Here is a 72,089-nt window from a genome sequence, read left to right as displayed (position 1 = left end):
TTTGATCACTTCTGCGTGCTGCCACGAATAGCTTCAACTTATACCACATTCTATGCAGGAGATGCCATTCCAAGCACACTATTTAGCTAATTTCATCTATTTTTCACATAGTGCAGAGAAATAAAAATATTTTAACATCGAGTAGCAACATGCTCTTAGAAAATTACTGCTCTAAACACCTTGATAGTTTTTTTAAAAATTCAAGCTTTTGAGTAGTTAATGCATTCACATGGTTTGAAAAGACAACAATATAAAAAGGGATAGCACGGGAAGTTACATTCCTGTTTCCATCTGACCCATTACTACCTTCATTGGCCCCTTTTTATTACTTTCCTGGGTGTCCTTTCAGAGTCTTCTTTTATACACAAAGTACAAACATTTTCTTGTTCAATCTTTTACTTTCTCAAGGTAAACTCTGGTGTAACATCCATCTTCTTAGACATCTTGCTTTTTTCACTTAACTTATCCTGATATCTTTCCACATTAGTGCAAAGAGAGCTTCTTCCCTCTTTTTACAAAATATCCCACTTTATATTTTTATTTTGTATTTTTTTTTTTTTTTTTTCCGGTACGCGGGCCTCTCACTGTTGTGGCCTCTCCCGTTGCGGAGCACAGGCTCTGGACGCGCAGGCTCAGCGGCCATGGCTCACGGGCCCAGCCGCTCCGCGGCATGTGGGATCTTCCCGGACCGGGGCACGAACCTGTGTCCCCTGCATCGGCAGGCAGACTCTCAACCACTGCGCCAGCAGGGAAGCCCAAAATATCCCACTTTATAATCACATGCAAGTTTATTTAACCAGTTCTCTGGTGCTGGATATTTGGGTGGTTGTTGTTGTTTTTTTAAAATAAATTTATTTGGCTGTGTTGGGTCTTCATTTCTGTGCGAGGGCTTTCCCTAGTTGCGGCGAGCAGGGGCCACTCTTCATCGCGGTGCGCGGGCCTCTCACCGTCGCGGCCTCTCTTATTGCGGAGCGCAGGCTCAGTAGCTATGGCTCACGGGCCCAGTTGCTCTGCAGCATGTGGGATCTTCCCAGACCAGGGCTCGAACCCGTGTCCTCTGCATTGGCAGGCAGATTCTCAACCACTGCGCCACCAGGGAAGCCCTGGGTGGTCTCTTTCTTGTCTGTTATAAACAGTGGTGACATGAATAGCCTCAATATACAGTATTTTCCTGAACCTATCAGAGAGATAATTCTTCATATCATATAGAATTGCTGGGTCAAAGGACAGTGCTTTTGGTAGATGCTGCAATGGTTTCTTTGAGTAGAAGAGTCCAGCTTTCTAGGTATGGTATCAGTGGGGTCAAGGGAGATGAAAAATTGATGAGGATCAGTTGTAACAATGGAATGGAAAGAAGGTGGCATTTCAAGGCGGGCAGAAGTCTCAGGAACCAGGGAGAGATGCAGACAGGAGAAGAGGTCAGAGACAGGAGGGAGAGGTGGGCGGGGGGGAAGCAGGGTAAAGAAGACCACAGATCTCTAATGAAAAATCTCCAGTGGCAGAGGCGCATGAGGGGCTTCAGGAAACACCTCCATTTCCTCCAGGTGTTTGGTCAATTTCTGCTACAACGGGGAAAAATCTAGAGTGTCTGCAAGATTGGAGAACTTGAAGACACCTGGTGCTATGTGAGGCTGGTTCTATTCATACTCCCATTTTACAGATGAGGGAGGTGAGGCTCAAAGAAGCTGGCCTGACCCCACAGTTGCACATTTACCAAATGGTAGAGTTGAGATTTGCACTATGTGTCTGATGTTAACTCCTGTTTTCTTAAGCACTCTGTTAAAGGCTATCAGGCAACGAGTAAACCAGTCTTATTTTCACATTAAAAAATACAAATAAACCTGATAAAAGATGTCCAGGGCTTTTGTTATTGTTACCTATGTCTTTTTGTGTCATTAAAACCAGCCAATTATTACTGTTTCTATTTTCTGTGTTTCTAAAGGTTAAAGCAACCCAACGAACAATTTACCTGAAAACTGTTAACACTGAGAAACATAAGGTTAAGCTGGCCAGAGGCTAACAGGATAGGCTTGCCTGCAAAATGCCCAGTGAATATTGCTAGTGCTTGCATTTCCTGTAAACCGGAGAATGCATCTCTGGAAACTGTAGCCTTCTCTGGATCAGCATTAAATGCCTGTTTTGTTCTCTTCAACTTGCTCAAGTTCATATTAGGGCTCTGGTCCTGATTTCTTTCACCTGTTCTTTAAAGTTGGTGACTTCTTCCCTGGTTGCCACGGTAGTTACAACCCCTTCATCCTGCCACGTTATACCCGAATCAATCTTCACTCTTCTGCTTCCCGGGCCATTTATCCTTGCTTGAATTCTAACTTCCAGTAGAACATTTCCTTTTTTCTTTTTTTAAACGCATGTAGGAGAACAAATAGAACTCAGAATCAGTACTGCACTCAAGTCTGCATTCCTGGCCAGAGGGACAGCATGGCCACCAGGAAACTGAGGTCATAGCCAGTAACTCAAAGTTCTTCAGTGAGATAAATTAACCCACAGAATTAGAAGGCATGATGATTGAGGATGGGTTAGCAGGCTATGATCCATGGACCAAATTCAGCTTATCTAGTTTTGTAACTTAAAGGTCCTATTTGACCTATTTGAGTAGGATTTTGCCATGCAGATTTGGAAGGAAGAATATTCTAGGACGGGTTGGCCAACTACAGTCTGTGAGCCAAATGGGGCATACCTGCTTGCTTTTGTAAATAAAGTTTTATTTGAACACAGCCACCTCCATTTATTTATGTATGGTCTACTGCTGCTTTCACACTACAAAGGCAGAAACTGGATGGTCCCCAAAACCTAAAATATTTACTGTCTGATCTTTTACAGAAAAAATTTGCCCACCCCTGGTGTTGGGATTAGGCACTTTGGTTGTCAACAGCCTTAATTCAAATCTCACTTCTACAACTTACTTCTGTGTAAGCTTGGTTACAAACCTATTAAAATGGGAATATGAACACCTCAGGGTTGATGTGAGAAGTAAATTCAATAATCCTGGTAGTGCCGACTCGGTGATAGTTATTATGATTCATCTAAATTAAAGACTTCCAGAGGTTTTCCCATATTCTTGGATCTTTTCTGTCCTTATAGCAATTAAACATCAAAAATATTTGAGGAATTTGTACAGACACTCTTCCTGTTCCAGGAATATATAAGATCATAAGATACTTGCAGCATATTTTCAGTATATTTAATGTTGATTACTAGAGCCATGGCAACTTAGGAAGTGTCCATTGGTAGGCCACGGGGCACTGATTTAGGTCTATTCTGGGTATCATTTCAGTTCAGGACTGAAAAATTAAGGTATACATACAGATGAAGTGTCTAGGAGACAAAAGGCTGATACAAGAGGATCAAGGTTCACAATGGTCCCCGCAGCCGAGTGAAAATGTTCACCAGGGACTGATGCGGATTCTGGCATCGATTATTTAAGTCTGGGAATCGGGAGACTCGGCCAGACAGCAGTTCCTGGGAAGGAGATCTGGGGCTTCCAGTTGGCCACAAGCTCAATTTGAGCCAGATGTATACAGCTGCCAAGGAAATGACCTTAGTTTGCATTATCAGTCAGTACATGCCTTGTGGGTCCAAGGAAGGTAAAGGAAGAAAACAATTTAAATGAGCAAGGCAGCCCACATTTGGAGAAGGGAGGTTAGTTATGGAGACAAATTACAAATTTGAGTGGGGATCTTGCAAAGTCGTGCAGGCCGAGGGGGTGGTGGGGGGAGTACTCAGGTTGATGAATCATCTGGGATCCGTCATAGTGAGGAATGACTGAAGGATCTAAGGATGTTTCCCAGGGAAAGAGATGACCACAAGGGAAGAGACAGCTTTGTGAAAACCCCCAAATTCTTCCACGTGGAAGAAGCTGTCTTACTCTCCCTATTGCTTTTCTGGCAAACTTTGGGGAAATAAATGTGATACATTTTGGGGTATCAGCTCAGCCCATGACAGCTCCTCCACCCCTCCCCTGTCCACCCCGAGTCCACTGTCTCAGGTGAGGTGAGACCCTGGAAGCCATACTTCTTCTTTACAACCCTGCCTTCCAGCTGACAGCTGATGGGACAAAGGGTGGATGCCTGCGGGAAGCCAGAACAATTCATCCTTTCTCTGGGGAACGTGGAGTCTGCCTTGGGGACAGACTGCCTGGCTGCCTCTCCATATGATTGCATCTGCAATGTGTAAATATGGGACAGCCATTTGCCACCATGACAATGGCGTAGCCAAGAAAAAAATCAATCTACAGAAGAAAAGAATGAGGCAGAAATGCAAAGAGGCAGAGGTGGAAGATGGAGGGTTCTGCCCGGCCCGGATTCTTTTCAGCTTCCCATTTCTTGGTATTAGTTCTTCTGAAAGTGTAACTGCCTTCCTGGACATGTGCTTTGTGAGATATCTTTTCGTCTTTGTTATAAATCCACCTCCCCTTTTTACTTCCACCAGGCCAGCTGGGTTGCTTCACTTGTAACTAAGTGTCTTAACTATTGCAGAATGCGGCAGAAGGTAGCTCAGTATATGGAAGACATAATGGTGAACCCTATTCAGCCGTTGAAAGAGTACCCTCAGGAAGTAAGGATATTTCTGTTTCTGGGATCATTCATGTAGGAGTTGAATGACCTTCGATAATTGGGAGTCATAAGGAGAATCTTGCACTTGGGCTTCAGAAAGTTTTGGAATTGACCCTGGACTCTGCCACTCTCTTGCTGTGGGTCCTTGGACAATGTTCTTAAGCTTTACTGAGCCTGTTTCTTCTGCAGAAAGGGGAGAATTGGCATACCTCATAGAACTGTTGTGAGGATTAAACAACCTAATATATTAGTTTGCTATTGCTGCTGTAAGAAATTGCAACAAACTTAGTGGTTTAAAAAAGAATAAATTAATTCTCTTTCGGTTCTGGAGGTCAGAAATCCAAATGGCAAACCCACAGGGCTTACTTCAGGCACGTAAAGAGTCTGTGGTGAACCAGAAAGTACTCACGCTGTCTTATGAGGTCAGTGGCTCCAGAGCTCCAGCCCATAGGCGCCAGTGTTCCAGGAGATGCCATACATCTGGATTAGTCATGTGAAATGTCCCAATTTTGAAACTCTGGAAACAAGTTCAAACGTTTAAAAAACTTCGTGCTGCCAAATAATACAGGTTGATGGGTGCACCTCACCCCTACACTATCAATTTAATAATACAGGCTGATGGGTGCTCCTCACCCCTACACTATCAATTTAAGACATCTTTAATAGTATACTATATATATTTTTTGTATATGAAGATCTCTGCCTCATCATAATGACTAACAGTTAGTTAGCAGTTATTATATGCCTGGCATGATGCTACATGCTTTACTGTCTTATTTCATTCACTAGTATGTGTTCTTAATTAAGAATTTAATTCCATACTTGGGAAGTTATTTTTATTTTTAATGGGATTCTTATTGGCAAATGGAAGACTCTGATGAAGGATCTTACACAGCAAAGGTTCAGTTGATCTTGGTTCCAAACTTGGCTCTCCCATTTCACTAACTGTGATGGTGGGCAAGTTAATGCACCTCTCTGAAGTGATCTCCTCACCTATAAAGTTTGTTCATCGTTTTCTGGAAGGGTTTCTATGACAATATGATTGTAGGTGGAATTCACTTTCCAAAGCACCATACAGATACTACTTATGATTCACACATAATTCACCGGAAGAACCAAATCGGGAGGTAAACAGCACAGAGATGGTGGACCCTGTTATAAATAGACGATTGAGGTTAAATGTGACGTTTCCAGCTAGAACTTGTCACATATTGGGTCTCAGGGCTGGAGGGAGCCTCCACTGCACAACTTAAACTGTCCTGGAACGAAGATGGACATTTACTGGCTGGGAAACAGGAGTTATGAGTACTACCTTCTTGAGTTTCTAACTCATTGGAAAGGTCTGTGTTCTACAGTGGAGACTTACATGCCCAAAGTGGCAGCAAAGACTGGGTCTCGGGGAATCTGGGTGCTAGTTGTAAACTGGTTACCAATCAGATGGCATTAGGACTTTTTCATTTTCTTGACTCAGTTTTCCCATCCAGCAAATGGGGCAAATTGGGGAAAAAAATCATGTAATCTATAATCAATCCTGTTACTTTAAAAAACAGACTAAAAAGAGACAAGGGAATTCCTTGCCAGTGGATCTCAGAACTTTTCGTATTTTCTGAAACTGTTTCTGTTTTGGAGAGTGGAACGGTGGTTACCAGGAGCTGAGGTGGGAGCAGTGATGGAATAAGAGAGATGTTTAAGGTACCAACTTGCAACTAGTAGATAAATAAGTCCTGGAGATCTAATGCAGTGCCTAGTGATTACAGACAACAGTACTGTGTTATAAACAACAAAAGAAGAAATGATAATTCTGAGACTCTACAGAGGTATTAGCTAACACAACAATGGGAATCATATTGTAATTATAAATTAATCAAATCAACATGTCATGTATCTTAAACTTATACAATGTTTATGTCAAACATATTTTAATTTAAAAAGTGGTTTCTATTTTACAGGTATCTGGACATCAGAAAAAATGTAAATGAAACTTTTATATTTGTGTTTTAAAAGTTAAAAAGTTCAAACAGGTGAAAATAAAGTGTCCTTTCCTCTTTTGGTTGTGGTCTTCTAGCTTTCATCTTCAGACAAAGCCCCAGTTACAGGTTTCTGGTATATTCTTCCAGAGGTGCTCTCTGCCAGTGGTTCTCAAGTGGTGGTGATTTTGACCCTAGGGGACAGTTGGCAATGTCTGGAGACATTTTTGCTTGCGACAACTGAGGGAGGCGTACTACCAGCGTCTTGTGGATAGAGGCCACGGATCTTAAAGATGCACAGGGCTGGCCCCCCAGAGCAAAGAATTATCTGGCCCCAAATGTCAATACTGCTGAGGTTGAGCAACCTTGTTGTATACATATATTAGCAAATACAAGTATGCATGCACACACAAACACATGCACACACACCCCCTTTTTATATACAAATGGTAGATACACCACACTCTTTACTTCATCTTTTCCGTTTCACTTAACCATGGAGATTGTTCTGTATCTGCACAAATAGATCCTTTCAAGCTGCAGAATATCCTGCTGTATAAAGGATCATTTATTTACTCAGTCTCCTATTGAGAGACATTTTAGATTGTTTCCAGCTTCTACGAACAATATTGCTATGATTCTTGTTCACAAATGCCCAGATGCTAGCATATCTGTCTTATAATTCCTCTAAGTGGGACAACCAGATCAAATAGTATGTGGCTTTAAAATGTCGATAGGTGTTACCGAAGGTTACAACTAATTTTACATTCTCACCAACGATGGAGAGAGTGAATCTTGCTGGCACCTTAACAACAGAATATGGCCCTCTGTCTTTCAGTTGACTTAGCTTCAACTAATCACACACTTCAAACTAATTGTAATTTCCAACCACTCATTTTTCAACAAATATTTATTCATTGTGTCAGGCACTGGGGTGAGGTGGGAGGAGAAGAATAGATCTTGGTGTCTCTCAAAGGTACTCCCAGTAGACTAGAGGGACGCACAGTTTGTACTGGAGTGTGGTAAATTCTATAAATTAGGCCAGCGTAGAAGGGTACCTCATTCTGCTTGGTGCTTTCATGTGGGCCCAGGGTGTGTCTAATCTTCTAATTTTTCAAGAAATGCTTGGAAATTAGAGTTTCATGGGATAGCTCCTCATTTTGAAATGCAGGCAAAAAATTCAAATGATTTAAAAACATTTTGAGAGTCAGAGAAATCAGGTTTGAAAGGTGGAGCTAGCTTGTGGACTGTAAACTGTAAACCTCTGACGTTCAGCTTTTATTGCTTCTCAAGGAGACTAACGGATGCAAAACCTCCCTCCACAGGGACCAGGGCTGTGGCATATATGTTTGCATGCATCCTTATTTCTTCAGGATAAATTCTCAGAAGTGGAATTGCTCAATAAAATATGGTTCCAAGGCATCTGATATATATTGCCATGGTGGCTCCCAGAAGATTATGCTAACTTCCATTTCTACCATCAGTATACGAGTGCTTTCCCCGGTTCCCTTGCCAATGCTGGGTATTAATAATAAAAACATCCTTCTGCCAGTTTTACAGTTAAAAATATTCTCATTGTTATATTATTTTTTATCATGTATGATATTCCTGGCTAAAGTTAAAACACTGACTTTATGAAAGTTTGGTGAGAACACAGACCTGGAACACTCATACACCACTGGTAGGAATGCAAAATGGAACTGCTTTGGAAAACAGTTTGCCAGTTTCTTAAAATGTTAAACACACATCTAACCTATGACTCAGCCATTCCATATTTAGGTGTTTATCCAAGAGAAGAGGAAATAGATGTCCATATGAAAACTTGTGCACAAATGTTTATAGTGTCTTTACTGCAATAGCCCCAAACTGAAAATAACCCACATGTACGTCCATCAACAGATGCCTGGATAAACAAATCGTGGTTTATCCATTCAGTGGCTACTACTTGGCAATAAAAAGGAATGAACTGCTGTTCATGTGATAATATGGATGAACCTCAAAATCATTATGCTCAAAGGTGCCAGACAAAAGTGTTACATACTGTATGATTCCATTGAACTCTAAAAGCTCTAGAAAGTACACACTCATCTATAGTGACAAAAAGCAGCCCTGGTTGCCTGGTGATGGTAGCGGGGAAAGGAAAAGAGGGATTACAAAGGAAATTTGGGAATAAAGGATATACTCACTAAACTGATTGGTGGTGAAGCTTTCATAGGTATGTATATACATAGGACTGAACACAGCAAACTGTACTCTTTAAAAATGTGCAGCTTATCGAGTGTCAATTACATGTCAATAAAGCAGTTAAAAAAATATCCCTCCACGTATTACAATACTCTCGTTGTTGTTTTGTTACTATTATTGTGTTGTTTACTAAGTAGGGACACTGCGCAGGAGCAGGCTGCCTGTGAACTGCACAATTCTGGGAGTGCGTTCCAAATAGGCTAGGACGTAAGCCCCGCCCCCTGGAGGTGTGCCATGAAGGCAGCAGCCTCACTAATGAGCTGGATGAACATCACTGCATTCACTGACAGCCTCTTCTGTTTCTTCTTGTGGGAGATGCCTTTTAGAAACCATCTATAAGCTCTCTTTGTATACTAAGTAAGGCTCTCAAATGAGTGTCTGTTGCCCAAAGATGTTTTCCAGCTTTGCACTTTGGAGCTGAGTTTTGCTGCTCATAAACCGGTCACATTTACTTCTGATCTGATAACTTATTTCTTGGCAAAGCACTGCCCTGTGAACTCCTTTCTTGGCACCTAGGATCATGGCTTCAGCACCTGTTATTTTAGGAAACAGGTTTGTCCAGCAACTTGTATTTGTAATCTTCCTTGTGATTTGTTTGATCAAGCCCATTGTCTCTGAAGTCGGGGTGCCACTGGCTGACAGGTTAAGTGCACTAAGCTTTGATGGGCATTCTGGGGTGCTTACCAAAAACCCCCACTCTTAACAGAATAACTGTCGAGAGTGCTTCTCCTTTTCTCTTCTCTTTTTTTTCTAGCTGTCACCCTCATCTACCTAGGTACTGTCAGGTTCATTTTTTCATATGAGGACACTAACTTCCGGAGAAGTGAAAAGCCTTATCCAGGGTCCCACAGGGAATAGCTGAGGAAGCTGAGTTTGAGCTCATACTGGTCAGACTCCAAGTCCCAAACTGTCTCTTACTTACCGCCCTGGGTTTCAATCAGTTCCTTAGGGGGTCTGTCTTTCTTTATCTTAAAGGACAAAGGTAGAAACATGTTTCATCTTTTAACCCTGATAACAAACCTAATATCTTGTGCACAATAGGCCTTGAGGTCCAGTGGGTTTGAAGAGGAAAAATAACAGTCTGTGTGGAGTGAGATGGGGGTGGTTTCTAAAATGTTTTCATTTCAGTTCCACACACAAACGTACAATGGATCAAAAAGTAGTAAGACAATAAGCTCACTTTGTCACACGCTGTTCCAGCGGTCAGACTGTGCGTGAGAGCACCAGGGGTGAAGTTTCTCAACCTCGGCACTACTGCCATTTGGGGCAGGTAGCTCTCGTTTACAGCGTCCTTGGCCTCTACCCACTAGATGCTCTGTGGTGACTGCCAAAATTGTCTCCAGACGTTGTCAAATGTCCTGGGTGGGGGGTGAGTAGAAGAATTGTCCCTGGTAAAGAACCACTGGTCTGTGATTAATAAACGCTTGACAATGATTTTCAGAGCTCCAAAGAAACATCCTTAGATTATAGGGCCAGTAAAAACACACCAGGCATTTCTCTCTCTCTTTCTGTCTCTCTCTCCCACTAGCAGAACTTCCTAGTGGAAGCTACATGTTTGATTAGCAGAAGCCTGAGAAATGTTTACTTAAACATATGGTTGATTCAAAGAAAACATTTTTATCATCCTTTCCTCATTAGAGATGATACTCATTGAACTCATACTATTTGCCCATCTCACTGCTAAGTCCCTTAATGCGTGTTATCTCATTTAATACTCAGAGCTTTTTAAAATAGGCATAAACATTATCCGCAAGTTACTGATGAGGGAGATGAAATAACTTCTTCAGAGTAACTCAGAAGAATTGATGCAGCTGGGATCTTCACCCGAATTTATTTTATGCTGCGGTTCACTCACCATACCGATTTCCAAAATTATATTCATTCACAGTAGGGCATTTAAAAAAACCCAAAACAAAAAGAAGAAAATAAAATCACTGCTAATCTCACCATCTAACAATCACCAGTGTTGACATTCTGTTAGGAATCCATCCAGTCTTTTTTCTCTGCATTTAAAACGTGTACTTTATGAAAGGTGGGATGTGTTTAATATTCTAATTTTTCTCTTGACATTTGGGACTGCTTTTCCATCATGATGTTAAATATTCTTCACTAGCATCATTTAAAAGGGCTGTATCATATTCCAGCAGGGAACTTCTAGGCAATCTCCCAATACCAGATATTCTGGTTATATTTTTTTTCTCCCTCCCTTTCTCCCTCCTTTCCCCCTTGCTTCCTTCCTTCCTTCCTCTTCCACGTTATTTACTCAGGATAAATTCCTGTCAGTTGAATCCTGGTGTAGTGGTTGTCATATTTTTAAAGCTTTTGATGCATTCTGTCAAATTGCATTCTCCCCAAAGGTTGTATTGATTTACAGTTTACCTGCACTGTGTGGATAGATATATTTGTTTCTTCCAAGAAACTCAGGACTTTAAACTTAAAACACACACACACACTTGCAAATATTACAAAAGAAATCGTATTTGGTTTTTATTTGCATTTTTTGACTCCCAGTAGTTTGAAATCTCTTTATGAAACATATGAGAAATGTATGCACTTTAAAAAAAGTAGTTGGGGCAGCAGTGGTGAAAGACAGATTCTCTGAAATATGAGTAATATTCAGATACCTTTCAAAGAAAAGAAGTCTCGTAGATGTCAAGTGTTAACATATATATATGTAACTATACAACATAAATGCACAGTAACATAAGAGAAGGCTTATGTCCCTTACACTCATAGTTCTTCGGGAACCCTAAGATCAAAGCAAATTTACAGATGAACACAAAACAAAACTATGAAAACTGTTAAACCCAAATAAGCCACAATAATTTAATATGGTGGCTGAAACAACTGCACGGAAGTGACATCTGGAAATCGCTGCAGGCAGCGTGGACTCCCAATCACAGGCACTTTCTGACAGCGCAGTGACTCAGCCCGCCCACCACTTTTCAACTTTGGGACCAGAGGGAGAGAAACAAAGCCTTCCTGGGGCTCAGATGCACCCTTTACATGTTCAGCCTGCCTCTCTTTTCTTCCCATTCACTCCACAAATAAAGTAATATAACTTGGAGCCAGTGACTGTCAACCCAAGCACAGGAACCAGCAGGATGCTCAGTTAGGATACGGAAAGATTATTTTTAGATGATTTGCAAAAGGGAACATAAAATGTGAACGATTTTCTTATAGGGAATTCAAAAGCCTCACTTTGCTGGACTTTGAAATCACTGAGCAAGGATTAGACAGACTGAGAGCAAGTCAGAGCCACAACTTTCTCACCTGTAAAGTGGAACAATAATAACTACCATATGGGATTGCAGTGGGTTGTGTGAGAATAATGCAGGTAGGCTGCTCAAAACATGCCAACCTGTCCTCAGTTCCTCAGTTGGTTTCTGTGGGATTTTAAAATGACTTTGGCTATGTTGTCTTTACAGGAGAAATGATGCATTCCAAATCAGGACCACGAGTTATTAAAAAAAAGTCCCTAAAATACAAGCTCCAGGGTCCCCACTTTGCTCCACTTAGCCCAGGGGTAGCTTGAGGGCTCTACACCAGGATTTGTATTCATTTTTATTGGTACAATTCAATTTGATTAGTCTCTGTGATCAAATAGTTGGCTGCATTCGGAGGGGTTTTCTAAGTGAGAGAATTAGTGGCTTCTATGCTGCATAAACACCAGAACCTGATTCACAACTTTCTGCGTGGGGTCTGACTCCTACGGAAGGCTCCCCAGAGATCTCTGCTCTCCTTCCTGCCACGTGACTCCAGGAAGGCGGCGTTTCAGCCTCTTGCCAGCAAACTCTTGGGAAAATAAAGCTGGCCTCATGGAGGCGCATCCCTGTCACCCCAGCTAGCTGGAGTGAATCTGCATGCACATTTTGTTGATGTTTCCTGCGTTTATCCTCCTTTCTGTCGCAGCAGGAGCAGGAGCAGGTGAGGACACATTCAATGCTTTACCGGCTTCCCCACGGGCCCTTTGGCCCCCTATTTCGAGCCTCCCTATTGCTGCGACTCACAGAGTCTCACCCTCACCGTGAAACCCTGCCAGTCCCTGCAAACCTTTCTAAGAAAAGCCTTTGGAAGCCCGACTTGATGATGATGATGGTGATGAACTGGGGTCCAATTTGTATACAATAAATTGCAAAGATTTCAAGTACAGTTTCATGAGTTTCGACAAATGTCTACAACATTGTAACCTCCGCCCTAATTGATACAGAACCTTCCATCACCCGCATATACTCCTTCACGCCTCTTTCCAGTAAAAACCCTCCCACCCCCATAGCTATCCCCACAGCTCAGCTTTGCCAGTTCCGGAGCTTCATGTAAACAGAACCAGGCAAAATGTACACTTTTGTGTCTGGCTTCTTTCAGTATGTAAGGTTTTGGAGATTCGTTCATCATGTTGTGTGTCTTAGTTCATTTTTATGTATTTATATATTTATTTTTGTTTTCTTTTTTGGGCCGCATTTTGTGTGGCGTGTGGGATCTCAATTCCCTGACAAGGGATTGAACCCGGGTCACAGCAGTGAAAGCCTAGAATCCTAACCACTAGGCCACCAGTTCATTTTTAAATTGCTCCTGGGTCATAGTTCTCTGTGTGGAAAACCAGCACTTTGTTTATCCATTCATCTGATGATGGACATTTATTACTTCTTTTCCAGTTTTTGGCTACTATGAATAACACTGTAATGGATGTATCTGTATAACTCTTTTTAGAGACATGTATGTTTATTTCTCTTGGATAAATACCTAGGAAGGAATTTCTGGGTCATAGGGTAGATGTAAGTTTAATGTATATGTAAGAAAGTGCCAACTGTTCTCCAAAGTGGGGAACTTACTTGGTTTTGAGATTCCTGATTAAAGTGTGTGCCTCATTACCTGCCCTTTAGTAACACAAGAGCTTGTATTTTTGTTTGGGTAGAATGACTGCAAAAGATGGCTGTATCTCTCTATCCCTCCTTATACTCATATCCTTTGCAATGTCACCTTTGCAGTGCCTTCCATCAAGAGGTGGAGTCTACTTACCACTCCTTGAATATCAGTTAGATTTGTATCTTGCTCTGACCAACAAAAAGCAGGGGAAATAACAGTAAGCCAGTTCCCAGCCTGTACCTCCAGAGGTCTCATGTATTCTGTGCATGTTTTGGGACCCTGCTACTGCCATAAGCACAGGCCTGGCATGGCCTTCTTGAGGATGAGAGACCGCACGGAGCCAGGCTCAGTTGTCTCAGCTAAAGCCACCACGGACCAGCCTACAGCCAGCCGACCTCCTCAACTGTGAGAGAACCCACTCTACATCAGGAGAGCCACCTGCTCAACCCACAGCTGACTACAGAGGCCTGAGTTTAACTCTGAAGAGAGGAACCACTTGGCTAAACCCACAGACTCAGAATCAATAATAAATGCTTATTGTTTTAAGTTACTGAATTTTGGGGTGATGCGTTACACAGGCATACCTAACTGACACATTTCTATTAGGACAGGTCTTCACCTCTTCCTCTACCACTTACTACTTGGGTAAACATGGTCAATTTAGTTACCACCTCTGAACCTTAAGCTACCACATCTGTAAAATGGATATTGTAATTCTTACTTTACAAAATTGTTTTGAAGATCAGATGAGTAACTGAAATAAAAGAATATAACAGTGCCCAGCTGACAGTACGTACTCAATAAACTCTTGCTATAGTAATAATAATAATTTTTAAAAATCACCACATGCTCTTTGTGCCGTAACACATTTTCTTGCAGCAGAATCTGCTATATTTTAGAAGCAGAAGTGTCTAGACATTCTGAAGGTGTGTCCTTCCAGGTTGGAATATGAGCTCATTTTTTTTTTCACCAGACGCTTCATAGTCACATGATATATTTAAGCTATTAGTTTTCACTGACTGAGAAAAATATAATGGCAAATGCATAACTGTAAATTCTCAAGGGCTGTTGCAGTGTATTTGTATTTTGGGAAACTACAACAACGTTGCCAATACATTTAAAAGCCGGTGGTACACGAGAAGTGAAATTACAACAACACTGCCAATACATTTAAAAGCTGGTGGTACACGAGAAGTGAGATCCATGTATTTAACTGATAGATACTATTTTATGTATATACCAAATCTGGGGTCTTTATAATAATTTCCTCTCTTCGTGAATCCATCCATCAGCTTTCGTCACTGCTGGGGACTATAGCCCAAAGGTTGGAAACCACTGATATAGGTCAACAGTGGCCTATAACACAAGGCCCTGTGCGGCCCAAGCTTTCCTCAAGCTGCTTACTTTCGGCCCTTATGTCTCTATATTCATCTCTATATTCATTCATGTGTCTCACTTATTCATTTGGCTCCATCCATGGCAGCCTTCTGGCCGTTCCTCAGCCACCCCCCCAAATTAGTTTTTGCTCTTTTACTGCCCCCCCGACCCCCGCAGCTCTTCACACAGGCGGCTTGTCCTGTATTCAGACTGATGCTCAAATATCCCCTCCCTAAAAAGGCCTTCCTCAGCTCTCCGTGTAAAGTACATACACCTCCTTCTACCCATTCTTCTATTTCCTCTTCTATTTCCTCTGGTTTTGTTTCCTTTTGTGCACTTCTCTAATACTGTTGAAATGGCTTATTTATCTTTTTCTTGACTGTTACACCCTGCTATAGGATAAGCCTCATGAGAGAAGACAACAAGCGCTGTGCAATGCCTGACATGTAGCGGTGCTTAGTAAGTTTTAATCTAATAGATTAATCTTATTTTACAGATGAAGACCCTGAGGTCCAGAGAGGAAGAAAACAGCCAAAGTCATGTCGCCTGCGAGCAATTAAAATCAAGGTTTCGGGCTTCCCTGGTGGCGCGGTGGTTGGGAGTCCGCCTGCCGATGCAGGGGATGCGGGTTTGTGCCCCGGTCCTGGAGGATCCCACATGCCGCGGAGCGGCTGGGCCTGTGAGCCATGACTGCTGAGCCTGTGCGTCCGGAGCCTGTGCTCCGCAACGGGACAGGCCGCGGCGGTGAGAGGCCCGCGTAACCACAAAAAAAAAAAGAAAAAAAAAAAAATCAAGGTTTCTAAATCTCTTGATAATGTTCGTTCACACCATCACCCAGCCTCACCCAACCTGAATTAGTAAGAATTCAGTTTAAGTGCAAGAAAAGCAATTGTTTGGGACTTCCCTAGTGGCGTAGTGGTTAAGAATCTGCCTGCCAGTACAGGGGACACGGGTTCGAGCCCTGGTCCGGGAAGATCCCACATGCTGCAGAGCAACTAAGCCCGGGCGCCATAACTACTAAGCTTGCGCTCTAGAGCCCATGAGCCACAACTACTGAGCCTGCGCTCTAGAGCCTGTGAGCCACAACTACTGAAGCCCACGCACCGAGAGCCCGTGCTGCGCAACAAGAGAAGCCACCGCAATGAGAAGCCCGGGCACTGCAACGAAGAGTAGCCCCCGCTCGCCACAACTAGAGAAAGCCTGTGCGCAACAACGAAGACCTAACGCAGCCAAAAAAAAAAAAAAAAAAGCAAAGCAATCAAGCAATCGTTTTAATGAATTAAATGTAGTAGAAAAATATTTTTCTTTCACATAATCTTGATGGTAAGCAAAGATTGTTCTGGGTATCACTCTGAGTAACAAACCATGTCAAAGTTTTGTGGCCTAAAAGAATAATTTATTTTTTTCATGATTCTGAGGTTCAAGGGGCTCAGCTGGTCACTTTTCCTGCTCAGTTGGGGTTTTGGCCACTGAACATAGCGTTGAGAGGAGATCTGCAATAGTACCACTATTACTTCCACCATACATGTAAATAACCTCAAGAACAACAGTAAAATGTAGGAAAAGCATTAGAAAGTGAAGAATTTTGAGTATCTGTTTCCTTTAAGTTATATATATACACAACGGGTAAATACATGTGTATACATATACAACACACACGTGCATTACTGTTGTAAAATATACATAGAATTGACCACTTTAGCCATCTTTAAGTGTACAATTCAGTGGCATTAACTACATTTAGTGTTGCATAAGCATCAGCACTATTTCCAGAACCTTCTCATCATCCCGAACAGAAGCTCTGTCCCCATCAACCAATAACTCCCATTCCCTTCTCCCTCCCCCAGGCCCTGGGAACCTCTGTTCTTTCTGTCTCTATGAATACACCTCTTCCAGCTACCTCATAAAAGTGGAATCACACACTTGTCCTTCTGTGTCTAGCTTCGTTCACTTAGCATATCCTTTGTATTTAATATCCTTCATTTAATCGTAAGTGTGTAGAATTTAATTTTTTCAAAAGCTGTGTTTAACCACCAGCTTGTGAGATTCCTGAAGATTCGATCACCAGCTCCTGCGCGCTGGCAGAGCGGGCCCCAGCGCAGCCCTGAGCCAGCCCACGGCCCAGCCGTCGTGGATCCAGAACTCCAGCGTGGGACTCTCGACTCCACAGCCCTGCTCTTCATCACTGGTCTCAATGGATTTCCTGACCTCATTCTATTCCATCACCAGCGACCTCATCACAAACCGTGGCAGAACGTAGGCATCCTAACCCTCCGTTTAGAAACGTGGGAGAACACCACCTGGGAACACGAAGGGTGCTTCTGTGGCAAGGCCAACACTTACTGACTCATATTAGGCCAAATACATAGTAAATCTGACTCTCCCCAAAGCCATTCTGTATGTTTTGTTTGTTTGTTTTTTTGCGGTACACGGGCCTCTCACTGTTGGGGCCTCTCCCGTTGCAGAGCACAGGCTCTGGACGCACAGGCTCAACGGCCATGGTTCACAAGCCCAGCCGCTCCGCGGCATGTGGGATCCTCCCGGACCGGGGCACGAACCTGTGTGCCCTGCATCTTTAGGCAGACTCTCAACCACTGCACCACCAGGGAAGCCCATTCTGTATTTTTAAGCCAAGAAAATTGAGAAAATAACTTGCCCTTCAAATAGCAGTATCATGTAAATTTTTTTCATCACTTAGAAATGGAAGTCTCTCGCCAGGAAATTGTATGCTCACATCACTCATTCACCTGCACCTAACCGGACTGTGCATCCACCCTCATTCGATAAATCTCTGGACAGAAGATGAGGACACGACTTCCACACTACAGTTTTTTCCCCCCATTTTCTTTGCAAGGGTGCAGCCACTTTCCTCGTAGGAACACAAGTTCATAGTGAAATGACTCAGTCGGTGAATCTGACAATTAGATTCAAAGGGTTGAACAGCGGGTAGGGCAGCAAATGATGGCGGACACCCCGCACAGCGGCTGGAGCTCGGACTGGGTGCTCACTCACAGCAGACCTTCAGGTCTGTTGGGGATTCTTATCTGTGGGCCTCCAGGCAGGTTGCTCAGCCCCTCGGAGCTTCCTCTGGTCATCGTCCCAAGGCCGTGCGATGGGTGGCTGCCAAGCCAGCCTCTCAGCAGTTTTCCCCTTGTTCCCTCTGCCCAGCCACACATGCTTCTTGCTGGTCCTCAACACAGCCACACACTCCTGCCAAAGGGCCTTTGCCCTCGAGGCACCCTCTACCAGACACTTTTTGCCCAGACACCCACGATGCTCAGTCTCTCACTTCACTCCATCTTGGCCGAGATGCCACCTCTTCATACAGGAATTTCTTGACCACTTCAGCTGAAAGAGCACCCCTCTCTGCCAAAATCACTCTGCCTCCCCTTCCTGCTCTATTTTCTCCATAGTCAGTTTCTCCTCAATGGTCCAGCATGTAATTGTTTTAACAGCTTTATTGAAATATCATTCACATACCATATAATTCATCCATTTAAAGTGTACAACTGAATGGTTTTTAGTATATTCATAGCCTTGTGTAACCATGACCACAGTCAATTTTTAGCACATGTTCATCATCTCAAAAAGAAACCCAGTACCCTTTAGATATCATTCCTTATTATCCCCTTTCTTAGCCCTAAGCAACCACTCATCTACTTTTTGTCTTAGATTTGCCTCTTTTGGATGTTTCCTATAGATAGAATCATGTAATATGTGGTCTTTTGTGACTGACTTCTTTCACTTAGCATAATGTTTTCAAGGTCCAGCCACGGTGTAGCATGCATCAGTACTTCATTCCTTTGTATGGCCTAATAATACTCCCTTGTAAAGATATGCTACATAATTTTTTAAGTCATTCAGTAGTTGATGGACATTTGGGTTGTATCCTCCTTTTGGCTATTATGAATAACGCTGCTATAAACATTCAAGTTTTTGTATAGACATGTGTTTTTATTCTTTTCTTGGGAATATATCTAGAAGTAAAATTTCTGGGTCATAAGGTAACTCTATGTTTAATCATTTGAGGAACTGCCAGATGGTTTTCCAAAGTGGTTGCACCATTTTACATTCCCACCAGCAGCGTATCAGGGTCCAACTTCTCCACATCCTCTCCAGCCAGGATGTATCTGTTTACCTGTCTGCCGTCTCCACCCCTGGGATGTAAGTGGTCTGAGGGAAGGGACTTTGTTGAAGCTCTTCACTCCTGTACACCCCTCCCCACTCTGGAATACAGCAGATAACACTGGATGAATGAATGATTCTATCCTTCTTCTTTTCCTAGAACCTAGTATAGCGCTTGGCATTTATGATGGGCTTGGAAATCTTTAAAACTTGAAAATACTGGTGATCGTAGAGTCCATTCGAAATGCATCATATGTGCATTTAATTTTTAGGCTGAAGTTAAGGTCATCCACCCCCCTTCCCTCCTACCATAAAAATACACACATTTTCACAAACAAATCCCACTCTCCCAGTTAATTCTCACAACTGTAAACAATCTATGAACTCATATCAAGGCCACAGAGACTTAACATTCGAGCACATGGAGGTAAGTCCCATGATAAGCAGGCCACTTTCAAGCTCCCCACCATCCGCCACCTACTGCTGGGACAGAGCCGTCTTGAAGACGAGGAGATATGCGTGCCTGCAAGCACACAGGTGTGGACAGGCTCCTTGTGCTTGTCTGTTTAGCCCAGCTCAGAGGATCTTCAACCTTAACCGTGCATAAAAAGGATTCCATAGCTGTATGTACCAGGCCATACCTACATCACGGGAGATTTAGGCTCAAGGGATTTTCAAGCGTAACTTGGATAATGTGATTTTAGGTTAATCCTGACTTTCAAAATTATCTTCCACCCCACATCCTGCCTCAGAAAGGATGCCTCTTCACCGTCACTCCAGAAATGGACTCCAGCAACAGAAGAGGGTCTGAGGGCTTAACAGGGGGGACTGTTGAATCTTTCATTTATAAAAGGTGATACAGCACCTGCCAGTCACATTGATAAGTGAACTGCTAAGTATCACACGAAGCACACATAGGTACCAGCAGACCTTCCTAGCATTTCCCAAAGGACTACGGGGGAGCAGCCACAAGGATGGATACCATTTCCCAAACTCAGGAGACCCTGTTGCTGTGCAGGATGTGTTCATTTCTTTCTAAAAGTACTGCTGGCCCATGCACTGTGCTGGGCACTGTTCAAGATAACAGCGGTGGGGGCGGTGGAGTCAGTGATTGAAATCGAATATCTGCTTCCGGGAGTTTACAGACTAATGGAGAAATCAGGTAATGAACTACTAACGTGCTGATTTATAATACAGTATCAGGTGGTGACGAATGCTGTGAGGGAAAAAATACAGCATGTAAAGGAATAGGGAGTGACAGGAGGGGGAAGCTATTTTAGATGGTGTCCAAGGAAGAACTCTCTGCAAAAAATGTCATCTGTGTAGAGGCTGTGATGAGGGGAAGAGCATCAGGCAGAAGGAACACCAAGTGCAAAGGCCCAGAGGAGGAACAAGCGAGGTGTGCAAGGACCAGCGCAAAGGCCAGTGCTTGCAGTGAAGGGAGCAAAGGGTGGCGGGAGACATGGAAGATTAAGTTGGAAGGTACCCAAGGGCCAGACTGCGTAGGACATCATAAGCCACGGAAAGGACTTTGGGTTTTATTTTATTAAGTTTTATTTGGATGGAAGTCATTGGAGGGGTGCTTATATATTGCTTCCCTTAATCCTTATTAAAAATATTATCTTACTTAATCCTTATAATAATACTGTGGGGGTAAACACTGTTATCCCCACTGGGACACCAGAAAAGTAAGGCTCAGAGAGGAAAAAATAACGTGTCCAGGGTCACGCAAATGGTCACTACTAGAGTCAGGATTTGATTCCAGATAGCGTGACCAACCGGCCCGATTTCCCCAGGACTGACCCAGTTTTAGCACTGAAAACCCTGCATCTGGAAAACCTCTCCCTCCCACGCAAAGCAGGATGGTTGGTTACCCTAATTCCAGGTTTCTTTGCCTCCAAAGCCCATATGCAAGGATGACTGCAGAACCCTGGAAGAAAAGGATCAGAATTCCAGGGCCTGGAAGCTCCCTTTCTGAATTCTGCCAAGGAGGAAAAAATATGTTAACTGCTCCCTCAAAAGAATTTCATCAGGGGCTTGGCAGCTAAGAGAGAAGGGTACTCCTTACCCACAGTGACTATCTAATATATCATACAAACTGGGATGCTATGAAGAGTGAAAACGATGCTATGAATAATCACATGGAAACTGCAAGCATTGTCCAGGGCAGTCCTGGGTAAACTGGGCCAGAGGACCACCCAAACTGTATCTGGTTGCAGAATCTGGAGGGTGGATCTCACCAGCAAGGCTCTAGCACCCATGTGTGTTTCTCTTCAGCCTTTTAGCTCCAGAAGCTCTGCTCAAAGTCTTTTCCTGATAAAAAGCCTGAAGTCCTCTTAGCAGAATCAGTTGAGATACATGTGCCCTCTGCTCTCTGTCCCATGTTACAGTTTTCAAGCTTCAATAGTCACAGGGATAGTTTCCCTCCCTTAAGTCACCAATGACTCAGTTTGATTCTGTTAAAAGCACTGGAGCTTCCCAGTCAAAAAGAACTGGCATAAGTAAAACAGAAATAGTAGCTACTATTTTCTGAGCATCGATTACATGTCAGGCAGAGTTCTACATCATTTAAGCATCAGAACACTCCTTGCAGGTGACGCCATTAGCCCCATCTTACAGATAAGGACACTTAGGCTCAGAGTAGTTAAGGAATGTGTCCAAGGTCACACAGCCTGTAGGAGGCAGGCATAAGAGTCTGGATTCAGGAACACCTGACAGCAAATCTTGGCTTTTCATTTGTACAGCCTCTTTCTTGTGTGGAGATCTTTGATCTATATTCCCTTGAACCCTTGTGCTAATTGCTCTCTCCACAGGAATGTGCCCATGGATCTCCCCAAGTGATCCTTGGATAAAATTCAGGATAAACAGATAAACATATAACACTAACCTGAATATTATTATTATTCTCATTTTTAAAATGAGAGAGTATTAGCAGTATTGAAACTTTGTCACCAGTGGAAACCAGATACTTTCATATCACATCAGTTACAGATAATTTGAAATATCATTTATAGTTATTTCCACTTCAAAATTACAGTTGTTATTAGACTTCATATTGGTCTTGTCATTTAGTGTGTTAATAAAAAAGCACATATATTATCATAGTACATATTTGTTAAAAAATTTTGTTTAGTAACTGCGTTTAAATATAATTGGTTTTCTTTGCAAGCCTATGCATTTTTAAAGATTTAAAAACCATTCTGAAAAGGGTTCAGGCTCCCCCAAGCCCCCAAAAGGGTCCACGACATAAAAAGACTGAGCTCCTGTAAAGAGCTGGGAAGTGGGCCATTTATTTAATAAATGATTCACTGTTTGGGCACAAAGTTTTAAATAATTTCTTTACACTATCACCAAAACTTGTACATGTAAGAGGCAGGGAAAGCCTTAATGGAAATATCTCATTCATTCGTGCGTCCCTTAAACAAAGATTATTTGGGTACCTACTGTGCATCAAGCCCTGTGAATGGCACGGGAGGCGGGACAGACCAGAAACTCTGCTTTCACAGAGCTGACCTCGCAAAGGGTCAAGGCAACCATACAACAATCATCACACATATAATTAGGTAACACAAGGGTGACAGGGCCTGGGGTGGGTGCTCTGGGAATTCCCTGACTGCTCAGCTGAGATCTGAAGGACGGGTAGGCATTAAACGGGCAAACAAGGTGTGGAAAGTGAGCTGAAGTTGACTTACACAGGCTCATAAGAGCCGACTGATAGATCTGAAGGGATTTTGTGATCCAGTTGTTAAACACAGCCATTATTAAAAATTAAGCTATAAAACTGACAATTAAATTGAATTATATTTAAAACAGAAAAGAAATACCTCTAGCACTGCTCCAGACGTCGTAACGGTGGGGCCTAGTGTATTCCTACATCACTCGACAATGGCGGTGGCCAATGCTGCTCATTTCAAATGGCCCCTTTCCACTCAGAGCTCTCTGGAACCCCTACAACTCCCATCACCTCCTATTTCTCTCCCCTGCTTGCTTTACTTTCCTCCATAATTTTTATCACCCTCTGCCCTACTATATAACTGGATTATTCATCTCCTGTCTTTACCATTCTAAGGTTGAACTCCATGACGGCAAGGAGTTTTTTATCTGTTTCCTTCCCTGCCAGGTCTCTAGTTCTGTAACTGTCCTGGCATATAGGAAGCCTAAATAAATATTTTTTGGATGCATGAATGCTGGGATTTGAACACTTGTTACGAGTTGACTGATAATTTTAAGAGTCTGTTTCCTTAACCCCCATCCCTTCCTGGCTAAACCAGGGTCAGCACTCTGCCCTGCTGCACACTCCATTCTGACTCACGGGCTCCACCACCATCTGAATCCACCTGACGGCTGGGAGCCTTCCCCACAGAGCTCATTTTTTAATACCAGAGAAACTCTTAAAGTCAAGACTCTGTAATCTATGACTTGAACTTGAATCCTAACTCTTCTTATGCAGGAAACTAAAGATACAGATCCAAAAGGCTTTACAGAATTTTAAGGAAAAAAAGAGAAAAATCAGAAATGTATCGAAGTGGCTCCTAATGATCCCTTCAACTGCTCCTTGACATTAGGAGTGCCCCTCCTTAGCCAGAAGCACAGTAGTCACATGTGCAGTCCTAGAGCTGCCTGCCGGAGCTCAAATTCTGGCTGTGCCATTGGCTTTGCAACCTCAGGGAGTGAATTAATCTCCACCAGCCTCAGTTTGCTCATCTGTCTAACGGAATAATAATATCACAGTTCAACCACTCCAAGAAGCCACCGAAAGGTAACACCATGAACCAGTAAGAAAGAAAAAATTGTTACTAATTATAAAATAACCCACTGACTCTAAGACTTACAGGGACTTTAGAAATGTTTTAAGTAGAGTTGCTGCATAAAATACAGGATGTCCAGTTAAATTTGAATTTCAGATAAAAAATGAATAATGTTTTAGGATCAGTGTATCTCATTTGGGGCATACTACTTGGGACATCTCTATATGAAAAAATTATTCATTGTTTATCCAGATTTCAAATTTAACTGGGGTCCTGAATTTTATTTGCTAACTCTGGTAATTCTAGTTATAAAGGTCAAGAACATATGTCCTAGACTCTAAAATATGGTAGTGCACATCGCCTTGGGAGGTGCGGGTCGAATGGATTAACATAGATCAGCGCCTTAGATCAGCGCCTGACACACAGCAGGCCCCCACGAAACGTTAGGTGGTGTTGTATGTAAGATAAGCTCGTACCAGTTCACCAGCGTGGAGCTCCTGGAGAACCCACCATTCCATCCCCAGGCCTTGGCTCAGAACTTCTCACCCTGAAAGAGTCCAATTTATTTATTCAGTCAAGAGAGACTCCTTTTTCTTTCTCAATGAATGGAAAAATACCCCTTTAAAAAAATGCAATGAATGGAGAGCTTCAACTTTGTTTTTCACCCCTTTTCTGTACTGGTTCCCCCATGGTCTCAGTCCTTTGAATGCCCCCAGGGTGGGAGGTGGGGGGGAGACTGTTCCAAATCTTCTCCGAAGTCTGGAAAGAGAATACTTTTAGATAAGCCCCTGCAGTGAGCTCCTCTCCTCGATGGTGCCTCCACCCCTCCAGGAGCCTTCCAGCATCTACCTTTGAGACCTCAGGTGTCTGCGGCCAATTACATTTTTTTTTTTTTGGACGTGTTGGGTCTTTGTTGCTCCACGTGGGCTTTCTCTAGCTGCGGCGAGCAGGGGCTACTCTTCATTGCGCGAGCTTCTCATTGCAGTGGCTTCTCTTCTTGCAGAGCACGGGCTCTAGGCAGGCGGGCTTCAGTAGTTGTGGCACACAGGCTCAGTAGTTGTGGCTCACGGGCTCTAGAGCGCAGGCTCAGTAGTTGTGGCACATGGGCTTAGTTGCTCTGCGCCACGTGGGATCTTCCCGGACCAGGGCTCCAACCCGTGTCCCCTGCGTTGGCAGGCGGACTCTTAACCACTGCGCCACCAGGGGAGCCCCCCAATTACATTTCTGTCCTACTCATGAAACTGCTTAATTAGCCTAACTGCAGGGTTGCAGCAGCAGGCTGCCTGGGAAGGGGTATTAACCCTGTATTTCCCTTGCACAATGCAGGCTCCCAGGGTCCCCTGCGGCCCCTTTTACCAAGTTCCCTTGCAGTGGCCAGAACACACTACAGTTTGCTCGGAGTCTGTTTCAAAACAATAACAATAATGTAAAAATAATAGTAATATGTACTCATGGTCAAAAATTTTAAACAGAAGTGTAAAGTGAGACCTAAAAGTGATCTGAGCACTCATCACCTGCATTCCAGATCCACGTCCTGGAAGTAAAAATTGCACACAGTTTCTAGTGTACATAGGAATGTCCTACACTCAAATTACATACATATATATATTAGTCTGTAAGCATATGTGCATATTTGGGATGTATTTACATTTTTGATACATAGTACCAAACTGGAAGATACAGTCTTTCTTCTGTCGATGTTTAGTTTTTCTAAATAATAATGAACGGTATCAGCTGAACACTATGTACATGCATTGCATGTTTTATATATAAAAATATATACATATATTGCATATACTCACCTATAAATGTCTGTCCCATTTATTTTGCACAAATGGAATTGTACAATATATACGCACAGGTGACCTGCTTCGCTGGCTGTCTTTAATGTCTACACTTTAGAGCCAACAGTTCTTTCTGTGCCTTTTTTCTTTTTGGCCACACCCCCTCCGCACGTGGGATCTTAACCACTGCACCACCAGGGAAGTCCCCGGCCGTTCTTTCTTATAAGGCTGCATGATATTCAATAGGAGGGACATGCCACAATTTATTTAATGAGCCTCCTATTATGAAGCACTTAGGTTGCTTTCAGATTTGTGCTACACACACACACACACACACACACAAACAACATGCAAAGAAGCAAATGAAACAGGGAAACATCCTTGAGCTGGTGGTGGTGGTGATGGCGGTGGTACAGCTTCAAAGTAGCCCTGTTGGCCGGACCAATTGGAAGGCAGCAGGCAGTGGGACCCTTTGTTGACCCTTTAGTTTCTGGATCCTGGGATGCCCCAGATGGTTCCAGGGAGAGGCCAAGGCAGCCTGGGTGGTGGATTGATGGGACTGAGGAAGCAGCTGTTGACCATCTGGTATGGAAACCCTCCTGTATTTTAACGTCAATATGCTTCTCCTGGTCTTCCTTGTTGGCTATTGTCCCTGTTTGAATATATCCACAGATTTCTAACCCTGGAACTCCTAGGTCAAATGGTACAAACACTTCATCTCAATTACGCTATTATCAAAATGTTCTTTGGAATCTTTTTTGGGGGGGGAATTAAAAAATAATATTAATAGATGATATTTATAAGAGCTAGGCACCCACTAAGCGCTTTATATATCTGATAGCCTGCAATCCTCCCAAGAATGCTGTGGGGCTGGTATTTTCACCACCCCCATTTTACAGGTGGGAAAACAGACTCAGAGGCTGACTTGAGTCACATAACAAGCCAGAGGTGGTGCTGGGATTCAAACCTATTTCCATAGGGCCCTGCAGCAGCTGCTTGACTTTCTATCAGTGAACCCTAATGAGACGGGAAGAGAATGAGAGGGATGCCCACAATTCCCCCGAGGGGGTCACGAGCTCATGCACATATATGCACACATACGCATCCAGGTGACAAAGAGACAAAAGAACAAGACAGGTGTCAGGTTCCTATCAACAGCAATTTGTGGTGTTACGAGAGGAACTCCCAACAAGTGGCTGCACGGACTTGACTTTTCCAAGCCTCAGGTTCTTCATCAGGAAATGGGAACCATAACCCAATCCACCGGAGCTGCTGAAGGGAACTGAGTTAACCCACATGAATGCCTGTGGCCTGGCAGTTACTCTTAGGTCTGTGTGTGAGTCCAAGGGCCCCTTCGAACTTTGGAGAACATAGCTCTGTGATATCAGAACCAAAGGGGGAAGACTGTCCTTTAAGGGCTGACCATTCCTCCCAACAATGTCCTAGCCCTGCTCCTAAGTACACTAAAAATAAAAAATTTCCCCAATTCTATAAATGTCTGATTTACCATATGAAAATCCGAAAATATGATTAAGTTTTAAAAGACAAAAATAAAAATCACCTGCAGGGCTTCCCTGGTGGCGCAGTGGTTGAGAGTCCGCCTGCCAATGCAGGGGCCACGGGTTCGTGCCCCGGTCTGGGAAGATCCCACATGCCGCAGAGCGGCTGGGCCCGTGAGCCATGGCCGCTGAGCCTGCGCATCCGGAGCCTGTGCTCCGCAACGGGCGAGGCGACAACCGTGAGAGGCCCGCGTAGCACACACACACAAAAAAATCACCTGCAATGCAGTCTACTGCTAACATTTGGCATTTATGTTTATATACATTTATATTCACATACTTTAAACTGACCCCAAATATTCCATCACAACGTACTATGCCTCCCTCCAGTCTGGTCTTTGCACTGTGGCCTGTGTGGCTTTTCTGGGACACAACGGGGACCACTTCATGCCTTGGATGGAACCCTTTCAGTGGCTCTCACTGCTCTCGCTGTCCATGCTCTTTCACTGAAATATAAAGTCCGCACGTTCTGGAGGGTTTCTTTTCCCGCTGTCTTCTCTCTATATTCCCTTTCTCCCAGACTCAGTGTCTCTGCTTGTCACTGAAGAGCTGAGCCCACTTTCCCTGTTGAACCCAGTGATATAAGGGAAATCCAGTTTCACCTTCTTTGGGAATCCTTCCCAGCTCCCTTCCTGGGGGTCTGCCCCTGCTCCCCTAACCCTCGTCGTCCCAGTGATCCCTGATCACACTTCATTGTGCTGCCTGGTTATCTGTCCCCATCACAGTCTATGAAGGCAGCCAGCCATGTTTTGTGAACCAAACTATATCCCCAATGTCTAGCATGAGTGCTTGGCACTGATGTCCTCATTATGCACTTAGCAAAGTGATTAGCAAACCTGGGAAGCTTTCACTTAATACAGCAGGACAGACTGAGGGCATGTGTATGTCTTCATACTCCATGAGAAGGGGTGAGGTGGAGCAGTAAAGGAGGGACCCCCAGGTTATCTCTGACACCAGCTTTAGACACTCTCCCAAGAGTCACGCAACGCCCACCCTTACTGTGACTCACTCCCAGCATCGTGAGTGCTGGCTCCACCCCTGGAGTTCATGCCAAAAAAGATCTAGGGAAACAGGAATATTACTGATTAATGCTGCACTGCCCTCCCCATAAGGTACCCAGATCCTACAAGTGTTTCACCCAGTTGCTGGTGCACAGAAACCAGAGTTTCAACCACATTGCTCTGCACACAGGTTTCTTCTTAAGTTCTCACCACTACTTTTAGCTTAACAGGTGTGCACACAGGTGTCTTGTTTTATTTTTCGAATATATGATGCGCCGTGGGACACTGACATCGGCACCAACGGACTCAGTAGGCAGAGACCATCAAGAAAGCTGTGCGTGTGAGAGTGTGTGGGTGAGAGTAAGCAAAGGCATTCAAAGTGGTTGAGCGGATGTGTGTTCACCTCCAAAAGAGGGGACGAAGCCCCGAGACAAACCTGGTTTGGGAAAAGCTCCTCGGCATCTCCCGTGGGTGTCAGGGTGTTCTCATGTTTGAACATGGGAGTGAGCAAATGTGTTTGGAGGGACTGAAAAGGTAGAAAGAAGAGGCCGTATCAGAGCTGAGCTCTGGAAAATAAGGACCGTATCGTTCTCACCACCCAGAGTTAACCGGCAATAGCATGGTGGTGTACTTTCTTTAGAATTGTTCTGTGTGTGGGCGTGTGTGTGTGCGCGTGCGTGCGCGCCATACCATGTTGTACACACCACTTTCCCCACGGTTTAGTCAAGGACATTATGAGCATCTTTTCATGCCACTAAACATACTTTTATACCTTAGTTCTGAGGGCTATCGAATATTCTATTTTCTATTTCACGACGGGACTGTATTATTCCCTCATTGTGAAATATTTAAGCTTCTAACGGCAAAGCCCATTAACAACTGGGAAATAAAAACAGAATCTGGGTAATAAAATAAAGTCTAACCTTTTTTTTCCTTTTTCCTTTGTGCTTGGTCTAGTTTCACTGGCTGGCAGGAGACCCCGCGCAGACGTCTTGCACCCGGAACTTCAGGTTTCCTACCGTGAAATGGCTGCTCAGGAGGCTTCAGTGGGGCTGCGCATGCGTAAACACTGCACACGGCACTGCAATTCAAGATGGCGGCGGCGGGCCGTGTGCAGTGGCTGCGCAGGGCGCTTGGATCCAGAGCATCGCCAGCCGTACTGCTATGCTCATCCCGCGAGAACTCCGCCCCCTCCCCGCTGACACCGTAAAGCAGTCCTGCGCACCGCCCGTTGGGAGAGCGTGTGCTGTGGCGCGAAGAGCCGGACTGTTGTATCTTTTGTTAAAGAATGAAGCTTTCCTTTACTTCTGAAGCCACCTCGGTCTCCTTCAATTGGCTCCAAGGACGCCAGGCCGGAGGACGCTTCTTCGCGCCCCACTCCAAAGGTGGGTAACAGGTTATTTTCTATTTGTCACTGTATTACAGTGCAGTTTGGCATTTAAAAATATCTGTTTATCAAATGGAATGGCGTTGGGGAAAGGCTTAGTGAATATTCAAGTTTTTAAATTTTTGCTATTTTCATTGTCCTCGTTGACCCATCCGGGTGTGTTACTCTCTTGGCCCCGACCACATGGGAAGTGTTCTGAGGGCAAAGACTGATCCTCATTCCGCCCTTGAGGTCTCCAGACCCCAGCACAACACAGAGCATGTGGTGGAAGCTCAGGAGGAGAGGTCAAGTGTGACTTGGTCACTGATGGGCAGCAGCTGACCACTGCAGAGACTTGAACACATACGTCACAGTTTGTAGTTTTTTTAAATTAAGAAGTAGGTCATTGAGAGAATTTTCTATTATGCATAGGTACATTTTAAAATGTGTATATATCGTAAACGTACAGCTCAATGGAATTTCACCCACTGAACAACAGGTCTGTGTGAACAGCCACCAGATAGAGACATAGAATATTCCAGCACCCCAGAAACTCTTCTCGTACCCCCCTTACGCTCCATGCATTAGTTTGTTTTGCTTTGCTTTGTGGTCGTTGTAGGTGCCTTTTTTCCCCCTTTTATTTTTCAGATTCAACCTTAGCCGATGGAATCTTGTCTATAGCCTTGGGAGAGCAAGCCCTCATTGTCTGTTGCTTTGGGCCCGTAAGGGGGGCTGTTGATGGAAATGCAGAAAGACAGCATTTTAATAACAAAAAATTAAGGCATTTAGAAGAGCTGATGAGATACAGTTGGAGGCTAAGAACATCTACAAGAATATCGTCCTACTAACCTCTTAGTACAGACCTCCACGGGAGAAAATTTATACTCGGCATTATCTGGTCCTGTTTTTAGTAGTCAATCATACATTCATTTCATCTTCATTCTTCATTCCATCCAGCAAATATTTTGATTGATTGCCTGCTACAGGTCTTAGACCAATTGTGTGTGCTGGAGAGAGAGCAGGAATCAGAATCAATAAAGCCCCTGCCCTCAGGGACAGACAAACAAATAAGCAAAGCATACTGCATGTCAAATGGGTGTGGTGCTGCCTAGAGGGGACAGGGAACACCAGCAAGTGGCCCTGTTTTCTGCAGGCAGTCAGAGGAGGATCTCCTACGAGGAAAGCCTTTAGAAGAGCCATACATGGGAAGAGCATTCCAGGAAGAGGCCCCAGCAAGGGCAAAGGCTCCGAGCCTCGCTCGGGCTACCCGGCATATCTGAGGACTGGGAATGAGACCCAAATGGTTGGAGCCAGAGGGCCAAGAGGAGGAGGCTGGACGTGAGGTTAGGTTGTTTTCTTCTTTTGTTTTTGTGTTTTGTATTGGGTCTATTTTATGGCTGGGATTTCTCCTTCTACGGGGCGGGGAGGGGGTGGGAAATATGACATCAGGATGTGTTAGGTATGCCTTAAATGTGAAAGCACAAAGAGGAGTGACTGTGCTTCATTTTGGGAGGCATAAGTATGTTTCACCAGGTGGGTGGAGAAGCACAGTGTGGAGGGCCCCCTAGGGATTGTTGTTGTTTACTCTGGGGAAATGGGAAGCCATGGGAGGGTTGGGAGCCTAAGATGTACGTGACCTAGACTAAAGATCACTCTGACTGGTATTGAGATATTTATAGGGGGCAAGAACGGAATCAGGAAAACAAGTTTGGAGGCTAGTCCAACACTCCAGAGGAGAGAAGATTTTTTTCTCCCAGTTACTATTGTTTAACAAACCACCCCAAAATTTGTGGCTTAAAACATCAATAGTTTATTATTTCTCATGGTTCTGTAGGCTGCCTGGGCAGTTCTTTTGCTTCACAAGTATCAGCTGGGTCCTATTTTCCTCCATCTTTGCAGGCCTAGTTTTTTGTGTGTGTGTTTTTTGTTTTTTTTTAATGTTTGCCCATATGTATTTGACCTTGTTGGCTGTGGGGTGTTTTTATGTTTCCATGAATATTTCCAAGCTTTGTTCTGGAATGCAGTTAAAGGACCTGGAAATGGTTTGATTCTTTCAGGTCTCGCTTTTAAGATTTGTTTGGCAGGATCAAAGCAGCGTTTAGCGTCCAAGGCTAATTATTCTCTGCTACTGAGGCAAGACAGTGTTCTGCCCATTGCCCGGGAATTGTGAGGTTGTCCAGCTGGGCTGTGTGAGCTCCAGTGTGGTTTGCTCGAATCCAGGGTGGTTGTCTCTGAAGCCTCGAAGTTTCTTGTGTGTGTGCTGATCCATAGTCAGCTGAAGACCTCACGTGGGTCCTTTGCCTGTCTCTGGAGTTCTCTCTCTCCACCCCACTCCTCTCTCTGGTACCCTGCCCTCTGAACTCAGCTGCCTCAGTCTCCCCAGCCTCTCAGTTCCATCTCTTCAGCTCAGAGTCCATCTTGCATCTCCTGGGTTCTCCCTCCCCAAACATATTGACTTTGAGATGCCTCTTAACCATCCCACTGGAGATTCCTTGAAATGTTTTCTGGAAGAATCCCTTCTGACACCCCAGACTTCTCGTGTTCAAGGTGAGTCAAAGACTCAGGTGCACCTCCTACGCAACGTAACATTGCTTATCAAGTGATTGCCTTGACATTTGGAATCTGACTCTGGACTCAGTCTGGCAGCTGTAACTCCTTAAATTATTTCATGTACTAGGTCTTTGATTTGGTTGATGAGCCTCAAAACTTTAGCTTTGTTTCTTCCCTGATCAGGTAAAGGAAAACAATACATTGGTGATTCTGGTTATCCCTTATTTTAAATATACACGGAAGAGACTTTGCTTTTGGCTAATGGGCTGCAGTGCTATTTGTTAGTAGTAGCAGCTAAAGTCCTGGCATTGGTGAATGACGTAGTCTTAAAAATATTAGTTAGAAAGTAAGGTATTCTTATAATAATATCACTCTCACGCGCCAGCTTCTGTATTAGCCAAGACCTGCTGGCAAGTCGTGGAAGTCCACCTCAAATTAGCTTAAGCAAAAGTCCTAGAAGAAATCCCCTTACATAAGTGGAATTTATAGGCTCCTATAGCTCAAAAGCTTAAGAGGTGGGAAGGCAGAGCCTGATTGAAACAGTCTTCAGACCCCTCTCCCTCTCTGTCTCTCTCCCTCTTAGTTCTCAATCTGGTGGGACCAAGTTTTTGTTGGCCTTAAGGTTTTGACCTGAGAGAGAAATAGAGAACGCTCTTCCCAATATCTCCGGCAAAAGTCCCGTGGGCAAGGGGATCCCAGTTGGCCAGGCTCGGGTCCCCTGTCGGTCCTTGGTGCAGGGTCAGGAGGAGGTCAGGCCCACAGGGTGATAGGACCAGAGCAGCACTGATCTTCTGGGCCCTAGAATTCTTTGCTGTGGGGGCCGACCTGTGCACCCTAAGACGTGTAACCGCACCCCTGGCCTCTACCCACTAGATGCCAGTATTAACCTCCCTCCGCCCACCGTGACCAGGAAAATAACTCCAGATATTGCCACATGTCCCCTGCTGGGCAGAGTCACCCCCGTTGAGAACCAGCTCTATGGAGTGAGAGTAGTTTTCTATGGGAAGAGATGCCGGCTGGGAAAATAGGCCTGTGACCTATTCCAGTGTGTTTTCTGAGCAGAACAGAAGGAGGTGGACCAATTGTTGGGATCTGTTAATGTACAGTGAACCACTGACGGGTACAGTTCAGTTCAGTGCTTTAATTCTTACAAAATAATTTTGTGACAGGGTACATAAAAATTGGGGGATACCTGTGAACGTGTTCGAGATGTTGTAAGTGTTATAGCAGGACCAGAAAATTCTCTGGTGTCATGATAAAAACCAGAAACTAAGACTGAAATACCAAGGTCAGTTTTTTTGTTTGTTTGTTTTTGTTTTTTGTTTTTTTGGGGGGCTGTGCTGTGCAACTTTCAGGATCTTAGTTCCCTGACCAGGGATTGAACCTGGATCCCCACGAGTGGAAGAACGGAGTCCTAACCACTGGACAGCCAGGGAATTCCCATACCAAGGTCTATTTTGGCTCAATCTTGTACTAGGTGCATGATCTTTCTTAAATTATTTAATCTCCTTTAATCCTCGACTTTCTTCAATATACAAAATGATTAATGATGTCAGACAAAACAATAATATATGTGAAAGTCTTGGGTAAACTTTAAATGGCATTCAAATTGGAGGTATTTAAACTTTTCAATTAGTTGAATATGGACGCTACTTCGGTGACTTCTGAGTTTTTAGAATAGTGCATTCAGGTGTGTTTGGGTTGTTTATTCTGTGACTGTGGAGCATGGTATTCTGTTTCTTATTCTCTCCCTTTTTCCTCCTCTCCCCTTTTTGGTTAACATAGAGATGTCAATGTTATAAGAAAGAAGATGGTTATTTTTACTTTCTAGTATGTTCCAAGAGGCAAAAGAATTGCTCACCTGAGAATTATCAGTCTCTTCTGTTCCTGCTGTTTAAAAAAAAAAAAAAATAAGAAAAAAAACATTTCCAGTTCATCTAGCTAACTGGTGGGTGAGAGTCGTAGGAATGATCCTGTCCTCAGGAAGGCAGACATTATGTTCCAACAGCGCATGGTGTATATGTTTTCAGCTTTCTGGCTCTGTTCCACCTTGGTAATAACCCACCCGGTTAATTCAGTGGGATTTAAGCTTCTGGTCTTTGAACAAATCAGAGATTGCCAGAAAACATTTGAACAAATCGTGGAACCCAGTCATATTCAAGCATAGAATATATCCCAGAAACAAACAAATGACCTAATCCCATGTCAGATGCAGGGGCTAAATGATTCATCTCCTAAAAGAGTCTTATAGTCAGTGTTTACTTCCCAAGTGAAAGAGAAAATTTGCTTCTTGATCTAAACCAGTTGTAGGAACATTCTCAGAGTGTCACCTTTTGGAGCAAACGTTGTTTGACTTTTGGATTAGATTCGTGATTTTTTACGCAAGACTGTCTTTAGAGTTTTGGGTTAAGAACGCTGTGTTTTCCTTTTCTGTTTGTAGAGACAGGCTTTCCTGGGTGACATCTCTTGTTGTTATCACTATTAGTGGATCGTTTTTCATATTCTTGTTTCAAATCTAACAATTGCTGAAATGAACACATACATTTCTCAACCAGTGAAATATCTCCTAAAAGGTGCTTTCTTCTCAGCAGGAGGCTTTGGTAACTTCCGGAGAAATTCAGCATTCTTTAAGTCAGAGACTACACTAATAATCACGATTTACATGTGAACATATAAACTACAGGAAATCAGAGAGGGAGAAGAAAATTTTATTATGTACTTGGCTAGGAGTCTTTGAATGTTTATAGTCTGGGAACGGATACTGCGAAAGTCTTTCTGGGATTGACATATATACACTAATATATATAAAGTGGATAACTAATAAGAACCTGCTGTATAAAAAAATTAAAAACAAAAGTCTTTTCTGTTGTTAGGGAGGGCCCACGTTCCCACCCCACACCCCCAATCCTCAGCCTTGGCTTTGGAGTCAAAACAGCACTCTTCTTACACTTGATAGTGTTAGGGGAGATGTTTTTTTTCCCCTTGGCATATTTCTACAGCTGGAAACTAGGGAAGCAAGGAGGCTGATTAATCGCTTTCTAGCTAAGCACATTAATACCATCCTCTTGGCATCTTCCAACAGTTTTTTGTCGTAAGGACCTATTTCCTTTCTAATGAAATTTTGGTACGACCTTCTTGTGTGAATGCTTCTTTCTGGGCCCTTTGGGGTTTCCTTTACCAGTATTGGTATTTCCACCAGAGAGCTAATATCTGTGGACTGCTGCAGGCACTTGAATCGTGTGTGAGTTAGAGATGAGAGGTATGCAAGCGTGTGGGGTGGGGGAAAGGAGGAGTCAGCCTCTGCTCTTCTGAATATGTCCTCAAATACACGTAGCTCTCCGTCCATGGTATATGATGACTTGGTCGTTCCAGCTGCTATTAAGTTTTTTTAAAATTTTTATTTATTTATTTATTTTATTTTTGGCTGTGTTGGGTCTTCGTTTCTGTGCGAGGGCTTTCTCTAGTTGTGGCGAGCGGGGGCCACTCTTCATCGCAGTGCGTGGGCCTCTCACTGTCGCGGCCTCTCTTGTTGCGGAGCACAAGCTCCAGACGCGCAGGCTCAGTAGTTGTGGCTCACGGGCCTAGTTGCTCCGCGGCATGTGGGACCTTCCCAGACCAGGGCTCGAACCCGTGTCCCCTGCATTGGCAGGCAGAGTCTCAACCACTGCACCACCAGGGAAGCCCTGCTGTTAAGTTTTGAAGGGCCAGTCAACAGAAATAATAATCCAAATCATTCTTCTTCTTCAAGGGTGTCTGAGAACTCTGGCCACAACCTAGTTTTTAAAAACATAACATATTAGTGATTAGGACAAAATTCTTTCCCAGGGATCTTCTAGATAATGCCTCCCTAAATGATGGCTCAGATGTATGAGTCAGTCTCAGGAGCTGACCATTAAGCCACTGGCCAAGCTTCTATTTTTAAGAATCGCTAGGAAAAACTGGAAGCAATTTTAGAAAATAAAGGAAATACTCTTTGTCCTTTCTTTTTTTTTTTTCCTTGTGGGGAATAAGAGACAGAGTCTTTGATTCATGTACAGCCAAGATCTAGGAATAAAACAAATAGAGTAGAACCCTTTCCTAAGTGGTAGGCACAGTTCTAATTCCCACAATTTAGAGATCTGTTGTACATCAAGGTTTTAGTGTATGGGGCTTGTTGTCAGCCACACAGTATGATCTGTGATATACCTAGGGTTCCCTGAATATGAAAGCAAAACTTTGCAATAATTTACTTTATTGGATTTGAACCCACTAAACACAGCTCTTGAGTTGTGTACACAGTCTCATTGTTCTAATAGTAAACATTGTGTCCATTGTCAAGTTTAATTAAAATGCAGTGAACCTGTGGCGACTGTGGACAATGGAATCCATGAACTGATAAATAGCTCTGAGATTGTACACACCTGACGTTTTAAGGGCTTCCTGATGATCAAAGTTCAAACACATTTAATAGTTTCAGCAGTTGCACTGCTTCCATTTGTGTTTATTTTCATTTCCCCTGGGCAGAACTCTCTAATCTGGGCTTAACTTTTCATACCATACTTTTGAGAGGGGCTTAAATTACCCTATTCTCGTAATAGCAATACTCTTAATGTGGAAGACTTTAAAAGTGTCTCTGCCCACTTAAAACAGAATTTCCACTACTGTGCATTTATTCTGTAGATACAGGAAACCCAATTATTGCTTGGAATCGAACTAGGCCCTTGAGGAACGTGAAACTCTCATTTTCTCCTCCACCCCCTACCCATCATCAGACATGGGTTTTATTTTATCAGAATTAAATGAAAATGGGTGATGTGAGTGCAAATAGCTACAGGGAAGGGAAAATCTATTTCTAAAATCTTTACTACTTGTGCCTAAATAAGATTGTTCTCTGATTATTTGCTGGCTGTTTGTAAGAGAAAATCATTATTCCTGGCTCCTAAGTCTGGAAGTCATTCATACAAGGAGGCACAAAATATTTCAACCGTTTTTATTCCCTCAGTTTTCCTATGAGTATTCATTCAATATTTTGGCTGATAATACAGTGAAAGAACAGGCTCTAGGCAGTTTTTCTAGAAATCAAGATTTATCTACTTCTTTGGATAATCAAATATTCCTTGCTCAGAATGTCCTTCCAAGAACAACCTTTATGAAATAGAGCCCTCACCTCCCATCTCTCTCCATTTTCTTGCCCTGCTTTACTTTTCTTCAAAGCATTCATCAGTACAGGTAATTTATTAACACCCATATTTATCTGCTAGCTTATAAACCTCTAGAACAGCGCCACCCAACAGAAATGCAGTGCAAGCCACATAGGACATTAAAAACGTTCTAGGAAACACATTCTAAAGGTGAAAAGAAATAGGTGAAATTAATTATGATAGTGTTACTGACCCAGGCCCTTAGACTCTTTAATCAATAGAAATTGATAAGAGGCCAGATGGGAATTCCAGGCAAACCTTTACTGGGGCTCGGGCTACAGCACGAGGGAGTGAGAACAAGAAACAGGTGCCTCTGCACTCTCCCTGAGAGGAGCTGCTTAGGTCCTTAAATGGGGTAATGACGGAGGGGGCGGGTCTGTGGGGTGGGTAGGTGGCTAGCTTAGGTGGTCTGCCCACCCACTCAGTGGTGCTGCATGCAGGGATCATACACAATCCCCTGTTTTTGCTCCCAGCACCACAGAAATGGCAGTTGGTTTGTGGCCTTTTTGTATCCTGTTGTTCATCATTGCCCCAAATGCCCATTCTTGCAGTTATTTTAGTCCCTTATAGTTTCTTTGTATTCTGTTGCCCAGAGAGATGTTAGCCCAAGTGCAAGCACTCTGGTAGAGGGTCCCAGGTCCCAGCCTATCTCAACAGTATGTTTTATTAAACTTAATACATCCATAATATTATCACTTCAGCATCAAATCAGTGTAAAATGATTGCTAATGTGATTTCATTTTCAGTTTTTGGACTAAGTCTTCAGAATCTGGTGTCTATTTTATACTCCCAGCACCTCTTAATCCCAACTGGCCACCTTTCAAGGGCCACATGTGACTTGTGGCTGCCATGTTGGACAGCATGGCTCTAGGATGTAATCTCCACATGGTTAGTGGCTTTGCTTTGTTCACTAGAGAAAATAAATACTAAGCACATTCTAAGTGCATAGTAAATAGTCAGTGAAATAGCAAATGAATATTAAAATTATAATGACCACACTGTTTAGCCAAAGGTCTGTGTATTACATGTCATCTAGCATGCTGCAATGCCTCTAGTTTTCTCTTCTTCCTAACATTTCCCTCTTGCCTACTACTCTAAGAATATCAAAATGTAAGAAAGTCGCTGTGATCATGTATTCTGCCATTGACCTACTTTTGCTGGGAAAAGCCAAAGGCTATATCCTGTGGTGACTCTTCCGCCCTCCCACCCCTCAGAACGGACCCATTCGAATCTTGTTTCTGCTGTTGCCCCTCCTCTTAGTTCTGTGCTCCCTCCCTTTGATCAGTTCTCAAGCTCCCTAATCAGCAGTGGCTCATATCATTTTTTAAAAGATCATATATCCCTTAATATTTGGGCAACACCTCCTTCCCTTCTCTTCCTCCTGTCAAGTCCAGTAAATAAAGAATGCATTTGGCACCTTCCTTGTGCCAGATACCATGGAAGTAGGCACTGCACATACACCTCAGGGCAGTGTAGACACTGGCCCTGCTTTTGAAGCACTTTCAGTCCAGTGGCTGAGAAAGACAAACAGTCATTACAGTGACGACACAGGAGAGTGTCATGGCAAAGGCACAGGCTCTGGGAAAAACAGGGTTCAAACCTTGGCACTGCCACTTACTAAGTATATGGGCTTGAGCTGATCACTAAGGCATATATCTCTATGCCTTAGTTTTCTCATCTGTAAAATGGAGCTAATAAAAGTATGTACCACATAGTGTTGTAAGGATTAAATTATAGGCAGGTCGGGTGGGGTGGGGAGAAAAAAAATTATCTGCAGGCAGACCTTGTTTTTTTTACACTTTGCTTTATTGTGCTTCACAGATACTGCATTTTTTACAAATTGAAGGTTTGGGGCAACCCTGTGTCGAGCAAGTCTGTTGTTGCCATTTTTCTAACGGCATCGGCTCACATCCTGTCTCTGTGTCACATTTTGGTAGTCCTTGCACTATTTTTTTTTAATATAGATTTTTATTTTTGGCGGCATTGGGTCTTCATTGCTGCGCACGGGATTTCTCTAGTTTCGGCGAGCGGGGGCTACTGTTCGTTGCGGTGCGAGGGCTTCTCATTGAGGTGGCTTCTGTTGTTGTGGAGCACGGGCTCTAGGCGCGCGGGCTTCAGTAGCTGTGGCTCGCGGACTCCAGAGTGCAGGCTCAGTAGCTGTGGCGCATGGGCTTAGCTGCTCCACGGCATGTGAGATCTTCCTGGACCAGGTCTTGAACCCGTGTCCCCTGCATTGGCAGGCAGATTCTTAACCACTGCGCCACCAGAGAAGCCTTCCTGGCACTATTTCAAACTTTTTTATTATTATGCTTGTTACAGTGATCTGTGACCAGTGATCTTTGACGTTACTACTACGACTTGTTGAAGACTCAGATGATGGTTGGCATTTTTTTTAGCGATGAAGTATTTTTATTTTATCTTGTAAGTATTTTTAAATTAGGGTATATGCATTGTTTTTTTAGACATAATGCTATTGCACGCTTAACAGTGTAAGCATAACTTTTACACGCACTGGGAAACCAAAAAATTCACATGACTCACTTATTGCCATATTTGTTTTATTCCAGCGATCTGGTACTGAATTGGCAATATTTCCAAGGTGCCTGTGTATATCACCATTATACTCTTGTAAAGAGATGACCTTGGATCATTGCCAACTGTGGTTAAGAGACATGCATATCTAATGTATTACACTTACTAGAAGAGTGTCTGGCATTAACATATTTCTAAGTGTTAGATATTTTTATTATTATCCATATTGGAAGAAGATGGCCCTTTGGGAGAACTCAGGGGGCACAGCAGCCCAGATAGTGAAGGGTCAGGTGACATTTCCTGGCGGAAACCCCATCACCAGTGAAGCCTGATGAGGAGTTTAAGGGGGAGGAACAACATTTATAAAGACCTGGAAGCAAGAGCTCTTACGGCAGTTTGAGGAACTGAAAAAAGTTAAAACTGCCTAAAACGCAAGCCCAAAGGCCTCTGGGGACCAGGTAGAACATATGAAACTGTTGATATTCGACACTTTTCAAACTATAAAAATGGAGGTTATTTATGGTTTAGCCTAATAGTATGGCTGATGGGAGCTGTGTAAAAAAAAAAAAAAAAAAAACCAAAACAAGAGCGAGCTCCTCAATACACCGTGTGTCGTGGGACATTGGGTCTCACTGGGACACTGGGTCTCACCAGGACACCTGCTGCCCTTCGGCTGGGAGGGCTTGTGGGGAAGAGAAGACCTGGGCCCAGGTGGCCTGGGTGCATGGCCGGCTGCAGGTGCCCTGTGGGACTGAATATACTCGGCGGTGCCCATTTTAAAAGTCCAAAGGGTGAATTTTATAGGTTTTTTGATTCTTAAAACGTTAGCTCAGATTTTGGGGAGTGGGGCACAGGAGGGACCAAAGCGTTTGTCAGCCAGACATGGCTGCTTAACTACTAGTTGGTAGTCTGCAGCCTGGGTTTAGACCTGGGGGCTGGGGGGTGGGGGCAGGAATGAGGCTGGACTTATGAGTGCAAGATATTTTTTTTTTAGGAGTGAAATACTGAATATATTCCCCTGGCCCTGCCTGCTGCCATCACTGTTCAAAGTCATTTCCTTCTGAAGCCCTCCAGTGTCTTCCCACCACACTTAGAATCACATTCAGAGTCTACACCCCAGTTTATAACTCCACCCGACCTGCCCCGGCCACCTCCCAACCCTGCATGGTGTTCCCTACTACACTTAATTTTTTTATTCCTGAAACCCACCAAGCTCATTTTGCCCTCGGGGCTTTTGCACGAGCTCTTCTGTCTGCTTGAAATACTTGTCTTTCAGATAGTCCTAAGTCTGGCTCTTTTTCATTCAGGGGTTGGCTCAAATGTCACATCCTCAGAGAGGTCTCCAAAACCACTTCTGGATTTAAGGATTTGCTAGGAGGACTCCAGGAAGCAGCATGGCCATGATTTTTACAGAGAAAGGACACAAAGGAAAATGGGCAGTCAGCGAATATCCAGTGGATGGATGGATGGATAGATGGAGGATTTTACCTGTCCTGTTGCTCAAGGGCAATGCTTGCTCCCCCATCTGTACTGTCCTAAGACTTCTCTTTCAGGCTTTTCCCTTTGGCCTTGTAGATACCAGCATGTGTACCCGACATGTGTGCCCAGCTGAGAGGCTGATTTCACGAGTGAGAACAGTTGGATTTTATCCCATCCCTGACCAGACTTCAACTTTGCAGACTGCAGTGTTACACCTCGGTTTATCTCGTAGCTGTGTCCTAGCATCCCCCTGCCCCTCAGCCTCCCTCTCCTCCCTCATCCCTTTGATCAATGGCATTATCCTTCTCTGGCTGAACTGTTTACACACACACACACACACACACACACACACATTTTATAAGCACTGAAGCACTGAAAAAGCAGAACTCTGACCCATACTCTATATTTCATGGGAAACCTTTCCAAAGAGATTCAGCTGAAAGAGTTTCTAAGAAACTCCTCCCTCCCTCCCTCCCTCCCTCCCTTCCTTCCCTCCTTCCCTTTATCCACTTTTTTTTTTACTCTTTCATAAAACTCTCTGAGCCAGGCACTTTGTCAGGCATGGGAGACAGGTGTGAACAAGACAAACACCTGTGGTTTTTATCCTTAAAATCTGGCTTTCAGATGCTGCGGGCATGGACACTAATAGGTAAGGAAACAGCAAGCAGCAATCATTTTGTAAAAGGTCCCAGAGGTGAGGAAGCCGCTGAGGTTATAACTGTTGGCTGCCCTACTCTGCACTGAAAGTAAGGCCACGGGTGCCAGGACTGGCCGTGTGAAGAAGTAAAAAAAAAACAACACCTCTTTGCAGCTAAGAAACTTAAAGGAGCACCGCTGTGTCCAGCCCTGCTCGTTCAGCCTGTGTCTGGAGCTCAGTTTCTCCACCTGAGGATGGCGCTCTCCCAGGCTGTGTGGCTATGGGGTGTGTTTTCTGCTTTTTTTAGTGGTTGCCCTAGAATTTGCAGTATACACTTACGTACATGTGCATTTACTCACATTTATAATTGATCCAAATCCACTGTACCACTTCACAGGTAACACCAGTACCTTCAAAAACAATCCTTATTCCTCCCCCATCCCTTGCATCATTGCTGTCATTCTCTTCACTTAGGCATAAGCATACACACACACACACACACACACACACACACACACACACACACACGCAGGCATACATTGTTGCTATTATTATTTTGAACAAGCTGCATCTGTTAGATCAATAAAGAATAAGAAAAATAAAGGTTTTTATTCCACCTTCACTTTTTCCTTCTCTGATGCTCTTCTTTATGTAGGTCCGAGTTTCTGATTTTTTTTCCTTCTCTCTAAAGAACTTCTTTTAATATGTCTTAGAAGGCTGGTCTGCTGGCAGCAGATCTTCTCAGTTTTTCTTGGTCTCAGAACATCTTCATTTCTCCTTCGCTTTTGAAGGATAATTTGCCTGGAACAGAATTCTCAGTCGGTCAGTTTTTTTCTCTCTCAATGCTTTAAGTATTTCCCTCCACTCCTTTTGTGTGTTGGTTTCTGGCAAGTCAGGTGTCATTATCTTTGCCCACCAGTAAGGCAATTTCCCTTTCCTTCATGAGTTTTTCCTTTATTTTTGATTTTCTGCCATTTAAATATGATATGCCTAGATGTAGTTATACGATATGAAGAAATAAGATATAGCCTGGACATAGGCATTTATCCTGCCTGATGTCTCTGAGCTTCCTGGATCTGTGGTTTAGTGTCTGACATTCATTTAAGGGAAATTCCCAGTTATTAGTGCTTCAAATATTCTGTTGCTTGCTTTCTTCTCCTTCTGGTATTCCCCTTATACATATGTTATACCTTTTGTGGTTCTCCCACAGCCCTTGGAAATTCCATTCTGTTTTTTTCTTTTTTCAGTCTTCATTGTCTATGCTTCTTGGCTTATGAGGATTCTATTGATACATTGTCAAGCTCAAAGATGCTTTCCTCAGCTGTGTCCAGTCTACTAGTAAACCAATTAAAGACAATATTTCTGTTACAGTGCTTTTTATCTCTAGCATTTCCTTTTCATTCTTTCTTAGAATTTCTCTGACTCTCTGCTTACATTGCCCATCTGCTTCTACATGCTGTCTACCCAGTAGAGTCCTTAGCATCTTAATCATAGTTGTTTTAAATTCCCAGTCTGAGAATTCCAACATCCTTGCCACATCTGAGTCTGGTTCTGATGCTTGCTCTCTCTCCAAACTGTTTTTTGCTCTTTGGTATGCCTTATAATTTTTTGCTGATAGCCTGACATGATGTACCCAGTAACAGGAACTGCTATAGGTTTTTAGTAAGGTGGTGATGAGGTGGGAGGGGAGGGGAAGCGTTTCGTAGTCCTGTGTTTAGCTCTCAGTCTTTTAGCGAGACTGTGCCTCTGGACTGTGAACCCCCCGATGCTTCTCAGTTCATCTTCCTCACCCCCTAAGGTGGGACAGGTGGCTAGAGTGGGCTGAAGCCGGGTATTTCCCTTCCTCCACGTGGAGAGCTATAGGGGCCTGGAGTTAGGTATTTTCCGTCTCCTAAATCAGTTAAGTTCTTTTAAAATCCCAGCAGGTGAAGTCCTGGTTAAGTAGTTTCTCCTGAGGGCAGACCTTGTTAAGAGGTACAGAGTGGTCTGGCCTATTTCAGAATGCTTCCTTTTCCCCTCCCCTGCTGGAAGAATGAGGGGACTTTTCTCTGATATTCACTGTGAGTACCTGGTCCAGTAAAACAGTGTGGGGAACCCCCCCCCCGTGACTGGGTACCCCTGGAGTTTTTGACTCTCAGATCTGTCTACAGCAGCCTCCAGCAATTCATCAATTTCAATACCAGTTTCCCTATGCTGGCACTGGCTCCCGCCAAGGTTGATGGTCCAATAAGTGGTGATTTTCTGTATTCAACTGTCTGTCTCCCCGATTTGGGGGCAGTGGTTTGCCCTTTGACCTCATTTCTTTTACTGATCTAAGAAGAGCTGTTAATTGTTTTCAGTTTGTTCAGCTTTTTGCCTGTTTCTATGATGGAGAGGTGACTTCTAAGCTTCTTACATGATGGACTAGAAACCGGAAGTCTGCCCACCAGTTTTAAGAACCAAAGAAGTGACAGACTGAGAATGTCAATTTTTGGGGGGGGGGGGGGGGGGGATTCATTGGTTTAGAAATGGAAATTTTAGGCTTCTGTTGGAAGTTTCAAAGGTGCCTGAAAGAGAAAGTTTTGACCGATATTCTGGCCACGTGCAGGAAATGGTGATATTGCAAAGCACATGAGTCCGGGGACCAGCGAAAGGGGAGCTTGAAATCTGCTTCTCTCAACACCCTGTTGTGTGCCCCAGGTCAGTCACTTCCCTTTTCTGAGATTCCTTATCTAAAACTGGGTGTTGGGACATTTACCGGAAGCTTTCGAAGGGATTAGAGGTAATTTGTATAAAGTACATAGTAGAAGGTATATTCCCAGTTATTTTGTACATAATAGAATAGAAACATTATAGATCATTATAGACAAAGTTTTTTCTTCCTTTTACTATGGAAAAAAAAAACCTGAATGTTCACTTAGCTCTCCAAGGACACAGGAAGAGATTCAAGGTTAACACAGTGCAAACCAAGCTAGAGAATGGTATGTGGAAAAGCGAATTTGAGCAACGTAGAAAACACAATTCATTATTCAGATCTGTCCGAAGATTCTGGGCACATGTGGCAAAGTGTAAGATGGTGAACTTTTCCCCTCGCAGCCTTTGTCTTCACTGGGAAGTTTCTCCCTTGAGGGAGTCACTTTATGATATAGTAATTGAGTAGGAAGAGAGAAATCTCTTGCTAAAAGAAGTAAGTGACTGGGTAGCAAATCAGTTATCAGAAGCATCACTAAAAAAAAAAAGTCTGTACTAAGCACCAGGGTATTCTTTTGTGGCTGGGAGAGTAAACTTATATAAAGCACAAAGGTACCCCCTCCCACTTTGAAAAATCTCCAACTTCTGTTTCCTCTCCACTTTGAGGGAAGTGATACACTAAAATTAAGCGGTGGCTTCTCATCGCGGTTAGCAGCCTACACTTGGAGCCAGTCTGTCCTGGGTTTGCAGCAGGGCTGGCCACCGCATGTCCTCATGGAACCTGGGGTGAATTAACCGACTTCTCCAAGCCTCCATTTCTCACCTGTAAAATGGCAGTTGTTGCAAAAATGAAATTTTGATAATCCCTGAAAAGAACTTAGCTCAGTGCTTGTGAAGGTTAGTCATCATGATTTCTAGAAAAGGGCGGCTTCAGGACGTTTTCGGACTCGAAATCCTCTGCAAACAGTGACTCAGAAAGACTTTTGAAATTAAAGGAACAATTCAGAACAGGTTTTAAAAGTTGGGAAAAGATGGCAGTGGGGATGATCAGGAGTAATCTTGCCTGCCATCTGGAAGAGAAGCCAACATCCTCCTGTGGTTTTGCTTTCCTAGAATCACTTCTGCTTCTAGCCTGGAAGTGGACAAGGATGGAGAGAGATTGGAGATGAGCAAAATGAAAGCAAAGCAAAGTGTTCCATCTTCAAGAAGGGTCCCCAGAGTTACGCAGCTTCCCAGTTCTGGGTGGAACCCAGAAACTATTGCCTCTGAGCAGAGGGCTGGATGAGTCGATGCATGTGAAGCCCTTAACAACAGTGTCGGGCACCAGGTAAGCCCCGTTTCATACTGTGCTGCTGGGTTTGCTCCCCCTGACACCCACGTTCCCAAGGGGCACAGAGCTGCCCTCCAGGGGATCACAGTTTCTCGATTTCTCAAAAATCATACTCTTTATAGATAAAGCACAGAAATATACACAGTGCATGAACAGATATATAGTGTATATGTGGTATTAACATATCAGGGGGTAATTACAAAAAACAGTCTAAAAATATTCCTTGTGGGGGGATGCAAATGAGAAACATGTTAAATAACACTGGCTAACCCTGATATAACGGGCTGGGGGGGACGTGGACGGGGCAGGTACCCAATATAAGACTAAAAATGGCGGGACCTCAGATGGCAGGAAAGGGGGGGGATGGGAGGAGGGATTTCATGTGTGCAGGAAGCACGTTAAAGTGAGAAAGTTCCCCTGAGTGAGCAACATCCTCCTCCTTGCTGCTGCTCCTACTTCCTAGTTGGGAAGGCAGTATTGTGTAAGGAGGAGAGAAGGAACGTCTTGTGAATTCTGGCTCTGCCATTCATTTGCTGTGTGGTCTTGGGCAAACCACTGACCTCTCTGAGCCACATCTATAATGTGGGCCTAGCAATATGAGAGTCCGAGTGAAGCACCTGAGGAACAGCAGAGGTTTAGGAAATGTGGTGTCATTTTTACACCGTCCTCTTTGTCCTGTAAAATGGCAGATGACCCAGGAGTGTTTGAAATTTTCAGGAAGGGAAATCACTTCCTTTGAGGTGAACTCCTGTCCATTAACATTTTATTCAAATTTTAGTCCCTCTGTCTTCTTTTTAACCCTCTCTTCCAAAGCTCTGGTTCTTAATTTTCTTTTGAAATTTCCAATAACACATGTATTAGGGATGCATTATTTGCCAAGTATCAGACACACATTATTTTATTTAATCCTCACAACAGTCCTATGAAGCCAGCACTTGATATATGTTTTTTTTTTAATTCAGCTATTCTAAATAGGTTTGTAGTGGTCTCTCATTTTGGTGACTAAAGATGTTGAACATTTTTTCATTTGCTTATTTGTCTTCAGTATATATTTTATTTGTGCCTGTTCAAATCTTTTGCCCACTTAAAAATATTGGGTGGTTTGTTTTCTTATTATCATTATTGTAGTTTGAAAGTTTTCAAACACATATTCTGGATACGAATCCTTTGTCAGATATATGATTGGCCAACATTTCCTTCTAGTGTGTGGCTCATCTTTTCATTTTCTCAACAGTGTCTTTCACAGAGCAAATGTTTTAAATTTCGATGATGTCCAGTGTATCAAGATTTTTTTCTGTGGATGAAGGTTTTGGTGTTGTAGCTAATTATTTTAAACACCATGAGCCAGTCAAAATGCATCTGTGGGCCACGTGCATCCTGCGGGCCCCACAATGGGGTGGGATTTTTAGACTAGAAGGAACCTCAGGGGATGTGGAAGCCATGACAATGTGCTTCTCGGGTCTCCCGCAGCAGGGCCTGTAATTGACCGAGGGTCCGGATGCCCTGCTCTGAAATCCACCTTTGTGCCAAGACCACATTTCCCCCAGGTTTCTCCTTACCAGTGACTGCCTGCAACAGGGGTACTAAAGCAGGCTCATTTCTGGGAGACACGTGGCTTTGCCAGAACTTTCTTAGAATTGTGCCACAGACTCAGACTACTCCTACCCACCTGTTCGTTCTTCTTTTCTCCTCTGCGGGGGTTAGACGAGCGTTGTGGTCTAACTCTTCTCCCAGCCTCCTCTGGCTCCTTTCTCGTGTTCCCATCCTATGGGTCCCGCCCATGAAAAGTCTTGTATGTCTTTTCCCAGCTTGGCATCTGCTAGTACTGTGCCTGGCAGGTCATATAAATGGCTAAAGTGGTTCAGGTGAGGCCTGAGGTGAGTTAAAACCCCACCCCTGTTTCACGAGGACAGCTTGTATCTAATTCTGATTGTTGCCAAGGAGAGAGTGAACCCAGGGCAGAACATCACTAGTTTTTAAGGAGAAAAACTACAAAAAATTATAATCCTTAATTCACCCCTCTCCTTTGACAGAAGAAATTGAGGCAAGGAAGGGAAATGCCTTTTCTAAGATCACTCGTGTAGTAGGTGGCAGAATGTGTGGCCAGAATCCAGAGATACTAGATCCTGATCCAACTCTTTCCCTTCTTCCTGTTTATCGAGTAGGTGGGTCTGTATTCGTTATCTATGGCTGTGTAACAAATCACACACACACACACACAGACACCCCTGCGCCAAATGGCAGCTTATAACAAGGCACACTTACTGTCTCACAGTTTCTGTGGATTGGAATCTGGACTCTGCTTAGCTGGGTCTCTCACAAGTCTGCATTCAAAGTGTCAGTTTAGGCCAGGGTCTCATCTGAAGGCTCAGTTGAAGAATCTGCCTCCAAGCTCATGTGGCTCTTGGTAGGACTCATTCCCTCAAGGGCTGTTGGACTGAGGACTTCAGGTCTTTTCTTGCTGTCCGTCAAAGGCCACCCTCAGCTCCTTGCTGCGTGGAGCTTCCCAACATGACAGCTTGCTTCATCAGAGTGTACAAGCTGAGCAGGGGACAGAGCGTCTGCTGGCAGAGGTGGAAGTCACAGTCCTCTGTAACCTAATCACGAAGTGCTATCCTCCCATGTTTATTGTATTCTATTTGCTAGACAGTCACTAGGCCAGCCTACACTCCAAGGGACATGAATACAGGGGGCCATGTTCGAATACTGCCTTGGAAATTAGGACACCCCCAGTTGTGTTGCATCTTTCCCCTGTAAACCAAGACACTACTTTCGTGGGGAGAGGTCGGGGATCTATTATATTAAAATGAAAACAAGTGCTGATGTAACTGCCAGATAAGATTGTGGAGGGAGAACTAGATCAATGTGGACAAGAAGGGAAGCGGTGGTAGGGGATAGGGCAGGGGTAGAAAAAGAACCTCCAAGCCAGGGCAGCAAAACCCTGTTTTCCCCACCAGGCACCCTCACCGTGTTCTATCTTCATTTTGTTCTGTGCCATGGGCACGGAAAACGTTAGCAAAATTCAGGACATTGCTTTGGCAGAGATCCTTTGCTCTCAGGTTACTGCATATTCCTTCTAGTACCAAGAGTGCTCATAATTGTTGAGGAGCAATACAAGGATCAAAACTGTCTCCTTTGTATATAGGGAGGAAGTATGGGACAATAATTAAAATAATGATAACCATTAATATTTGTTAAGGGCTAGCTGGACAGCCTGCCTGGAGCCCAGCAGCTTTGCCCCATTGAGTCCTCAGAACAATTCTGTGAGGTTGTATTAATATTCTCTCCATTTTACAGAGGAAGAAACTGAGGCTTAGAGAGATTGGGAGATTTACCTAATGTCACAGCTAGATGGGGCTAGAGCAGGAATTGACCCATGTTTTATTTCACTTCAGTATCTACCACTAGAGTATTTCCCAGATTTTATTCATTCATGTATAAACTGTCAGAGTTGCTGCCATATCCAACATCATTTATTCTGCTAACACATGCGGGATACATTTTACTACTCTCCCCCTAATTTGCAATGATGCAGGCTCTGGGCTATGGCAGAACTGAGTTTAACCCTGCTCCTATCACCTCTCTGAGCTGCAATTTTCTCATCTCTAAAAGAGGAGCACGGGCTCAACTTGTCTGACAGAGAGACAGATCATGGGAGTAAATTAGGAGGCACATTGTAGATGCCCTAGAAATATTTTGCTGAAGGGACCCTCAAGGAATAGGATCTATCTTTATTAACTCTTCTAAAAGATATATACATGGTTAGTATATTTTCAACGTCATCATCAATACTAAGGAATTCCTTAGCACTTTCCATGACCTCCGAGAAATTTGCAATTAAGTGTTAAGATCGGCATGTAGATTTAGTTTCCTGGAGTTGGAGGCAACATTAAATAGTCTTGTTACTCTATTTGGAGCACATACATTTGCTCTAGCGTTTTTGCTTACTTGAGGGAACCATAATGACAGTATAACATCGTGATTAAGGGTATGGATTTTAAGGTCAATCAGATCTGGTTTTGCTTTCTGATCTCTCCATCCACTGGCTTTGTGACCTTGGCTATCTAAACGTTCTCTGCTTCAGTTTCATTAAATCAGTTGGGAATGCTTTCAGCTGTAAGTAGCAACCACCATAACAAAAAGCCTACAGAGACTTAGGTTGTTTTTCCCCTCACTTAAAAGGAAGTCCAGAGGCAGGAAGTTGTTATGTTTCAATGGCTCCAGAATGTCAGAGCTTTGCGATTCTCTTTTCTTTATGCTTGCAGGATGCCTAACCACTTTACTCGCAAGTTAGGGAAAAGGAAGGCAAGTAGAACCAAGGACATCTTTTCCTTTTTGAGACAACAAACCTGCCCAGAAAACTGCCAGCGATCTCCTTCACCGGCCTGAACTGTGTCACATGGCCAAGTTGCAAGGGAGACCAGGGAAGGCTCCAGAATGGAGGTGGGTGAGGGAGAGGGGGCTGTGGTGGGGATTATGTCAGATAATGTATGTAACTGCAACAGGGAAATGGAGGCTTCATTCCAGTGTCCTGCAGTGAGGGAGCGTCACATCAGAGACAGGGCAAAAACCTGATTTTCTACCAGACTGGAAGCTCCATGCAGGGAGGGTTTTCTGTCTTTCTCGTTTATTATTCTAGCTTGATGCCTAGAACACAGATAACCATATGGTGCTTCTCAGTAAATATTTGATAAATAAATGAATGGGTAATAATCTGATACATTTATTTGATTTACTGTCATTCATCATCTCCTCAAAAAACATTTATTCATTGCCCCTAAACAAACATCAGAATGTAAGAATCATGAAAACAGGACTTCTGGTGGTGTATTATTTATCTCTTGCTGTGTAACAAACTACCCCAAAACTCAGCAGCTGAAAATAACAAACATTTCTTACCTCACACCGTTTCTGAGGTCAGGAGTCACTGAGAACAGCCTGGACAGGTGGCTCTGGCTCAAGGTTTCTTGTAAGTAGTCACGATGTAGTCAGGATGTTGGTCGAGGCCGCCAACATCTAAAGGCTTGACTGCAGTTGGAGGATCTGCTTCTCAGATGGAGCTCACAGGGCTGCTGGCTGGAGGCCTCAGTTCCTCCCCATGTGGACTTTTCCATAATGCTGCTTGAATATTCTCAGGACATGGCCGTTGCCTTCCAGAGGGAAAGAGCAAGGAGGAAACCGCAGTGTGTTTTCTGACTAGGCTTGGGTGTTGCTCAGTGTCACCTGCATAATATTCTACTCCTTAGAAACAAGTCATGAGGTCCAGCCTAAGCTGAAAGGGAGAGGCTTCTGCCTTTTGAAGGGGGAGTGTCACAGAATATTTTCCCCCAATGTGTTTACACTTAAAAAAGTTTTCTTTATTGAAGTACGGTTGATTTACAGTGTTTCAGGTGTAGAGCAGAGTGATTCAGTTAGACATATTCTTTTTCAGATGCTTGTAGACATTTTAAAACCACCAGTGTCTATTCCATTCAGTGTTGTATTTCTAGCATCTAGAGATGCCTGGATCCTATAATAGATGCTTAATCAGAGCTGGTTCCAGGTTGGTAGGCCTTGAAGGTTATAAAATTTGGGGGCTTTAAGAGAAAGGATGTAGAAAAGTTATGAAAAATGTTATAAAAGTTAGTATTTATTTAGAATAAAAGAATATACTACAAATTACCCAATTTTTAAAGCTGAAAATAGCACTGACATCACAAAATCCTCCAAATAACATCTTCATATTTTATTAACTACCTGACTTTTCCTGTAATGTGCGTTTCCTATGTATTTTGGCTGCACGCTCTTGGATTACCTGTTAATCTGACAGTGATCTTGGATTATCATTTTCTTTAGAGAGACTACTAGAAAGAAGATTTAATCTTTCCACCATCAGGATTGATCAAAATTTGTTGTTGTCAATTTAGAAAAGTTTCTTTTGGCTTTGCAACACATTACTGGTTAGGTGATGTAAATTTTTAGGATTGTTGTGTCAGACTTGGGAAAACATCTGTCCAGTTGTTTATAATATGACCTGTAAGATTTTAGGCAATTCGAGTTTTCCAGGGCAGTGATGAATCTCTAATACTCTTTGAAGGATGACACCCATTAACTAGTTTGTAACGATGGAGCGTTTCTTTTGCGTTATCTTTGTCAGTGCCAATACTTCTTCTTCCTGGGTGACCATTATCGTGTGCTCCTCTTCAGCAGACTGTAATGGTTAATTTTGTGTGTCAGCTTGACTGGATCATGGGTTGCCCAGATGTTGGTTAAATGTTATTTCTGGGAATGGCTGTGAAGGTGTTTCCTGATGAAATTAGCATCTGAATCAGTGGACTCAGTAAAGCAGTGCGCCTTCCCCAGTGTGGGTGGGCGCCATCCAGTCCATTGAGAGCCTGAATAGAACAAAAAAGCAGAGGAAGGAAGAATTCAGCCCTTCCTGACTCACCGCTTGAGTGGGGACATTGATTTTCTTACCCTAGGTACTCCTGTTTCTTAGGCCTTTGGACTCAGACTGGAACTACACCACGGGGTCTCCTGGGCTGCCAGGTTATAGACAGAAAATTGTGCCACTTCTCAGCCTCCATAATGGCGTGAGTCAATTTCCTAATAATCTCTTCCTATACTTACATATCCTATTGATTCTGTTTTTCTGGAGAATCGTGATTAATAGAATGATTTTAAAAACCCAGTTATTAGTTAAAAACCTAGTTATTAGTTTTATTCAAAATTATGTTTTACTGGTATCACTTATACTTTGACAGAGAGCTCACCAGAGTTCCAAGGTCAAGGTGTATCATATATAAGTTCCCTGATATATGAGAAATGCACCACACTTGACTATCCTGTGTGTCTTCACACACATACTTGCTATTTATGGAACTGTCACACTGAAATTTAAATTTCAGTGTCCATATATACAGTTTTATTGGAACTTAGACATGCTCATCCATTTACTTACCGTGTACAGCTGCTTTCATGCTGCAGCGTCAGAGTTGAGTAATTGAGGCGGAGCCCACAGAGCCGACAGAGATTAAGGTGTATAGTATTTGGTGCTTTACAAAAAATCTGTTGACCAACCCCTGTCCTATGGAGATGAGCAAGAGACACACTCACCTTCTTGGCCTCCTGAAGCAATGGCCATTTTTCAGTCCCTAAAACATACCAGTCTGTGTACTGACTCAAGACTAACCTGTCTGCTCTTCTCTCTGGAGAACAATCTTCTCTCAGCCAGTTTTGGTCTGATCATATTCATCCTTCAAGCAATTTCCCCTACCTAGAGAAGACTTCTCTGGCAACCTGTCTAAAACAGTTTCTATTATTCTTTTTTATTTTTTAATGTTTGGCTGTGTTGGGTCTTTGTTGCTGCATGCGGGCTTTCTCTAGTTGTGGCGAACGGGGGCTACTCTTCCGTTTCGGTGCACCAGCTTCTTATTGCGGTGGCTCCTCTCATTGTGGAGCACGGGCTCTAGGTGCGTGGGCTTCAGTAGCTGTGCCTCGTGGGCTCTGTAGTTGTGGCTCGCGGGCTCTAGAGTGCAGGCTCAGTAGTTGTGGTGCACGGGCTTTGTTGCTCCATGGCTTGTGGGATCTTCCCGGACCAGGGCTTGAACCAGTGTCCCCTGCATTGGCAGGCGGATTCTTAACCACTGTGCCACCAGGGAAGGCCAGTTTCTATTATTCTTAACCCTTGTTTCCTGTTCTTTTCAATCATAGTCCTGCCCATGGTTTGTAATTATTGACATGACTTGTTCGTTAAGGTTGCTGCCCCTTTTACTCTGCAAATTCCCTGTCAACATCCCAGGGTGGGTAAGAGTGTGAGCTCTGAAACCAGACAGCCTGGGTTTGAATCCCAGCTTTGTCACTTACAAGTTGTGGAAGCTTGGGTAAGTCACTTATCTTCTTGCTTCTTCCATTTTCTCATCTGCAACATAGGGATAATCATAGTAACTACATAGTAAACATAGTAAGTACTACATTCAGCTTTGAGGATTAAATAAGTTGTAGATAAAGCATTAAGAAGGAAGCAGCAAAGGAAGCCATAAACAAAAGGAAAAGACAACCTACGGGCTGGGAGAATATATTCGCCAACAATGCGACCGACAAGGGCTTGATTTCCAAAATATACAAACAGCTCATACAACTCAATATCAAAACAAACAACCCAATCAAAAAATGGGCAGAAGACCTAAATAGACATTTCTCCAAAGAAGACATACCGATGGCCAACAGGCACATGAAAAGGTGCTTAACATTGCTAATTATCAGAGAAACGCAAATCAAAGCCACAGTGAGGTATCACCTCACAGTCAGTATGGCCACATCAAAAAGTCTACAAATAATAAACGCCAGAGAGGATGTGGAGAAAAGAGAGCCCTCCTCCACTGGTGGTAAGAATGTAAATTGGTGCAGCCACTGGAAAAGAGTTTGGGGGTTCCTTAAAAAGACTAAAAATAGAGTTACTATATGATCCAGCAGTCTCACTCCTAGGCATATATCAGAAAAAGATGAAAACGCTAATTCAAAAAGATAATGCACCCCAACGTTCCTAGCAGTACTGTTTGTAATAGCAAAGACACGGAAGCGACCAGAGTGTCCACTGACAGATGAATGGATAAAGAAGATGTGGCATACACACACACACACACACACACACACACAATGGATTATTCAGCTATCAAAAAGAATGAAATAATGCCATTTGCAGCAGTGTGGTGGACTTAGAGAGATTATCATACTAAGTGAAGTAAGTCAGAAAGACAAATACTATATATCCACGTATATGTGAAATCTAAAAAAAATGATACAAATGAACTTATTTGCGAAACAGAAATAGACTCACAGACATAAAAAAAACAATCTTATGGTTGCCAAAGAGGAAAGGGAGGGGAAGAAGGGTAAATTAGGAGTTTGGGATTAACAGATATGCACTACTATATATAAAATAAACAAGGACCTACTGTATAGCACAGGGAACTATATTCAACATCTTGTAATAACCTATAATGGAAAAGAATCTGAAAAATGTGTGTGTGTGTATATATATGTGTGTGTATGTATATATATATCTCTGAATCACTTTGCTGTACACCTGAAACTAACACAACATTGTAAATCAATTATACTTCCAAAAAAATACTAGTAAAAAAACAAAACACGAAACCCAGTACCTGGTAAGCAATTGATAAGGGTTAGCTATTAATACTTAGTACTGTATCTTCAGGGTTGGACACAAGAGTACAACCAGTATCTCTTTGAGTGAAAAATGTTTTTGGAATGAAGCATTTGTGGAAATGAAGGCTTTTATCTGGTGCCTCATACCTCTTTTATTTTTTAACCATATGCTGTTCCATTTAAACATTATGGACCTCAAGTTTCATTTAGTCCACGAAAGGCTATAAGTGACCTTGATTTACATAACAAATCAGTAAGACAAGTGTTTGAAGCTTTTTTTTTTTTTTTGGCGGTACGCGGGCCTCTCACTGTTGTGGCCTCTCCCGTTGCGGAGCGCCGGCTCAGCGGCCATGGCTCACAGGCCCAGCCACTCCGCGGCATGTGGGATCTTCCCGGACCGGGGCACGAACCCGTGTCCCCTGCATCGGCAGGTGGACTCTCAACCACTGCGCCACCAGGGAAGCCCTGAAGCATTTTTTTTTACTTACTTTTTTTTGGGGGGGTGGGTAATTTAGTATCTGTCACGGTATGCCCACGGACAGATTAAGACCTATAAGTATTATGAGGCCTACATCAGTCAGCTATTGCCATGCTAATGTCATGTAACAAATCACCCAAAGCTCAGTGGCTTAAAACAATAATTATTTAATCTCACAAAAGCATCTGCAAGTTGGCTGGTTTTCAGATGATCTAGACTGTCTGGGCTGGGCTTCAAGGTGTGGGTTGCATCAGGGTCTGCTCTAGGTGTCTCTCATCCTCCTTGAATGAACAGGCATGTTCTTCTCACGGCACCGTTGGACATGCAAAAAGAGTGAGACCCGCGGTGTAAACACGTACTAAGGCTTTGCTTGCATCCTGCTTGCTAACAGCCTATTACCAGCAAAGTTACATGACTGAGTCCAAATCAGTGGGTCAGGGAAGTATATTCCATCCAAAGCAGGCGTGGGAGAGGTGTATTTCCTGAACAGTGATACACACTATCCCAAGACCCATAACCAAATAAAAGTTAAAATAAAAATCAAACTAAGGGCTCCCCTGGTGGCGCAGTGGTTGAGAGTCCGCCTGCCGATGCAGGGGACACGGGTTCGTGCCCCGGTCCGGGAAGATCCCACGTGCCGCGGAGCGGCTGGGCCCGTGAGCCATGGCCGCTGAGCCTGCGCGTCCGGAGCCTGTGCTCCGCAACGGGAGAGGCCACAACAGTGAGAGGCCCGCGTACCGCAAAAAAAAAAAAAAAAAAAAATCCAAACAAAAATGAAAAGTTATATTTTTCAAAGAGACAAAAACATGTACATGTTAAAAATAGCCTTTCTGAATTTTCTGGTTGTCTCCTTTGGCGGGCAAGAGGGGTTGTAATGGTGTCCCTGCTTTTCTGGTCCTTTAAGTGTGTGTCTGGTCTTCATTTGGGGCCAGCCAGCACTGATGACTACTACTTCTTGTATCCTAGTGCCCAGCACTTCGTAGGTATTTGACATAGTTTGTTGAACACAGTTGTTGAATTCTATAAATGTATGGCACTTGCATCAGTGCATGATAGCTCTATTTGCTTTACAGAAATTCAGGAGCATTGTAGGTATTGCACGTTTCTACATCAAAGCTTTAAAAGTAGTTATGGGGTGTGGAGGTGCACACAACTTCTAACACTGCCGTGCATACCTTGGAGGCCTCCAAGCAAGTCGTTGCCTCTGGGTTTCCTGTTTCTCTGTTTCCCCTGCGATGGAAAAGCGATTGCTTTCTCATCTGATGTTGCTCAAGGGAAATGCGTGCCTGGAAGATAATCAACAGAGAGGAGAGTGTAGACAAGTAAATAAACAGTTTAATGAATATAAGATAAAACTTGAATTAGGGCTTCCCTGGTGGCACAGTGGTTAGGAATCTGCCTGCCAAATGCAGGGGACATGGGTTCAAGCCCTGGTCTGGGAAGATCCCACATGCCGCGGAGCAACTAAGCCTGTGTGCCACAACTACTGAGCCTGCACTCTAGAGCCCGCGAGCCACAACTACTGAGCCCGCATGCCTAGAGCCCTGCTCCGCAACAAGAGAAGCCACCGCAATGAGAAGCCCGTGCACCGCAACGAAGAGTAGCCCCCGCTGGCTGCAACTAGAGAGAGCCTGCGCGCAGCAACAAAGACCCAACGCCGCCAAAAAAAAAAGCCATGAATTAAAGCCAGCTTTCAGAACCTCACATTTTCTTTTCATCTACTGTTTATTCAGTAATTGCACAATTACAACTTGCATAAATGATTTTATATACCTAGTAGTCTATAAATATCTCCAGTATATATATGTTTGTAGATAAGGAGGGCAGGGATGATCATGATTGAACAAACATGTTCTGACATAGAAATAACCTTGCAAATACTACGATGTTCAGCTTTTACCAATGCTAGTTTTTCCTGACCCGGGGAACTCAGTGTTATGAATTTTATTAACAACTACCTTTGAGATTAGGTAGTTATTATGCCACACACTGGGGTGAGATATCTCTATATATTATTCTTTTTAACCCATGTAACAGCACTGCCATGTTAGAACATATCCCTGTAGTAAAGAAGGGAACACAGAGATGCAGTAAGTAGCTTGAGCCTGTATTTGAACTCTAACATGCTTCACTAGAAAATCAGGCTGATTTGAAAGTTGACTACCCACCTGTGTACAGGGAGGGCCAGTTGAGGACAAGCAAGCGTGGCATATAGATATGCATATGACTGTCACGTCTTATTTCTTGCACCAGGATTAATGTAACAGAACACCCAGTGTGGGAAGCCACCTCAGGGCCATCCCCGCCATTCTGCTTTCCTTCAGTTATGTAGTGCAGAGCTTCTTTGTTAGATGACTAAGGTAGGCATGGTAAACATGTCACCCGGATTGTCAGATGCCTCTGGTTTGGAAATGTTCACTCAGAGCCATCAGTGAAGCCCAGAGATGACATCTTACAAGCTGGTGATAAAGCTTCAAGTAGCTTCCACTGTGAGAAGGGCTTAATTATGTGTGATTTTTCAAGCAGTATCTGTAGATTATACAGATAAGATGTCTCCTGTCTGGTGTGTGCCTTGTACTAGCACCCTTATTGAATCGTGACTGTTGCCTCTCCTTGGTTGTGAATTAGGGCCCCAGGAGCCTCCAGTCAGGTTTAGCCATTGTCCTCACGAAGTTCATTATTGCTCTTTTGGTTGAAATTTGAAGGGAAGAACAACCATTAGGTAAGTATGCAATGTCAGGGGAGCAATTTGGTTTGAAAACTCTCAGAAACGGCCTTTAAAAAAAAAACAAAAAAAAAACGTCTAGGGCATTTCTTTTTTGAAAAAATAAGTTGAGTATTTTTGTTTAAAAAAAAAAAAGAGGGTTTCTGCCTTTCCAGTTAAGAGCAATCTTTAAAAGGCATCCAGAAAGAAAAAAAGTTGGCTCTGTTTTCTGAATTGCTAGTTGGGAGAACAAAAGCAGCAAGGGAAAGTTTGACTTGACTTCCTCTGCAATTTGTTTATATCATCGGAGCAGAAAGAATCTCAGGGCTCAGCTCGCCACTTCCTGAATAAAGAGAGAAAAATGCCCAGAGTGCTGGATTCATTGAGAGGTGCAGAGCGATCAGCAGAAATCCTGACCGGCTGAGGGGCCCAGAGGGCAAAGGAAGAACGTTTCTCCGTTCAGCTACAACCTAAGATAACTGCGAGGTCCCCAGTCACCAAATACTCCCCCAGCCCTCCCAGTGGCCACAGGGAGGCCAGCTGGGAGGAAGGTGCAGCCTTCCCTAGCTTGTTGCTATGGAGTCGGCGTCATCCAAGACAGTATTGTCAGTCAGTCCAATTCAAAGACAGCAGTGGCAGTAATGGAACTGCATTGAAATTACAAATATTTACTTGAAAAAAAAAAAAAGTCCAAATCAGATGTAACTGAGATGATAAGGTTCTGTTTACTTCTCTAGGTAGTAGCCAGGAAACAGCCAAACCAGTTAGGGTAGGAAATTTTCTTTTTTTGGTCAGGTATGTACTGAATCACTGGCAGCAAACTTCAGGGATTTTTAAGAGAGACGATTTCTTTCTCTCTAGGTTCTCCTGGGCAGAGTGCCTGTATTCCTTCCCCTCCACACACTTTTTTAAAAGCAATTCGAGGCCAGCTGAGCTCATTTTGATTATTGCTGTTAGTTTCCTGCCACTTGTCTTTGTAGGCTGGAGTGAGGCCTAAGGATTTAGATGAAAAACATCAGGCTGCTCTCCTCTTCGAGAAATCTTACCTGTGTGGTTTCCTAGCTTGCTTTTTCATAACTTATTCGCTTGAGGTCTGCCATAGCTGGCCTATTAAAGAGAAATTTGAAATCAGTGGGTGAAAGGGCTAAGAAAGAGAAAAATACAGTTGAGCAGTGAATGTACTTGGCTGAGTACCCTTATGGGAGACTGATTTCATTGGCCTTTGGAACACTGGAGGGGATTGCAAAACATGCAGCTAGAACAGAGAGAGAATGCAGATGGGGGGGGTTGCAGAATGGGGAGACAAAGAGGGTTTCCCTTTCCTCAGAAAGGGGGGATCATCCTCCTTACTAAAGTGCGTTTCTTGGGGCAGCTCAGAAGCAGGAGAAAATGGCAGGCAATAAGGGTGGTGGCCATTTGAATAATGAATAGTATAACACGCAGTGATTTCAAACCTCACAGTTTGTTATTGGAAGTTTTTCTTCCCATTTGGAGGGCAGGTTTCCATCAATTCTCTTGTCTAATTCCTGCTTCCTGCCAAGCTGCTGCTGTTTTCAAGAAAACACTTGGGTCACCGTTTGAGAGCTTCAAAAACCTCAGTGTTCAATTAGCCTCCTTTTGAATCCCTTCTGACGGTTGGTTAAATATGGGTCCAAAGTCCTTTCTGTGAAGTAGGGCTGATCCTGGGGTGAGGAAACTTAATTTTCTGAGTGTTAAGAAACAAAAATAATGTTTTAACAGCACCATTACTAGAAAACTTGGAAATTGCACTCTTCTAGTCTGTTCTGTTCAATTCCATTTTATGGACCTCTGAACATTTCATAGTACAAAGGGCTATTATATAAAAAGGACACTTGGATATCCTTCTTAAAGGTTCCCTTGTACTTTCATAGCATGTTTACAAGGTTACTAAGTATGCTTTCTCATCACTGTATTTTAAATGGCTCGACTACTACTCCCACGTTTGAGAATCATTGAAACTGCCTGAATGGAACCGGGATATCCTTTGTTCCCCATTGATTCGGAAACAAAAGATGCAGGAAAAAAAGTTTATTTTGCTGCTGAATGCCATATGCAGATGAACGCATTGTCGATTAAATTAAACCAAGGATCTGAAGACTTTTTCAAGCCTTAGAAAGAATGTTCTTATAGTTACGGTACATGTTAGAATTTGCCCTCCAGTTTTCATTTATTCTGTTGTGCTTGTGTCTAACGTGGGGTTATGTAAGTCACACACCCAAGTCTTCAGGAATAATAAAGCGTAATCAATAGAGGAGAATCAGCATCAAAAAAGACCAAAGTTGCTGTGTTGTTTCTTAGGTGGGAAAATACCAGCTGGACATAAGTAGGCAGTGCCCTCCATTCATTTCCTCCCTTCTCCATCTTTTCCAGTTTCTCTAGACCCGAGATTCTCATTTTCGGCACTGTTGACATTTGGACTGGGTCATTCTGCGTTGCAGGGGGCTGTCCTGTGCGTTGTGGGGTGTCTACCAGCTTCCTGGGCCTAGACCCCAGATGCTGGCGGCACCCCCCACAGTCATGACAGGTAACCTGGGCTCCTATAGCTGCCACATGTCCCCTAGAAGGGGGGTGGGGAGGGCGTTTGGATCGCCTCGGGTTGAGAACCACTGTTTTAGAGCAACCCAACCACAGAATCCTGTTTGAAGGAGGAAGAGAAGATTAACTTAGTGTTCAGCCAGCGATAGTGAAAATCACTGGTTACAAAGCAGTTATTTTAATCAATTCATAAAGTTAGATCTCAGAATATGAGAGAGCAAGAGAAGGAATCAAAGGACTCAGACAACGTAATAGCTGCCCTTCATTTTACAGGTGGGGACCACAGCAGGAAGTGCATCCCAGCATATACAGCTAGATGGTGAGCTAAGGCTAGTTATTGTCAGCTTTTTTTCTTGTTATTTCAAGTAGTTCATGGATTCACTTACCTATCGTTGTGCCCCTCCTGCTGGGAAGCATCTCAGAGTAGACGGGAAACAACGCATCTCAGGATCCTTTTCCTTATGACTGTGAAGTAATTAATATTCACTAATTTAATTTTCAGTGCCTAGAAATGGGCATGTAGTACAGTAATACACATTTTATGAGATACTGTTAGAATAATAAAAATGTATCGTAATGACGATATGGCTAAAGAAGTTTAAAACACGTCTTAATAAAGATGTACCTCTGTTTCACTGGGATGTATAGTTCGCATCAACTATTTTTATTAAATATCGAACAAGAGAAGCAGTGCCCAGAACCACGTGATCTGAGCCCTGTATGTACAATAACGAAGCTATCAGTGTTCATTTTGAGTATTTTTTTTTTAAGTTTTAAATGAAGTGTTTTGAACGCTGTGACAAGTGGACAGAATGAATGGTGCAATGGTCAGTACACGTACTTACTGCCAAGATTTGCTGGTTTCCAGCTTTCCCATTTCAGAGCCTTTACTGGTCCTTTTGGCAGTCATTTATCTGCACGGCTCATTCCCTCCTTCCCTCGTCCAGGCTGAAATGGCACCTTCTGAGGCCTCCCACTCTTTCTTTACAGTGATACAACTACAGTGTATTCTATATGATGAACAGAGGGCACCATCCGTCACTTGCCCGCCAGCCCTGCTTTAATTTTTTATAGCACATATTATATATAAATATGTATTTGGTTTACTTATTTGTCTGTTTCCTCCAACTAGAATCTAGCCTGACTCCCTGATGGCTTTGTTTTATCTAGTAGTGCTCAGAACAATGCCTACCTAGTACACAGTAGGCGCTCAGTAAATATCTGTTGAATGAAAGTGTTGTCTGGGCAAACTGGGGGCACGAGCAGGCTGGTAACAATTTAGTGTGGGTTGATGCAGTCTTGCACTCTTGTAAATGACCTTTGTCTTCTCAAGTGTAATATTTAATATTTAATTGGCATGACAAGTTAACTATTGCAAGCGGTTAATCATTTGTTCATTTTAAATAACAGGTTGTTTTTTAATAGAAGTCTAACGAAGAAAATAATACTGGACTCCCAGCCTACTGACCAGAGAAGCCTACTGATACTTAAACAGCAAAACAAAAGTACATGCTTATAGTTAGAAACTTGAAATTGCATAGAAAAGTTACAGAATAAAAAGTAGAAGACATTCCCCTATCTACAAAAAGAAACACTTGTAACCAATTTCTCATGAGTTGTTCCAGAAAATTTCTCTATGCCCATAGGTATACATTTACTAGCAAAATATACCTTAAATTGCTTTAAATGCGCACACACACATGCATACACACATACCAGAATGGTTTCTTTAACCCTTGCACAGTTTGTACTTAGATACTTATTTGCTCAACTATGTGTTGAACATCCCTCTTCCATCCAACTGTACCTGCCTGTCCACCATTCTATCCCCGGTGCCTGGCACACGGCAAGCCTCATCACCTGTTCGTTGAACAATTGGTTAAACTGGTACACAGTCTTCAACAGCAGGTGCTATGCTTTTATTAATGTACCGTGTCGTGGCCAAAACACGATCCTTATGCCATTGGTGAAGTTCCTTAGGATTTGTATTCAATGAACATTTATAAATTTTTAAAAATTGTTAGCATTCTAGGTGTTTTCACGTGAATTAGCTCATGCAGTCCTCAGGCAGATCTCCTAAAGTGATTATTTTCATTTGTTTTTCAAGTGAGAAAGACTCAGATATCAAGACCGAACTATAGATGAAGATGCAATATTAGGAAAAAGTTCTAGGCCTCCATGCCCTATTTCTATTTCTTGGTAACTTCATTTTTTTTTTTTTTTTTTTTTTTAACCAATCTCAGCAGTCAGAATGCTGTGACCGTTTGAGCTGAGCTTTAAATACCAAATATTTCTATATAGTCTGTCGTGTCGCAAAGATACATTTCAGGTCTCTCTGACTAGCGCAGCAGATGAAACAAAGATCTGAAGACTCACTAAACACTAACAAAACAAACAAGCAAACAGAAAATTCCTCCAACACAAGAGAAACTTCTTGACAGTGTAAAAAATGAATCCACCTGGCTTCTAAGAAGCAGGTCTGAGCAGCTCAGAATCAAAACAGGAAGTAAGTTGTAAATGGCAGAATGAATAAAACAACTATTTTGGGGGTGAAACAGAAGTTGCTCTCTGCACTTTAGATGTCACCTTTCAAAGTGAGGAGGAGGGAGCACGTGGGGTCAAAATGTTCACCCAGGGGCTCCATTTTCAAAAAGAAACAGCCAGTATACAACTCAGTAAATAAGAAAAACATCGAACTACATGGCTATAAATGGGCGAATTTTACGGCATGTAAATTATATCTCAAGGTGTTAAAGAAAAAAAAAGCCAAATTAAGTTAAAAGTTGTTTTATCTTTGCCAGAGTGCGTGTGTGTGTGTCTGTGTGCGCGCGTGTCTGTGTGCACTGTGGTCTGTGCGTCCAGTATGTGGAGACTCAAAGGTTACTGTTTAATATTATGTAGAAAACATGTGCAGAGCCAAGGAGGTGAAAACAGTTCTCTCATAAAAAGACCACGGGGCTGGGGGGCTCCTGAGAAGTCAAAGTAGTTGAAAAGATGAACCTTTTGTCCTGGAGGTGTCATCACGTCCTCCTACTGGGGCGAAACCACAGAGCATAAAGCTTGCCTCCCGCTTGCCGCTTCCCTGTTGATTCTGTTCCCTCGTAATAGCAGCCTTGTTCCATCTGCCGGGATTCAGAGATTTATGGAGGCAGAGTGTGAGGGGAATTATTTCCAAAAGAAATAATCGCAGGAACAGTGAGACGGGAGGAGGAGGAGAAGAGAGAGAGGGAGGGAGACAGAAACAGAAACAGAAGAGAGTAATTTCCAGGACAGAATAAAATTGGCTATCATGTCATTAAAGTGTTAAAACACTGCAAGCACTGTAAACTGACGACGGTGCCTTATGAAGAGCCTTCTGTTGGGACTGGACGAGTAAAATGAAACGCAGAGGGGAAGGGGGTGGGTGGGGGGAGGACCTGCTCGCTGCCAGGGGCAGGGCTTCGCGGTTAAACCTCGGGCCGTGGTTTGATGCCCTTCTGACTCACGGAGACAAAGGCCACCTGCCAGCCTGGGGTCCGGCGAGACCTCACACTCCACGTGAGCACCTCCTGTGGGAAGAAGGAGAAAAAGACGCACGAGCAAACCTCAGAATTACGACAAAAGAAAACAAAGCCTTAGTCTAAAAAACCAAGTGAGGTTATTTTTCTGAGAATTACATAAGCAAATGCCCCACGCTTACCTCTGATTATTATCTCTTAATCATAGGTTTAAAAATGCCAGTAAAACTATGTCAGGCTAGGACAGAGGTTACTTTGGGGAAAGAGGAATGATTAGGAGAGGACACGGGGACTTTCAGGGTGCTGATTTCCCGGATATGTGACAACTTTGGGAAAATTCATCAAGCTGGATAGTTCCAATTTGCGGTTATGTGTATTTTACTAACATTTAAAAAATGCCAATATGATCTCCCTGCGCCTCCTTCCTCATTCATTTCAAAGAGAGCTTGGATCCTCCTAGCTGTGTCGCCCCCACTTAGCTCATGGTAGCCTTCAACGACTTACCTCAAGACTGCAGCAGCATCCTGGATTCTTTCATCCTGCTGGCCCTGCCTCCAAAGCAGATTCCACATCTCTCTGATTTACTCCATCTCCAGTGGCCTTCCAAGTCGACGTCCTGTTTGACTAGACGACGGTTAATGGACTGCCAATCAGGTTTCCTGCTCCCTCTAATGCTAATCCAGTCTCCAAAGTTAACCTTTTTTAAAAATGGAAATCAGGTGACCACATCCTCCCTCAAAGTCAGCTTCCCATCACATGTAAAGTAAGACCCAGCTGTGGGTAAGCCTTCTGGAGTCGCTTTCCTTCTATTCCTCTAACTCACTAAGTTCATTCCTTCCTCCGGGACTTGGCTTTGCTGTCCCTGTCCTGGGTCTCAGCTCTCCCGTCACCTGCCCACCGAGGCCGCCCCCAGTCAACTATGACAGTCACCGCTCCCCATCACGTTACCGTCACGACACCTGGCACTATATGACAGGTTAGGTTGTCTCTTAGTTGTGGTGTTGACGGGATTTCTCCCTCACCAGGATATAGGTTCCCAGAGAGGCAAGGACTGTGTCTGTCCTGTCAGTATCTCCAGTTGGATGTTATAAAAATAGTCTGAAACATCACATGCCTGAAACCCAGCCTCTGGAATTCTCCCTCCCCACCATCACCACCTCCCTCCAACCTGCTTTCCTCATAGTACTCTGCTTGTGGCAACTGTTCATTCAGTGACTCAGGCCAGAAATATTGGAGTCACCCCTGACACCCCTTTCTCCCCTCACATCCCACCTTCAATCCATCAGCACTTCCTGGTGCTCTTACCTTCACAGAGCCTGACAACTCATCTGCCACGTCCTGCCCCTGCCCTGGTGCAGGCAGAAAAAGGGTTCCTGGAGCTGCCTAACAACCCCCTACATCTCCCTGGGTCCCCCTTTCCATTTAGTCTCCAGAGTCAGGTTATTTGAAAAAAATTTTTTTTTTTAGCCGCTCCGCACGGTTTGTGGAATCTTTAGTTCCCTGACAAAGGATTGAACCCAGGCCCTTGGCAGTGAGAGTGGAGTCCTAACCACTGGACCACCAGGGAGTTCCATCGAAAATAATTTTAAATCCCACATATCTTTCCAGATGTGTCTTTCCAATGACCCCCCATCTCAGAGCAAAATCTAAAAAAGTCCTTCGGTGACCTGCACGCATCTGCTCCCCTGACTGCCTCACCCACCCTCTTTCCCTTGCTTTCTCCACTGTGGCCACACTAACCAAGGGCACACCCCCTCAGACCTTTTCACCTGCTGCTCTTTCCGGAATTATCCCCCAGGTGCCCCTCACTGTGTTCTCTCACTTGTTGGGGTCTCTGCCCAAGGAGGCTTTCTCCAGCATCTCTCTTCAAAATTGCCCCCATCCTGACCCTCCCTATTTCTCTCCTCTACTTATTTTTCTCCAAAGCACTTAAGGCTCCACAAACTTATGTCATATTTATGTATTCATTGACGGTCCCTTCCCCCTAAGTTCCATGAGGGTGGAGATTTTTGTCTCTTTGTCACGGCTGTGTCCTCATTGCCCACATTTGTGCCTGGCAGATAGTAAACACTTATAGGTTATTAATAATTAATTGAATGAGAAGTATTCATGCTAAATATTCTTTAGCATGAATATATAGTATTCATGCTAAAGATTTAAGTCCTCATATAGTGAGTGAATGAATGATAATAGAACATTGCCGAAGTCATTAAATCAACAAAGATACACAGAGTTTCTGTCGTGGGTCTGAAACCAATCTAACCTGTTCTACAGTAGTATATACAACAGACAAGATCTCTGGTCACCTGGAACTTGCAGTCTGCTTGGGGAAAGCAACTGATCCAACAACTGCAAAAAGCATCTCATTACAAACTTGGTATCGCTGGGAAGAAAGAGGACCTTCTGAGATCATAGCTCCATTAGAACTGGGAAGGCTTCCTCAGAGGAGGTGACATTTGAGGTGAGATGAGAAAGTTTGGGTGTACAGGGAAGTGGGGGACTGGGGAGAGCATTTGTGGCAGAAGAAAATTCCAGTACAGAGCTCCCCTCCCCACCCCCAGACTTTTAATCCAACGCGTGTGGATTAATCAATTACATCTTACTGTTTCCAAGATCCTAGTGAGCCTTGGTATTTGGTTTCTGATATTTACTATTAAGTTCATTTTTTAGCTGCCAATATTAGTGATGGTTATGATTCTTTTCCTGATGGAGGTGGGAACCACCTCCAAACTCAGGAATCCGATTAAATATTGGAGACCTCAGAGTTTATACAGTGTGTGGCTGGATTTTTACATCATCCTTGTTTGTTTTCTTCTTTTTCCAGTCCTTCGACACTGGCTGGTCATTAAAATTTAGAGCTCACCCTGGGTTAAGTGGATGATTTCCTGGAAAACAGCTGGTTGAGCCTCCCCCTGTGTGCCTCTGAAATAAACATCCCCTTTGGAGAAAGGCTTTCTTTAGTGCCTCCCTGCTCAGCATCTTTTTTGCAATTTACATTCCTGTTTTGCATGACTTCTCAGAAGAAATCTAGAAGAATAATCACTAAAATTAACAGCCAAAGGTTATTATGCACTTCATAGTGTTCCCAGCCCTGGGAGCTAGGTACTATTAGTATCCTATATTCAGAGATGATGACCTGAAGCTTGGAAGTTAATGTGTCCCGTATCAATCAATAACTACAAAATGGCAGAGGCAGGCTTTATGTCCAGACCAGATGACTGAAGAACTCGTGCTGTTAATCATCAAGCCACAAGGCCTCCTCGACCCCAAACTGGAAAGTCTCCTCTTAACTTCATTTTCCCCAGCTGTTAGATGAAGGTGTAGAACCCAAGGTTCTGATTCTTCCAGTCCGTGTGCGGACAGTGCGGTTGTATTTTCTCTTGCAAAGGCAACCAACTCTGGCTGACCTGTGCTGAGAAGAGTTTAAGGGACTGATACTGAGTCACTCACAGATGGGGAATTGAGAGCTAAGGAAGGAAGAAGAGAGGAAGGGAGGAAGACAGAGACAGAACCAGAGCCATCCCATGCACCTAGGGAGCAAGTAGACTTCTCAAAAGTATTCTTATGGAGTAGGGGAGCTACAGTTTGCTTTCCACCCTGCCTCACTCTGGTGAAGATCAACCATCCCAGAATCTACAGTGTGTTGACTTAATCTTGGCTGTGGATTCATCCCTCCGCTAGGAAAGGGCAGAGTGCCTTGACAGTCCCACCGGGGTGACTCATGATGGGGTGCGTATTTCCTCAAAGAAAAATCAGGGCACTGTAACCCAGGCAATGGGAAATGGATGCTAGGCTTCTCAAAAAGAGCTGACACCACTCGACCGTCAAAAGGTCAGAAGGGAAAACTCTTTTCTGTCTTGATGAAGCCTTTGCTCCCACTTGGAGCAGCTCATCCTTATCTAAAGGGTGTCTAGTGCAGGGCCAGGCAAACAGCAGGTGCTTAGCAAGTAAATGTGGGATAAGTAAGTGAACTGAAAAGAAAGTACATCCCTAATGCTGAATCACTGTTCCCGCTTATAGACCAGACATCACACCTTTTTAAAACTAGCATCCTCTGGGATGGGCTTTTGGGGTAGGTCCCTTCCCAGCCAGAGTCCTTAACCAATTGAGAAATAAGACAAAAGAAGGAGCAGGTTGTCTTTGTCCATTCGAGCTGCTGTAACAAAAATACCCCAGACTGGGTGGCTGACAACAGAATTGTCTTTCTCACAGTTTTGGAGGCTGGCAGTCGGAGATCAGGGTTCATCATGGCCAGGCGAGGGCCTCTCCGAGTTGCTGTCTTCTCACTGTGTCCTCCAGTGGTGGAAGGGGCAAGGGAGCTCTCTGGATCTCTTTTGGTAAGGGCACTAATCCCACATGTGAGGGCCCCAACTTCATGACCTAATTACTTCCCAAAGGCCCCCATCTCCTAATGCCATGACACCGGGGATTAGGTTTCAACATATGAATTTGTGGAGGGGGAGGAACACACAAACATTCAATCTATAGCACAGATGGGAGCCCAAATGTCACCTCTATTGCTGATAAATCTAGATATCTGTGGGCCACTGGACTTCCCCACACTGACCCCAGAATGAAATGAATCTTCCAATTCCAACATAGGAGCAGAGAACAACTCCCCCTCCACAAGGAGACAGGGAGCAGAGGACAGCTTGATTCTTCCCCAATTTACCTACCAGATAAGTCTCTGCTCCTCTCCTGAAGGGGAGTGGGTGAAGGGCAGGGAGAGGCCAGGAGCTTTAGGAGCAAGGGGAGAAGCAGTCTTTCCCAGCTTCCTGACTGGGCACCAGGGGGCCAGGGGAAGGTACACAGAGGTGTTGACCCCAGGCTGATAACAACCTACTCTGCAGCCCTGTTCATATTCTTTGTGGCTATCTACCAATTATGTTTTCACAGCTGAGACCAGAAATATTTCCATCACTCAGGACATGACACCAAAACACCTGGTTTTGAAATGTGGAACATTTTGTCAAAGGACTGTGAAAGTTCTCTTAAAATAGAAACATTAGGGCTTCCCTGGTGGCGCAGTGGTTGAGAGTCCGCCTGCCGATGCAGGGGACACGGGTTCGTTCCCCGGTCCGGGAAGATCCCACATGCCGCGGAGCAGCTAGGCCCGTGAGCCATGGCCGCTGAGCCTGCGCGTCCGGAGCCTGTGCTCCGCAACGGGAGAGGCCACAACAGTGAGAGGCCCGCGTACCGCAAAAAAAAAAAAAGAAACATTAAAAGCCCCAGAAAGGAAGGTATAGTAATTATTATCACCAACTCAGTTACAGTCAGAGGGCAGCTTGCCTGACGCTGAACGGACCCACAGGAGAACAGTGGCCAAACTTTGTGGTCTGAGACTCCCGAGTTTGAATTTCCGCCCTGCTCCGTATTAACTGTGTAAACTGAGGCTTGTTGATGCCCCTGGACCTCATATCTGCAGCTATAAAATAAGGATAGGGGCTTCCCTGGTGACTCAGTGGTTGAGAGTCCACCTGCCGATGCAGGGGACAGGGGTTCGTGACCCGGTCCAGGAGGATCCCACATGCCGTGGGGCGGCTGGGCCCGTAAGCCATGGTCGCTGAGCCTGTGCGTCTGGAGCCTGTGCTCCGCAACGGGAGAGGCCAGGGCAGTGAGAGGCCCGCGTACCAGAAAAAATAAATAAATAAAATAAGGATAATAGCTTCCATTCCATGGGGTTTTTTTGGGGGGGAAGATTCTAGAGATAATGTATTTCAAATACACATACACCTGGCACAGAGTAAGCTCTTAATGAATCTTAGCTAATGCTCTTATTATGATTTTTTTCTCATTGGTGATGATGTTTAGGGTCCTCGTGTTGCCATGAAATATTCTTTCTATTCCCTTGCATTATCCTCTGGTTGTTTGCTAATGTGCAGTAGAAACAACCCGGGAACAGGAGTCTGGGGGCCCAAGTTCAAATCCAAGTTCTGGTACTTTCTAGCTGCATTGTAATTGACAAACTCACTAGAACTCTTTGAGCCTCAGTTTCCTCGTCAGTCATGGGTGACATCATAGAAAAGCTTAATCTGAACTTGAAACATGAATTTTTCCTTCCTTGGAACATTTTTTCCTTCGTCCCTTCGTCTATTAACAAGTGTCCAGCCAGGATCTCAGTTCATCTATGCATCTGCAGGGCAGCCCTTCCCCCACCCATTGCACATATGCATTTGCTCCACAAGTTTTTAATGAGCAGCTACACTGCGTGCCAGACACTGTTCTCGAAGCAGAGTTATGTGTTAGCAAGACGTGGTCTCGGCCTTTCAGAATCAGAGGAAAATGTTAAGGGACTCTTCTCTGTATTGTGTCTCCTGGAGTCAGCCCCTCTCCCTAGTGGAGCATCGCTCTGTGTTGTGGACACAATCAACATGATCCAGACCTAGAAACATACACACTGTCACACCCTGGTCCACTCTCCCTGAACCAGGGGCCTTGTAAATCTCCTTATTGGATGCCAGCTGACGATGCATTAAATTCCCCCAACAAAATTCTCCCAGCCTCAGGCCTCCTCTCCATCCCAGAGTGACATTATTCAGATTCTTTAACAAACTTCTTCCTCGGAGCAGCCCCGGGCCATGGTGACGTTATGGGAGCACCAAGGTCCTGACTCAATCAAGAGGCCTTTCCATAGGCAGACAGGTACAGAAAACAAAATAAGACAAAACCAACAGCAGTCGGTAGGTCACCTCCTTTCTCACTGTTCCTGCTGGGACACCCTTGGCCAGCTTCCCTGGCCGGGCAGGCTGGAGAGCTGAGCTTGGACCACATGTGCCTGCGTACCCACATACTGCCTCTTAGTACCAGTGTGGCCTTGGGCAAGCAACTCACTCTCTTTAGGCCTCAGTTGCCTCATCTGTAAAATGGGGATGATGGCATTTACACCTAATATCATCATGAATGTTAATGGAGACAAAGTGTGAGAAGCATTTAGTGTCATGCTTGGGGCATAATTGCTCAATAAATACCAGCAACCATTCCTATTAGGACACGTCATTATTCTCACATAGGGAAAAGACCAATGCGGTTTGATAAAAATACGTGACTCATAAAATGTATGGCCTGGAGTGAACCCTTCTCCCCCTCCCCCCATGGCTGACTCCTGTTCACTTTTGAGGTCATGGCTGTAACATCATCTCAGTTTTTCTCACCTTGGCTACACATTGGCAGCACCCGGGGAGCTTTTTACAGAGAGTGATGCCTGGTCCAGCCTCCAGAGGTTGATTTAACCAGGTACAGCCTGGACACGGGGATTTTTAAATGCTCCCCAGAAAATGCTCGAGTTCAGCCAAAGCTGAGAGTTACTGCTTTTAAAGGCAGTGGATCGTGGTAGCTGAAAGCCAGGCTGCTGGGGTTTGAATCCTGATTCTGCAACTCACTAGATGTGTGACTTTGGGCAAGTTGTCAAAACTTAGTGCCTCAGTTTCCTCACCTATAAAATGGGTATAATGATAATAACGGAACTTACCTCGTAGTGTTGTAAAGATTAAGTAAATTGATATGTGATACATTTAGTGCAGTGCCTGACAGACTCAGAGAAAGACCTTTAATTATAATTCCTTTAATTTCTAAAAATATATATATTTTACCACAATAAAAAATTTACCATAGGGGCTTCCCTGGTGGTGCAGTGGTTGAGAATCTGCCTGCTAATGCAGGGGACACGGGTTCGAGCCCTGGTCTGGGAAGATCCCACATGCCGCAGAGCAACTAGGCCC

At 43.7% G+C, this 72,089-nt stretch overlaps 3 long non-coding RNA genes across 6 annotated transcripts; 2 read left to right on the top strand and 1 right to left on the bottom strand.

Annotated features, from left to right (window-relative positions):
* Nucleotides 1–35,794: 35,794 nt before the first annotated feature.
* LOC114894787 lies at nucleotides 35,795–64,256 on the bottom strand. 4 transcript variants are annotated; one of them, XR_003793314.1, is made up of 6 exons: nucleotides 63,875–64,256; nucleotides 61,261–61,339; nucleotides 59,365–60,000; nucleotides 56,790–56,900; nucleotides 53,832–53,886; nucleotides 51,420–51,562 (listed from the first exon to the last, which is right to left on the bottom strand). It is a non-coding gene; the product is annotated as an uncharacterized LOC114894787 (long non-coding RNA). The 4 variants fall into 4 exon arrangements; XR_003793312.1 differs by lacking the exons at nucleotides 61,261–61,339; nucleotides 63,875–64,256 and adding an exon at nucleotides 35,795–35,931 and having other exon boundaries at nucleotides 50,886–51,562; nucleotides 59,365–60,469; XR_003793313.1 differs by having other exon boundaries at nucleotides 61,261–64,256.
* Nucleotides 44,581–50,412, top strand: LOC114894788. Its single transcript, XR_003793315.1, has 3 exons — nucleotides 44,581–44,665; nucleotides 45,770–45,983; nucleotides 50,252–50,412. It is a non-coding gene; the product is annotated as an uncharacterized LOC114894788 (long non-coding RNA).
* Nucleotides 60,747–62,367, top strand: LOC114894789. Its single transcript, XR_003793316.1, has 3 exons — nucleotides 60,747–60,863; nucleotides 61,148–61,193; nucleotides 62,285–62,367. It is a non-coding gene; the product is annotated as an uncharacterized LOC114894789 (long non-coding RNA).
* Nucleotides 64,257–72,089: the final 7,833 nt, after the last annotated feature.

Source organism: Monodon monoceros, unplaced genomic scaffold (genome assembly GCF_005190385.1).
Source record: "Monodon monoceros isolate NGI ecotype Baffin Bay Population unplaced genomic scaffold, NGI_Narwhal_1 Super_Scaffold_13, whole genome shotgun sequence".
Lineage (NCBI taxonomy): Eukaryota > Metazoa > Chordata > Mammalia > Artiodactyla > Monodontidae > Monodon > Monodon monoceros.
The sequence above is the reverse complement of the archived record's forward strand: the minus strand, read 5'-3'. Positions and strand labels throughout refer to the sequence as shown.